This window comes from Nicotiana tabacum, chromosome 9, assembly GCF_000715075.1.
Source record: "Nicotiana tabacum cultivar K326 chromosome 9, ASM71507v2, whole genome shotgun sequence".
NCBI classification, from domain to species: domain Eukaryota; kingdom Viridiplantae; phylum Streptophyta; class Magnoliopsida; order Solanales; family Solanaceae; genus Nicotiana; species Nicotiana tabacum.
Genome location: NC_134088.1, coordinates 8,255,299 through 8,327,387, shown reverse-complemented (window position 1 = coordinate 8,327,387; position 72,089 = coordinate 8,255,299).

Below are 72,089 nucleotides of genomic sequence, written 5' to 3'. Positions count from 1 at the left end.
TTTAAAGAGATCATAGGTCGGGTATGAACGTTTTGGGTTGTGATAAGTGGATTTGCGGCGGGGTTTATTGTAAAAAGAAAAGAAGAAGGAAATTGCCACATAACAATTAATAATTTTTTTTATTTGGGAAAGGCCGTTAATTTCGAGAGTATGAATGGGCTAGAAAGTTGATGTTGGAAGAAAAATAGGTAAAATAGGTGAACAGAGGGTATTTGTAAACTAAATCTTTAGTCCAAAGGTAGTTTTTGCCCTTCTCCGTCCGATCAATCGTTCTAGAGCTTAGCAATTATTTATTTAGTCAACAATAATATCACACTAAAAGACATTTTAATCAAGTGGAGAGAAATAGAAACGTAGACAATGCATATAGAAATAAAGGATTTAATCAATCATCCTAAAGGAAGATATCCCAAACCAATTAAACTTCAAAATTATCCATTCAAACATAATCAAAATCCAACCAAACTTCAAAATCATTCAAAACAAACATGCAATATTCAAAATTCAACGTCCAACTAGAACACATCAAAAGAATTCAACCAAACTTCAAAATAATTCAAAACAATCATGTAATATTCAAAATTCAATAAAGAACTAAAATGACAATTGGCACCTAATACTCTTCCTCATTCTATCCATCCTCTCCACCCTCCTTTTCACTGTCTTCATCGTATTCACCTTTCTATCATTTTCATCCTCTTCATAAAAATGCACCAGACTTTGGGCCAAGGACCTGACCGGTCTGATTAAGTTCTTTACTTGAGCCTTGAGTTGTTCAATGTCATTCTTAGACTTGTCCACCTGTGACTCAAGTGTGGTCCTAAGTCGCTGCTCCTCCATGCTTATTGCTCGAACCTCCGTGTAATTCCTAGCAAGTTCATGAAGCGCCCACCGCATCTCCTCAAATTGCTCATTTGACACGATGACGGAAGTCCCTATACCTTGCAATCCACACTAAAGGCGATGAAAGTTTCTCTCAAGTGAAAGGTCATACGCTCTCCCTTTATAAACACTGTCAGTCACGTTCAACCAAAAAGGGTCCTCAAAAAATTAGTTATCACAAGTCTACAATTAAAGTAAAATTTATTATGTGAACAAACAATAAAAGAGAAATTTTAAGTAAGTCTTGAGCTTACACAGGTATCCTCAGCATGTGGTCCGACCCAAATTTTTTTGTCGCTTTTGGTTTTCGTGTGGGTCTTCTTCAATACCTCATCACGAGTCGCTAGTATCTTAAGCATAGCTTCCTGCTAATGAAATAAAAGGAGTTAATAAAATCAAGTGAAATAGAAAAAAAAAGACTAAGATCTTTAAATATCACCAATTTTCTCGTAGCAGTCCCCATGGACACTGAACTACGTTGTGCAATGAGGCACCCTGCTCGAAAATTCGAGCGGCCTTTGCCTGGGGATCTTAAGAAAAATGGCTCAGGAGCTCAGTATCTGTCACGACCCGAATTTTTCACCCTCGAGAGTCGTGATGGAGCCTACTAGTGTGAGCTAGGCAAGGCAACTTTTGAACAAATTACCTTTTTCCCATTTTTAATCCTTTACAAGAAATTATGAGCCATAACTTAAAGACAACGGAATTTATATCAAGCGGAAGAAAAATAATAAAATTACTGAGTATAACCAATACAACTGTTTAAACAAGACTACCCAGAACTAGAGTCACAGCTTCACAGACGGTCTAAGAGTACTACAAATAAAGGTTTGAAAGAAATAAATACAACACAGTCTCTGGAAATACATGAAAGAAAGAGGAATAATAGATAGAAGGAGACGTCAACGCCTGCGGACGCCTGCAGGACTACCTCGGATCGCTTGATGAACTAGAAACAACAATCTCACTACGGTCCGAAGTCTACAATACTAGGGTCTGCACAAAAGAGTGCAAAGTGTAGTATCAGCACAACCGACCCTATGTGTTAGTAAGTGCCTAGCCTAACCTCGACGAAGTAGTGACGAGGCTAGGACCAGACTACCAAATAAACCTGTGCAGTTTAACTATATACAACAAAAAAAGAAGAACAATAATATACAGTCAAGTATGGGAGGGGGAAACATCGAATAATAACAGAAGAACAACAAATAAATATGAGGATCACCACGATTCAATTGAAAATAGGAAAGGGAAATCATGCTGCGGTGTACAACAAGTATCAACAGGAAACCAGCAATTAAATGTAGAGAAACTGTGACTCAGTTATCGATAAAAATCAGGAAATCAAAAACAAGTGCACGACATCACGCTTCGTGCTTTAACAATCTCTCACCAAAACAATACACGGCATTACCCTTCGTGCTTTAACACTCTCTCACCAAAACAATACACGGCATCACCCTTCGTGCTTTACACTCTTCCTCACCCAAGCAACAAATCACAAAGCAAATAGGATAAGGGAATCTATAACATCAAAATAAAATCAAGTAACAACAGAAAATCAGTAAGTAAACGTAGAGGACAACATAACTCAATTATCAGCAAGAATCAGGAAAATCAAGGACAAGTGCACGGCATCACCCTTCGTGCTTTTACTCTCGTCCTCACCATAAGAATCAACATAAATTGCACGGCATCACCCTTCGTGCTTTTACTCTCATCCTCACCATAAAATCAATATAATAGGCACGGAATGGTACATCATGCGGCACGACATCACCCTTTGTGCTTTACACTCTTCCTCACAAAATCATACACAACATCACCCTTCGAGCTTTAACGTTCCTCCTCACCCAAACAACAATCACAAACAATAGGGCAAGAAAATAAATGAAATTACAATAAGAATCCCGGCAAGGGAACAATGGTTCACAATCAAGTCCCGGCAAGGGAACAACATCAAAACATCAACATCCCGGCAAGGGAGATAACATTAAAAGCAACAATATCCCGGCAAGGGAGGCAACAATAAGATTTTCTTCTCTTTTTCACTTTTACTTTACAACTCATTTCACAATGTGAGCCAATGATCTAAAGGTTCAATTACCACTTATACTTTCACATTTCCTTATACAACTTGAGCCAACTCTCCTCAATGTTCAAATGTCACAATTACTTCCACAAACTTTGTTCCACAATAGAAATCATCACGAAGGCATGAATAATACAACGAAGTCATAATAATCACATATAATACTCACGGGCATGCTTGACACCAACGTATATATACTCGTCACCATGCCTATATGTCGTACTCAACAAATACCAGATAGCAAATAGGACTCGACACCTAATCCCTCAAGCTAAGGTTAGACCAAACACTTACCTCGATGCCACAAACACAATTCAAGTCTCTACTATCGCTTTACATCTTGATTCCACCATCAATTCGCTTGTATCTAGCCGCAAGTTACTTAATTACATTAATAAATGCTAAATGAATCAATTCTAATGCATGAAAATGAGTTTTAAAGTTTTACCCAAAAAGTCAAAAATTGTCCTCGGGCCCACATGGTCAAAATCCGAGGTTCGAATCAAAACCCGATTACTCATTCCCCCTTGAACCCAAATATATAATTTGTTTTGAAATCGGACCTCAAATCGAGGTCCAAATCCTCAATTTTTGAAAAAACCTAGGTTCTACCCGAAACACTCAATTTCCCCCATGAAAATCATTGATTTTGAGTTGAAATAATGTGAAAAGATGTTAATGATTGAAGAAAACGAGTTAAAATTGACTTACAATAGATTTGGAGGAAGAGTTGTCTTTGAAAAATCGCCCAAGAGTGTTTTGATTTTGAAAGAGTGTGAAAAATGAAAGATTTTCGGCTAAGTTATAAAATTGTAGGTTGCATATGTCGCAATTGTGACCAGGGTTCGCAATTGCGAACCTAGACTTCTGCTAAGTTCACATTTGCGAAGAAGCTTTCGCATTTGTGAAGAAGCTTTCGCATTTGTGAAGTGGGAAATGCGAACAGTATATCGCATTTGCGACGACTGGCAAAAATTGGAGGGGGGGGGGATCGCATTTGCGATAAATCCCTCACATTTGCGAGGTAGGATGGCCTGGCTATTTTCACATTTGCGACATAGCCTTCGCATTTACGAACTCGCATTTGCGATCTAAGCTTCGCAAATGCGAAGCCTGCAGGCCTGCAATGCAACAGCTGAAATCTGCAATTTCTCAAGTCCAAAATCCACCCCGTGGCCTATCCAAAACTCACCCGAGCCTTCGGTGCTCCAAATCAAACATGCACACCAACCTAAAAACATCATACGGACTCGTTCGTGCATTCAAATCACTAAAATAACATCAACAACTATGAATTTAACATCAAAATCATGAAACTTCTAAGAACTTCAAATTTTCTAATTTTCTCAAATACGATCCGATTCACGTCATCTCAAGTCCGTTTATTACCAAATTTCACATACTTATCTTTAATCACATATAAGACCTGTACCGGAATCCGGAACCAAAATACGGGCCCGATACCAATGGTTTCAAACGTAAATTCTTTTCTTTACTTCATAATTAATTCAGCAAAATAATTTCTTTCAAAAATTCATTTCTCGGGCTTGGGACCTCGAAATTCGATTCCGAGCATACGTCCAAGTTCTATATTTTCCTACGGACCCTCCGGGACCGTCAAATCACAGGTCCGTTTGCCCAAAATATTGACCGAAGTCAACTCAACTCATTTTAAAGGCAAAAATTCATCTTTTTCCATTGATTTTCATAAAATGTCTATTCGGCTATGCGCCCGGACTGCGCACACAAATCGAGGTGATGCCAAAAGAGGTTTTGATAGCCTCGGAATGTAAAATTTACTTTTAAAATAAGTGATGACCTTTTGGGTCATCACAATATACTAATAAGCTACTTCCAGCGCCTTCCCCAACCCAACCATGCTTCTCATGTTTTTGCCGAGCATTAGAGAACATGTCTGACAACCGATGATTGGTCCTCTTTGCAAAATTGTTTCTAGCAACATGATTCTTGACAGGGCTCCATGTACATTTTTTCTACAAACAAATGTATAACGTTAGTTGATAAAAAGGAAAGTTAGATAATTTTTCTTTGAGAAGAGTTCTAACTTGGAAGCCAATCTTTTTGCCTTATAGTAAATGTTGAGTATGTCAAGATTCAGTTTAAGTTCTTTCATAAGCCCGATCATAGAATTCATGTCCGCTTGAGAAACACTCGTATTTGATTTAATACTTAGTAGTTTATATATGGGTCGAAATCTGATCAAGGGAACCTTGCTTAAGAGAGGGCAATTAAGAGTCGATTAGGCCGAGGTCATGCCTAAGAAGTAACATTGGCGAGTCGAGCGGCTAAGGTTGAGGTCGAACACTCAGATCAACCAAAACGACTAGTTTAGTAATAAGATATTTTAAAGGAATATTCTACAGAATATTCTCTACCCTTGTATTTTCAATAGGTAAGAGATATGTCCCATATAAGTAGGAATAGAGAGAGAAGGAAAGAGGTATATAATATTCTGTATGATAAGCTCTCTCTAAAAAGGTTGACTCTCAAGTAAATACAAATATTGCCTTTACAAAAGATTCGATTTGTTGTTGGTCCCAAGCTTTCTCACATCAGATCCGAGAAAGCTTTCTATATTCCTATGTTTGATTGCCTTACATCATTGTCAGAGAGAGAATTATCCACCTCATTGAATATTTGGGTGAATCATTTTCTCTATTTACATTAATTACAATTTATCATATTTATTACTTGTCATTATTCCCTCATTCATTTATAACAATATCATTAAACAACCCATTGGTATTTAATAGCCTTGAATGCGTTTTTACATTATTGACGTCTATTAATCTCAGATCTAGGATTTATTATATTTAACTAGGATTTGCCCATTATCATCTTATTTAATTAGTTTAACAAAAAGGCTTAACACTTTTGGTAAAATAATTTGGCGCCATCTGTGGGGATTTTCTAGTTAAAATTTTAGTTTCTTCTAGATCTAAAAAAACGCACAAAATTTTGCAAAAACCCGTATTTCCTTGTTTGCACAAATCTGACATGGCAGGCAACAGAGTGAAAAATAGAAAGAAGATAGCCGACCTCACCGCCAATCTCCTCAACACCATTAACAAAGTAGACAAAGTGGAGGGTGAAGACATAACACCAAATACCTCTCCCAAGCGAAACAACTCACCTCCACCTCTCGACAGCGTCATGACCTCGCACGGAAAAAGGTGCTTCTACGTCCACGACAGAAGAAGTTACTTTAGGCGTGGTTGACAAATACGCTAACTGGCTCCCTCGACAAGCCCGCTCGGAGGTCGAATAGGGAAGAAACAAGAGCTGGTGTCGCATCAGCAGCTGACGAACAACACACTCCCCCCGCATCAGGTATTACTCATATTGTTAATGATGCAGGTAATGACACCCTCACAACTAGTTTGAGGAAAATGGAGGAGATGGAGAACGAGGACAAAATGCTCCGTAATCAAATGAAAGAGCACCAAGATAGGGTAGAAAAAAATATCGGGTGCCCCAAGACTTCTGCCAAAAAGAGACGCCGGTCATTTCGTTGAGCAACCATATAGCGATGAGGTTGCACCACACGCCATACCAAAGACCTTCAAAATGCTGCCATACTTGAAAATATATGACGGCACGACGGACCCGGAGGATCATGTGACCCACTACGTCACTGCAGTAAAAGGCAATGACCTCGCAAAAGAACAAGTATCATCCATATTGGTGAAAATGTTTGGAGAAACCCTAATCGGGGGAGCCTTGACTTGGTACTCACAGTTGCCTGCCTGTTCCATAGAAATATTCGAGGAAATGATAGACAAATTTGTCACCGCCCATGCCGGGGCCAAAAAAGCAGAGGCGAGGGTGAATGACATATTCTCCATTAAGTAATCACCTGCGAAGGGCTCAAGGACTTCCTCGCCCGGTTCAACCGTGTAAAAATGACCCTTCCAAATGTATCTGAAGGAATGTCAGTAGCCGTTTTCCAGAACAGGCTAAGCAGAGGTGGGTCGCGGGCGACCGAAATGTTGCTGAGCCAACTCATGAAATACCCTCCAACCACTTGGGACGAGATACACAATGCCTACTTTGTTGAGGTAAGATCCGACAAAGACGATCTCATTTTACCTACTCAAAGTCTAACCTCGGTCCAAATAGAGTCTAGGAAAGGTCGGAGAAACGACAACAAGAGGGATCTAGCGGGATCCAAACCTAATCGAGAGAGACATCAGCCTTATGTCAGAGGCACCCTCATGCCACCTCCACGCCATGATGAAGGTCCATCCAGGCCGCGAACGGGAATCTACCAAAATGAGAGAGGTATGCCCCCTTTATTATCAGCTCACAATTTGTGTGTGTCCCCCTCAGAAATAGTCTACGCATTGGAGAAGCTCGACCCAAAAGTGAAACGGCCACATAAGATGAGATCCGACCGGAGCACCAGAAAGTCAAATGCCCTCTGTGAATTCCATTAGGAACGGGGTCATAAAACCGAAGACTGCATCGCCCTAAGATAGGAGGTTGTGAACATGCTTCACCAAGGGCACTTGAAAGAACTGATGAGCAATCGTGGGAGGGCCAACTTCGCTCGAGGGCGGGAACAAAACCAGGGACCGCCCAAACCACCTTTCCCAGTTCGAACCATTCAAATGATCATCGGAGGAGGCGACGACGCATCTATCAACAGCGTGAAGTTCACCACCACTCGTAAATTCAAACGGTCCATCAGCCACGAACGGTATGACGAACTTGAGAAAAGTATCATCTTCGATAAGTTAGATAGCCATGGTTTGGTCTTTCCATACTATGACGCTCTTGTCATTACCTTATGTGTCTTTGATACTGAAGTAAAACATATTATGGTCGATGATGGAAGCAACGCGTGCATCATCTATCCTTGAGTTCTCACCCAAATGAAGCTCGAGGACAAGATAGTGCCACGTTGCATCACGCTGACATTCTTTAACAATGCAGTGTAGCGGACATCTGGAGAAATCACACCGACCGTCCTTGTCGGCGGGGTCACTTTGGAGACCACGTTCCACATCATGGACCAGGATACGACATATAATGCCATTAAAGACGGACCGTGGATACACGCCATGAAAGCTGTCCCCTCCAACTTATACCAAGTCATTAAATTTCTTACCCCTGGGGAATATTCTACATCCGAGGAGAGCAACGCACGACCCGAGAATGCTACCGCATCGCCCAAGACTGCACATACACCCAACAATTAAAAGGAAAGGCTGAGGAGGCGTAGCAATTAACAAAGTCGGGGTCAGATGGTGATGAAAGGCAAGATGTCATCAGAGACCCTAAAATCACAGTATCCATAGGGTCAACCGTAGAGGACCTCGATCCCGTCCCACTAGACGACGCCGACCACAACAAGAAATCTTTTATTAGCCATAAACTCTAAGATCCAAGTAAATTTCGCCAATTCTTAAAAAGTAACATAGACCTGTTTGCTTTTTAGCATGAAGACATGCCAGGTATCTTGAAGGAGAAACTCACAAGTTGAACGTCGACCTATTTTACCCCCAGTGAGGCAAACTAGATGAAAGTTTATTTCTGTAATAAATGACACGGTTCGCGAAGAGGTCGAAAAATTGTTAGTGAATGGCTATATCGGAGAATCGAAATACCCTCAGTGGGTCGTCAATGTGGTCATGGTGAAAAAGAAGAACAAAAAGTGTCAGATGTGCGTAGACTTCACAGATTTGAACAAAGCCTGCCCAAAAGACTCATTCCCGCTACCCCATTTCAACCAACTCATCGATGCTACAGTCGGGCACGAGTTGGTAAACTTCTATACACCTAATTGGGCTACAACCAAATCCTCATAGAGGAAGAGGACCAGGAAAAAATCCCTTTCATCACCTACCAAGGGGACGTACTTCTACAGGGTTATGCCTTTCGGGTTGAAAAATGCAGGGGCAACATATCAGAGGCTAGTGACCAAAATGTTCAAGGATCAACTCAGCAAGACCATGGAAGGTTATATAGATGACATGTTGGTCAAGTTGAAAAGGAAGGAAGGCCACATCGACCACTTGAAGGAGGCTTTTGACATACTCAGAAGGTACGACATGAAATTAAAACCCAAAAAATGCGCCTTCGGCGTAACCTCGGGAAAGTTCCTCAGCTTCTTGGTATCGCAACGTGGCATCGAGGTCAACCCCTACCAAGGCCATAGAAGGTATCCCGAAAAACTTAACCAGCAAGAAACAGGTACAGAAGCTGACTGGCCGCATAGCCGCCCTGTCAAGATTCATATCACGGTGCTCCGATAGGTGCCACAAATTTTTTGGCGTACTCAAAAAGGATTACGGTCTCCAATGGAATTTCGAGTGCTTCGACGCCTTAAAAGAACTAAAGGCCCACCTGTCTTCGCCCCCGCTACTCGCTAAAGCAGAACCCAAAAAGCGTCTCCTTGTCTATCTGGCCTTGTCCGATGTCGCAATAAGTGCAGTCCTGGTACGAGAAAATATAGGTACGCAGTCTCCAATATACTATATTAGCAAAACTTTGGTCAACGCTGAAACGAGGTACCCCTACCTCGAGAAGCTAGCCATGGCCTTGATCGTAGCTTCACAAAAGCTCAGACCCTATTTCCAGTGCCACCCCATCTCGGTGGTCATGACGTTTCCTCTACGGAGTATCTTGCACAAAACCGAACTGGCTATAGAGCTGAGCGAGCACAATATAACCTATCAGTGACGAACGGCGATAAATTCGCAAGTACTTGCCGAATTCGTCGCCGACTTTAGTGCAAAGATAATGCTCTAAGTCGAAAGGGAAACTTCTAGTACCTCCACCAAAATGAACGACCAATGGGTTCTGTACACTGATGGCGCTTCTAACGCGTCCGGATCTAGACTAGGACTTGTACTCGAGGTCCCAACAGGCGAAATAATTTGTCAGTCCATACGGTGCCTTGATATTATTAACAATGAGGCCATGATTGTAGGGTTAAAATTGGCACTCAAATATGGAGCACGATGAGTAGTCCTACGATGTGGCTCGCAACTCGTCGTCAACCAAGTCACAAGGACTTTCCAAAGCAAGGAAAAATGATTACAAAAATACTAGGCCAAAATTTGCAAATTGTTACCCGAGTTCGACGAATGCCAGCTCGATCAAATACCTCGAGCGTAGAACATGGAAGCGGATGGTCTTGCTAAACTGGAAGCGACCACCAAAAGTATAACCAGAGAGGGGGCATGGTCACTCTCCTCCACTTATCAATAGATCAAATCGACGTACGAACTATAAGCCTGACTTGGTACTGGAGAAATCGTATTATCTCATACTTGCAGGACGGAGTGCTCCCACCCGATAAAAAAAAAGCCAAGATGGCTTGTACAAAAGAACGCAACGCATCCCTTAGCAAATTGCTTAGGACCAAATCAAACGCAGCGCGTCCTAGAAAGAAGTACACGAAAGCCACTGTGGATCTCATACCGGAAATCGAGCTCTTGCCAGATGCATCATACGATCAAGATACCATTGGCCCACGATGAAAAAGGAGGCTACCGACTTTGTCAAAAAGTGCGAGCAATGCCAAAAATATGCCCCCATGATTGACCAAGTGGGCGAGCACCTCCACTCAGTCACCTTGCCTTGGCGTTTCATCGAATGGGAAATGGACATCGTTGGACCCCTCCCAGTGGGACGAGGTAATGTGCGGTTTCTTTTAGTTTTAACTTACTATTTTTCCAAGTAGGTAGAAGCAGGTGCATTCGCCCAAATACACGAGCAAGAAGTAATCACATTCATATGGAGAAACATCATATGCCGTTTCGGCTTCCCCAAGAAGTCAGTTGTGACAACGGACCCCAGTTCACTGGGGAAAAGACCGTCGAGTTCTTTGAAAAATGGCACATCAAGAGAATACTCTCCACGCCATATCATCCCGCGGGAAACAGTCAGGCAGAGTCCTCCAACAAATCAATATTGAACATCATGAAAAAGAAGCTCGAGAATGCCAAGGGACTGTGGCCGGAATTGCTGCCGGAAGTGCTATAGGCATACCGCACAATGCTGAAAACAAGCACATGAGAAACACCATATTCACTAATCTATGGGACTGATGCAATAATACTGGTCAAAGTTGGTGAACCAAGTCTAAGGTATTCAAAAGAGAGCGAGCCAAGCAATGATGAAAGCAGAAGGCAAGACCTCGATGAGGCCGAAGAATGAAGAGACACGACCTACATAAGAATGGTAGTTCAAAAATAATAGACAGAGCGGTACTACAATAAAAAAGCCAAGGTCAGGCCACTAAAAGTCGGGGACCACATACTCAAAGCCAAAACACAAGCAAACAAGGATCCACGGGAAGGCAACTGGGAACCAATTGGGACGACCCATACAAAATCACGGCGACAGTAAACAAAGGGTCATTCCAGCTAGAAACAATGGAAGGAAAACTACTACCAAACAATTGGAACGTCGCCTACCTCAAGTACTTCAACTTCTAAGGATAGACGTCTCCCGAGTCGTACTCTTTTTCCCCTCACCCAAGTTTTGTCCCAATTGGGTTTTCTCGGGGAGGTATTTAATGAGGTGACGAAGATGACGTCTCAAAGTCAAAGTATAAGTTCATCGCTCGACCTCTCAACTACTTCTCCAGGTCGACCAATGAAGGGAGTAGATAGATTGGGACTTCTCCAATGTATGCATGAACAGAGCAAAAACATGTATAACTTCTCCAATGAATGCATAAACAAAATGAAATACGTAAACACACGAGGTTCTCGTTTCTCTGCCAAGTTTTTACATTACGCCAATCTCAAAGTCAACATTCGACCTCATTCGAATCAACCAAGAGTTAACATTTGACCTCGCTCGAATTGACTTGCATTAGACTTTGTTCGAATTAGTTAACATTCGACCTCGTTCGAATCAATTAAGATTTGACCTCGTTCGAATCACTTATTAGTCAACATTCGACCTCGCTCGAATCGACTTGCATTCAACTTCATTCAAATTATTTCATATTCCACCTCGTTCGAATTAGTTAACATTCGACCTCGTTCGAATCACTTAAGATTCGATTTCGTACGAATCAACCAAGAGTTAAAATTCGACCTCACTCGAATCGACTCGCATTCGACTTGGTTCGAATTAGTTAACATTCAACCTCATTCGAATCACTTAAGATTCGAACTCATGCGAATCACTTAACAGTCAACATTCAACCTCGCTCGAATCGTCTCGCATTCGTTCGAATTAATTCATAATCGAGCTCGTTTGAATTAGTTAACATTCGACTTCATTCGAATCACATAACAATAAACATTCGACCTCGCTTGAATCGACTCGCATTCGACTTCGTTCGAATTAATTCATAATCGACCTCGTTCGAATTAGTTAACATTCAACCTCGTTCGAATCACTTAAGATTCGATCTCGTTCGAATCACTTAACAATCGACATTCGACCTCGCTCGAATCGACTCATATTTGACATCGCTTGAATTAATTCACATTCGACTTCGTTCGAATTAATTCACATTCGACCTCGTTCGAATCACTCAAGAGTCAACATTCGACCTCGCACATTCGACTTTGTTCGAATTAATTCACATTCGACTTCGTTCGAATTAACCAACATTCGATCTTGATCGAATCACTTAAGATTCGACCTAGTTCAAATCACTTAACAGTCAACATTTGATCTCACTCGAATCGACTCACAATCAAGTTCGTTCGAATTAATTCACATTTGACCTCGTTTAAATCACTTAAGAGTCAACATTCGACCTCGATCGAATTGACACATATTCGATTTCATTCGAATTAATTCATATTCGACCTCGTTCGAATCCTTTAAATTTCAACATTTGACTTCGCTTGAATCGGCTCGCATTTGACTTCGTTCGAATTAGTTCATATTCGACCTCATTCGAATTAGTTAACACTCGAAATCTCTTGAACTACTCGCATTCGACTTCGTTCGAATTAGTTAACATTTGACCTCGTTCGAATCACTTATCAGCCAACATTCGAGCTCGCTCGAATCAACTCACATTCGACTTTGTTCGAATTAATTAATATTTGACCTCGTTTGAATTAGTTAACATTTGACCTCATTAGAATCACTTTAAGATTCGATCTCGTTCGAATCACTTAATAGTCAATATTCGACCTCACTTGAATCGACTGACATTCAATTTCGCTCAAATTAATTCACATTCGACTTCATTCGAATTAATTCACATTCGACCTCATTCGAATCACTTAAGAGTCAACATTTGACCTCACTCGAATCGACTCACATTTGACTTCGTTCGAATTAATTCATATTTGACCTCGTTCGAATCACTTAAAGAGTCAACATTCGACCTCGCTCGAATCGACTCACATTCGACTTTGTTCGAATTAATTCATATTCAACCTCGTTCGAATCACTCATGAGTCAACATTCGACCTCGCTCGAATCGACTCACATTTGACTTTGTTCGAATTAATTCATATTCAACCTTGTTCGAATCACTTAAAGAGTCAACATTCGACCTCGCTCGAATCAACTCACATTCGACTTCGTTCGTATCAACTAGCATTCGACTTCTTTCGAATTAATTAACATTCAACCTCATTCAAATCAACTAAGAGTCAAGAACTCTTACAAAGAAAAACATTCGAAGAAAATCAAAAAGGGACAAGAACATACAACAAAAAGTTGACCCTTCCATTCCAAAATAAAATATCTTATATAGGGCCAGAAAGACGCCCCACAAGAAAATGAGAAAGAAAGAAAAGAACAAAAACTAAGTACACAAGTATCACACTACATCATCTTCGCCTGTGCCATCACCACCTTCACCAGCCGGTCCAGCAACACCATCTCCGCCATCACCCGCGCCATCAGCATACTCATCATCATACCAAGTATTATATGCAATCCCGTCCAAGTTCTCTCAATCATCACCGATCCCCGGCGAGGCGGGGTCATAACCACAGGCAAGCTTGGCATCATGTGCTTTAACACAGGCATCTTCGAAGTCGGCCTCAGGAACCTTCCCCGCCTTCATCAAGTTCCTATATATGTCTAGCTTAGCCTCAACATGAATCCACATATCATATAAATCACGAGGAATGTCAGGGAAAGCAGAAGCATGAGAGGAAGAAGGTCAAGCCAACAACCGTGACTTCTCTGCCTCAAGAGCGGCAACTTGCTCACTTAGGCTCGACACATCTTTTTGAGCCCACCAATTTTCTCATCAAGCAGCGCCTCCCTTAGCGCGGCCATTTCCGCATCAGTCGCACATTCAGACCTAAGGATGCGGATACAGTCCTCTAATGCTGCTGCCTTATACAAAGCCGCTACCTGGGCCTCCTCGGTCCTCTCTAACTCTGCCGCTTTCTCAATCAACTCACCACTCAGGCCGACAACTCTAATTGAGCTTTGCTCGAGATAGGCTCATAGAGACGCTACCTGCGCTTGAAGATTGATGCACTCAGCCACGATCCCCTTGATCACTTCAAGCTCATCGTCCTTGGCCCTAAGCAACACCTCAAGCTTACAACATCTACTAATAGTTTGCACAAGCTCCTCTTCCTTCTGACCCAACTCCTCTCTAAGGGACTGGAGGTTACCACCTGCTCTGAACTGTGCACGTATCTCATAGTACTTGTCACGATAACGAACGTCTTCAAAACCATTTTCTAGAGATGATGTAGTGTATTTTCACGATCCATGTCTCTTGTCGACGGCCGCTCTCGATCTCCAAAATGAAAGTCTAAAAAAAAGAGAAGAAAAGCAAAAAATTAGTAAAGACAGAAGAGGAAAAGACGCGAAATGCAGAAATACTGAAGGAAACTCACCCTCAGAGCCATCCTAGATATGCCTAGTAACGAGTCGGAATCCCTAAGCACCTGAAGAGTTCTGTTCCCGACGACAGAGAAAAGAGGGGCAAAGAAAGGGACCATGCTCATCGTATCCTCCAACAAATCATATTGTCACACCTCCTTTTTGTGTGCCCGCCCCCGAAGGGTTAAATGCGCGAGGGGAGTTTTTCCAATTTAAGTGACAATATTCGAAATGGGATTATTTATTTAATTCAGAGTCGCCACTTGGGAAAGGTTTTGCTTTTGGTGTCCCAAGTCACTGGTTTATCTTGAATCCCAAATCGAGGAAATTTCCGACTTTTCCAAATGAAATCTGCGAACCAGAAATTCTAAGTAAGGAATTCTGTTGACCCGAGGGAAGGTGTTAGACACCCTCGAATCCCGTGGTTCTAGCACGGTTGCTTAAATTGTTATAATGGCTAAATATCTGATTTAAATACATGTTGTGACTTATGTGCTTTTATTAAGTTTAAACCGCTTTTATTATTATCATTTATTTTTATAGAATTGCAACGTCGTGAAAATGCATCTCGAACCACGTCACAATCAATGCACCCGTGATCGTCAACACATTTTGACTCCGTTGAGATTTGGATTTGGGTCACATCAATGTGCACCCGAATTTAAGAATATAATTTAATTAAGTCGCGCCTAAAGAGTCTAACGCGTTATTATTTTTGGAAAAGGCCATGAGATTCACTAAACGGCCTGTCCTGAATTCTAAATATTTATTATGGTTAGTTATTGAGGGCCCCGCAATTTGCATTTTTTATTTGGCGAGGCTCGTCTCATTATTTTTTTTAGAAAAAAGGATATCCTAAAGCGACTACATTTCTGTTATATTTGTCTCTAAAAATAAAAGGGAAAGACCAAACTTACTTGTTTAAGCAACTACATACTAAATATCTACTATGTTTAACGAATCCGAATTTTGTTTGATTACCTAATTGGTTGTTTATGAGATGAGAATTACCTCATGCCTTGTCTTCGAGGAGTGAATGAGCTTTGTTAATTTGCTAAGGGGGATTGCAAGCAAACTAATAACACATACTAAATTTACATTAAACAACCCTCAAGTTTGAATTTTAAAATTAACTTATTTAGGCTTGATAAATGAAATCGGCTATTTATTAAGAAAACTACTACTAATTGGATTCGAAAATGCCTATTAATTTTCCTCAAAAGTCATCGCATTATTTCGAAACAATGAATCTATATTGAAAAACCCATATCGAACCTATATAGGAACAAGTAATCTAACAAGAGGGTTGGCATACATTATCACCCTGTTAACGTAACGCCGCATGAGAACTAGTTTGGGGTACACTTATCTTGAAATTAAATGGAACCGAATATAACAGATTTGACAATTCAAAAGTCTAAACAAGATACATACAGATGCTTACCACGATTCTATATTATACTGTCATAGCTAAATCGAAACCTAATAGTTATACACATTGAAAATACGTCTGATCTAACAAACAATATTATCTGATATGTCAATCAAGATGTGCATAATTCATACAGAGCAATCGTGGTTGGAACTAACTTAAACAAATACAGACCAAGCTACCATTCAACCTATTTTTGAACACAACGATCGTAAAGTAAACAGATGTTCATTTCTTTATTTCTGCTTCAAACTTCAAATTTTCAACAATCACATGGTTTCAGAAGTTGTGTACCTGGAAGTATTCACAATTGAAGAAGAAGGGAGGTCAGCAGAGTAACAATGGCAACACCAAACAGCAACAGTAACAGCAGGTAACAAAAGAACAACTCCCAGTGCAAGATACAGTTAGAGCTGGTGGAAAAATGGCAGAAAAAACAGCAATAACCAGTAGCATAGAAAACAGAGATCCAGGCAATCCAATTCCAGGATAAACAACCAATATAAACCCAACAATAGACTTAGCCGACAATTGAAAGAAGACAGAACTGATTGAACAGTTTGAACAAACTAAGAATCGAACAAACAACAGGAAGAAAACAGTTTCTGATTTTTGTGATATCCCTCTCCCTATCACCTTTCTTTTCAAAATCCAATGTCAATCTTTAGTTTTGAAATTATACTTGAGTTATCAGAAAGAAATCTTTTCCAGTTTTTCTGTTTTTTTCAGAACTTCCAGTTCTCAAATATTCAGTCTGAGTTCTGTCTCTCTCTCTGTGTGTGTCTCCCTCAAAAATCTCCTCCTAAACTGATGGAAGTTCTCCCTTTTATCAACCTAAAATCAGCCCTTTAACAGCCTGTTAGACAATTAGAACACCCCTCCCATGTGCTATATTCTTTTCAGTTTCCACTTACTTTTAAATAAAAACACACCCCCATGATATTCCCTAGCAGACTTACTTTTGAGTAAGGTTTATTATTCCTGAAACTAAAGCAGAGTATGGGCAACAGAATGTAATCTGACAGCATATGCTGTCAAACTATTTTAATTCAAAAAAGGGCCTTTATGCACATGTTGTGCACAAGTGCACATGCCATCAATTCAGATTGCAATTACAGACCAAACCTTAGATTTCTGAAATCAAATTAACAACTATAAGTAACTAAACTCAGTTTCTAATTGATTCAAGCAATGCTTAACAGAAGCAAGTCAATTGGTTATTGTTCGGACAACTGAAACTAATTGACGACATATGTCGACTCGACTATACTAATCATAACATGTAGCATCGAAACCATGATCAGACATTTAACAGTATCGAACACATGATTCAAATTGTACTGACTAAGCAAAATTGTACTCGAGGAATCAGTTAATCAGTCAAATTTGAAGTTCAACTAATTGCACAACACATACACATATACACATTATCAGTGAATAGAAGAAGGACTTAATCAAACACATAGGTTTAGGAAAGGTGGACAGGACACAGTTGGTAAAATTCAAAACACGAATCAAGACATGAACAGACCTTTAATCAGCACATGGACTAAAATAAAGAAAAAGGAAAACAAAACTCACCTTAAATCCCGAAAAATCAAAAAGTCTTAGCTTGGATTCGAACAGACCCTTCTTGGGGTTGAAAGGACTTTAATCCACTTCGACTAAAGTCCATTAGACCCTAAATACTTTGGCTCAAACGGATACAGACCAGTGACGAGGAACCCTAGGGTTCCAAAAATCAGATCTGGGATTCATGTGTCCTTGGTCAGATTCGGACCAAACCAAGCATGGTTTGGTCACGAGGGGGGTCTAGGGACTGTCTGGTGTGAAACTGGGGTCAATCGGTGTAAGTCAGGTTCCGACTCGAATCTTCAAATGAAGATTCGAGAAGGTGGGAGGGGATTCGAGCTGTAGTTGGTGGATTTGGGTTCAGAACGGTGAGGAGGATCTACGGTGTTAAGGAGGGGGTCACCGGTGTCCATGCTGCCGGCTTTCATGGCGAAGGTATACAGGGGCGGCTAGGGTTTGGAGGACTGAGGTCTGTGGAGGGGACGACTAAGGCCTGGGGTTTGGATAGGGGGGGCAGGGTAAAAGTTATAGGCTTATATAGTTAGTGAGGGATCGATTCTTGGCCGTTGGATGGGGTGAGATGAAGGGTCAAGATCTCTTGGTTGGTAGGAAACGGTGTCGTTTCATCTAAAAGGGGTTTGGGTCGGTCCGGGTGGAATGGGTCGGGTTCATCAGTGGGTATGAGGAATGTGATCTTGGCCGTTGATCAATCTGAGATTAACGGCCCAGATCAGACCAGATCCAAACGGTGTCGTTTGGAACGCTCTGGATGTCAGCTAGTGTGGACGGGGTACACATGGGGTTTTGGGTTTGATTTTGGACCTTGAATTAAAACGAAAATAGGCCCAAACTAATTTCAACACAATTCTGCACTCTCTTTTTTATTATATTTATTTATTTTTTTTTTTATTTTAAAACAAAACCTAAGTAAATCAAATTAAAAATCCATTAATTAAACACTTAATACAATTATTTGCACACATATATTAAAATATTTAAAGCAAATGAGATTAAACAAAACAACAATCACGGACAAAAATGCATATTTATGATTTTTCTATTTAATAAACGGATTACGGTTCAAACTGCACATGACACACATTTTTGTATTTTATTTTAATAATAAAATAAATAAAAAAATGGGCTAAAATCGTAAATAATTAACAAAGTGCCACGTAAAAATCCAGAAATTGTACAGCAAGACCAATCACTATTATTTTCGTTTTCTTTTGGAGTGATTGTCGCGACAACAAAAATCACGTGCTCAAAGCTGCCCCTCTTTGTTCGAAAACACGAAGAGTTTTCGTGCAAAGATAAAGTGAGCGGATATGAGCGATTTTTGCCTATTGGACTACTCCGTATGAAGCGTTTTTTTTGAAAGATTTGACCGAATCTTCGCTTCAAAGATTTCCTACATATCCTGGGCTACACAGGAATCAGGTCAATGTAGTTCGGGAAGTTTTGGCAGCTGGGACTACCATGGGACTGCAATGCTTGCTGTTACTGCTGTTGTTGTGGTCACCGTCGCTTTACTGACCGCCTTATTACAACCAAAGAAAAATTGGAACCGAACTAAACACTTATATGCATGTCAACTACTAGTTACAAGATCCCTATCTATGGTTCTTTCGCGACTTGATCTTGGGTCTTAGCTTGATTTTGCTCAGAGACTTCGATCCGAATCTTAATGCTTGCGAGTTGTAGGTGCTTGTTTAATCTCTGGGATGCTGAGTGAGACGCGACTGGCAGAGTCCAAAACCTTAATCAAATGTTGGAGTCGATCCGCCTTCCATTTACTCCGATATCTCGGGACATCTTCTTTTTTTGTCTTTTTCTTCTTTGATTCTAAGTTGAGAATCATCTCGTGGGTCATTTCGATCCGTGTGGCTCGAGGTTAGACCTGCGGGGAAGAAACAAACAAACAAAATTTTCTGCCCCAGTTACACTAGGAAAATTTCGTGAATTATTTGCCAGGAAGTTCATAAAATTGATGAAAGAAGATACGAAAGCTCAGTTCAGGTTTGGAGCCCTAATATCGACTAGCTGGGGAGAAGTTCAGTTTTAAAGTTAAAACTCTAATACTGACCAACTGGGGAAAAGTTCAGTTTAGGGTCGGGGACCTAATGCTGACTGGCTGAAAAAGTTCAGTTTAGGGTTTAAAACCCTAATGCCGACTGAAAGGAAAAGTTCAGTTTAGGGTTTAAAACCCTAATGCTGACCGAAAGGAAAAGTTCAGTTTAAGGTTTAAAACCCTAATGCTGACTGAATGGAAAGTTCAGTTTAGGGTTTAAAACCCTAATGCTGACTAAAGGAAAAAGTTCAGTTTAGGGTTTAAAACCCTAAAGCTCATTAAAGGAAAAAGTTCAGTTTAGGGTTTAAAACCCTAATGCTGACTGAATGGAAAGTTCAGTTTAGGGTTTAAAACCCTAATGCTGACTGAATGGAAAAATTCAGTTTAGGGTTTAAAACCCTAATGCTGACTAAAGGAAAAGTTCAGTTTAGGGTTTAAAACCCTAATGCTGACTAAAGGAAAAGTTCAGTTTAGGGTTTAAAACCCTAATGCTGACTAAAGGAAAAAGTTCAGTTTAAGGTTTAAAACCCTAATGCTGACTGAATGGAAAGTTCAGTTTAGGGTTTAAAACCCTAATGCTGACTAAAGGAAAAAGTTCAGTTTAGGGTTTAAAACCCTAATGCTGACTAAAGGAAAAAGTTCAGTTTAGGGTTTAAAACCCTAATGCTGATTAAAGGAAAAAGTTCAGTTTAGGGTTTAAAACCCTAATGCTGACTGAATGGAAAAATTCAGTTTAGGGTTTAAAACCCTAAAGCTGATTAAAGGAAAAAGTTCAGTTTAGGGTTTAAAACCCTAATGCTGACTGAATGGAAAGTTCAGTTCAGGGTTTAAAACCCTAATGCTGACTGAATGGAAAAATTCAGTTTAGGGTTTAAAACTCTAATGCTGACTAAAGGAAAAATTCAGTTTAGGGTTTAAAACCCTAATGCTGACTAAAGGAAAAGTTCAGTTTAGGGTTTAAAACCCTAATGCTGATTAAAGGAAAAGTTCAGTTTAGGGTTTAAAACCCTAATGCTGACTAAAGGAAAAAGTTCAGTTTAAGGTTTAAAACCCTAATGCTGACTGAATGGAAAGTTCAGTTTAGGGTTTAAAACCCTAATGCTGACTAAAGGAAAAAGTTCAGTTTAGGGTTTAAAACCCTAAAGCTCATTAAAGGAAAAAGTTCAGTTTAGGGTTTAAAACCCTAATGCTGACTGAATGGAAAGTTCAGTTTAGGGTTTAAAACCCTAATGCTGACTGAATGGAAAAATTCAGTTTAGGGTTTAAAACCCTAATGCTGACTAAAGGAAAAGTTCAGTTTAGGGTTTAAAACCCTAATGCTGACTGGCTGGAAAAGTTCAGTTTAGGGTTTAAAACCCTAATGCTGACTGAATGGAAAAATTCAGTTTAAGGTTTAAAACCCTAATGCTGACAAAAGGAAAAAGTTCAGTTTAGGGTTTAAAAACCCTAATGCTGACTAAAGGAAAAAGTTCAGCTTAGGGATTAAAACCCTAATGCTGACTAAAGGAAAAAGTTCAGTTTAGGGTTTAAAACCCTAATGCTGACTAAAGGAAAAAGTTCAGTTTAGGGTTTAAAACCCTAATGCTGACTAAAGGAAAAAGTTCAGTTTAGGGTTTAAAACCCTAATGCTGACTAAAGGAAAAAGTTCAGTTTAGGGTTTAAAACCCTAATGCTGATTAAAGGAAAAAGTTCAGTTTAGGGTTTAAAACCCTAATGCTGACTGGCTGGAAAAGTTCAGTTTAGGGTTTAAAACCCTAATGCTGACTGAATGGAAAAATTTAGTTTAAGGTTTAAAACCTTAATGCTGATTAAAGGAAAAAGTTCAGTTTAGGGTTTAAAACCCTAATGCTGATTAAAGGGAAAAAGTTTAGTTTTAGGGTTTAAAACCCTAATGCTGACTGAAAGGAAAAGTTCAGTTTAGGGTTTAAAACCCTAACGCAGACTGAAAGGAAAAAGTTCAGTTTAGGGTTTAAAACCCTAATGCTGACTAAAAGGAAAAAGTTCAGTTTAGGGTTTAAAACCCTAATGCTGATTAAAGGAAAAAGTTCAGTTTAGGGTTTAAAACCCTAATGCTGACTAAAGGAAAAAGTTCAGTTTAGGGTTTAAAACCTTAATGCTGACTAAAGGAAAAAGTTCAGTTTAAGGTTTAAAACTCTAATGCTGACTGAATGGAAAATTCAGTTTAGGGTTTAAAACCCTAATACTGACTAAAGGAAAAGTTCAGTTTAGGGTTTAAAACCCTAATGCTGACTAAAGGAAAAAGTTCAGTTTAAGGTTTAAAACTCTAATGCTGACTGAATGGAAAGTTCAGTTTAGGGTTTAAAACCCTAATGCTGACTAAAGGAAAAAGTTCAGTTTAGGGTTTAAAACCCTAAAGCTCATTAAAGGAAAAAGTTCAGTTTAGGGTTTAAAACCCTAATGCTGACTGAATGGAAAGTTCAGTTTAGGGTTTAAAACCCTAATGCTGACTGAATGGAAAAATTCAGTTTAGGGTTTAAAACCCTAATGCTGACTAAAGGAAAAATTCAGTTTAGGGTTTAAAACCCTAATGCTGACTAAAGGAAAAGTTCAGTTTAGGGTTTAAAACCCTAATGCTGACTGGCTGGAAAAGTTCAGTTTAGGGTTTAAAACCCTAATGCTGACTGAATGGAAAAATTCAGTTTAAGGTTTAAAACCCTAATGCTGACAAAAGGAAAAAGTTCAGTTTAGGGTTTAAAAACCCTAATGCTGACTAAAGGAAAAAGTTCAGCTTAGGGATTAAAACCCTAATGCTGACTAAAGGAAAAAGTTCAGTTTAGGGTTTAAAACCCTAATGCTGACTAAAGGAAAAAGTTCAGTTTAGGGTTTAAAACCCTAATGCTGACTAAAGGAAAAAGTTCAGTTTAGGGTTTAAAACCCTAATGCTGACTAAAGGAAAAAGTTCAGTTTAGGGTTTAAAACCCTAATGCTGATTAAAGGAAAAAGTTCAGTTTAGGGTTTAAAACCCTAATGCTGACTAAAGGAAAAAGTTCAGTTTAGGGTTTAAAACCCTAAAGCTCATTAAAGGAAAAAGTTCAGTTTAGGGTTTAAAACCCTAATGCTGACTGAATGGAAAGTTCAGTTTAGGGTTTAAAACCCTAATGCTGACTGAATGGAAAAATTCAGTTTAGGGTTTAAAACCCTAAAGCTGATTAAAGGAAAAAGTTCAGTTTAGGGTTTAAAACCCTAATGCTGACTGAATGGAAAGTTCAGTTCAGGGTTTAAAACCCTAATGCTGACTGAATGGAAAAATTCAGTTTAGGGTTTAAAACTCTAATGCTGACTAAAGGAAAAATTCAGTTTAGGGTTTAAAACCCTAATGCTGACTAAAGGAAAAGTTCAGTTTAGGGTTTAAAACCCTAATGCTGATTAAAGGAAAAGTTCAGTTTAGGGTTTAAAACCCTAATGCTGACTAAAGGAAAATGTTCAGTTTAAGGTTTAAAACCCTAATGCTGACTGAATGGAAAGTTCAGTTTAGGGTTTAAAACCCTAATGCTGACTAAAGGAAAAAGTTCAGTTTAGGGTTTAAAACCCTAAAGCTCATTAAAGGAAAAAGTTCAGTTTAGGGTTTAAAACCCTAATGCTGACTGAATGGAAAGTTCAGTTTAGGGTTTAAAACCCTAATGCTGACTGAATGGAAAAATTCAGTTTAGGGTTTAAAACCCTAATGCTGACTAAAGGAAAAGTTCAGTTTAGGGTTTAAAACCCTAATGCTGACTGGCTGGAAAAGTTCAGTTTAGGGTTTAAAACCCTAATGCTGACTGAATGGAAAAATTCAGTTTAAGGTTTAAAACCCTAATGCTGACAAAAGGAAAAAGTTCAGTTTAGGGTTTAAAAACCCTAATGCTGACTAAAGGAAAAAGTTCAGCTTAGGGATTAAAACCCTAATGCTGACTAAATGGAAAAAGTTCAGTTTAGGGTTTAAAACCCTAATGCTGACTAAAGGAAAAAGTTCAGTTTAGGGTTTAAAACCCTAATGCTGACTAAAGGAAAAAGTTCAGTTTAGGGTTTAAAACCCTAATGCTGACTAAAGGAAAAAGTTCAGTTTAGGGTTTAAAACCCTAATGCTGATTAAAGGAAAAAGTTCAGTTTAGGGTTTAAAACCCTAATGCTGACTGGCTGGAAAAGTTCAGTTTAGGGTTTAAAACCCTAATGCTGACTGAATGGAAAAATTTAGTTTAAGGTTTAAAACCTTAATGCTGATTAAAGGAAAAAGTTCAGTTTAGGGTTTAAAACCCTAATGCTGATTAAAGGGAAAAAGTTTAGTTTTAGGGTTTAAAACCCTAATGCTGACTGAAAGGAAAAGTTCAGTTTAGGGTTTAAAACCCTAACGCAGACTGAAAGGAAAAAGTTCAGTTTAGGGTTTAAAACCCTAATGCTGACTAAAAGGAAAAAGTTCAGTTTAGGGTTTAAAACCCTAATGCTGATTAAAGGAAAAAGTTCAGTTTAGGGTTTAAAACCCTAATGCTGACTAAAGGAAAAAGTTCAGTTTAGGGTTTAAAACCTTAATGCTGACTAAAGGAAAAAGTTCAGTTTAAGGTTTAAAACTCTAATGCTGACTGAATGGAAAGTTCAGTTTAGGGTTTAAAACCTTAATGCTGATTAAAGGAAAAGTTCAGTTTAGGGTTTAAAACCCTAATGCTGACTAAAGGAAAAAGTTCAGTTTAAGGTTTAAAACCCTAATGCTGACTGAATGGAAAGTTCAGTTTAGGGTTTAAAACCCTAATGCTGACTAAAGGAAAAAGTTCAGTTTAGGGTTTAAAACCCTAAAGCTCATTAAAGGAAAAAGTTCAGTTTAGGGTTTAAAACCCTAATGCTGACTGAATGGAAAGTTCAGTTTAGGGTTTAAAACCCTAATGCTGACTGAATGGAAAAATTCAGTTTAGGGTTTAAAACCCTAATGCTGACTAAAGGAAAAATTCAGTTTAGGGTTTAAAACCCTAATGCTGACTGAATGGAAAAATTCAGTTTAAGGTTTAAAACCCTAATGCTGACTGGCTGGAAAAGTTCAGTTTAGGGTTTAAAACCCTAATGCTGACTGAATGGAAAAATTCAGTTTAAGGTTTAAAACCCTAATGCTGACAAAAGGAAAAAGTTCAGTTTAGGGTTTAAAAACCCTAATGCTGACTAAAGGAAAAAGTTCAGCTTAGGGATTAAAACCCTAATGCTGACTAAAGGAAAAAGTTCAGTTTAGGGTTTAAAACCCTAATGCTGACTAAAGGAAAAAGTTCAGTTTAGGGTTTAAAACCCTAATGCTGATTAAAGGAAAAAGTTCAGTTTAGGGTTTAAAACCCTAATGCTGACTAAAGGAAAAAGTTCAGTTTAGGGTTTAAAACCCTAATGCTGATTAAAGGAAAAAGTTCAGTTTAGGGTTTAAAACCCTAATGCTGACTGGCTGGAAAAGTTCAGTTTAGGGTTTAAAACCCTAATGCTGACTGAATGAAAAAATTCAGTTTAAGGTTTAAAACCCTAATGCTGATTAAAGGAAAAGTTCAGTTTAGGGTTTAAAACCCTAATGCTGACCGAAAGGAAAAGTTCAGTTTAGGGTTTAAAACCTTAATGCTGACTAAAAGAAAAAGTTCAGTTTAGGGTTTAAAACCCTAATGCTGATTAAAGGAAAAAGTTCAGTTTAGGGTTTAAAACCCTAATGCTGACTAAAAGGAAAAAGTTCAGTTTAGGGTTTAAAACCCTAATGCTGATTAAAGGAAAAAGTTCAGTTTAGGGTTTAAAACCCTAATGCTGACTAAAGGAAAAAGTTCAGTTTAGGGTTTAAAACCTTAATGCTGACTAAAGGAAAAAGTTCAGTTTAAGGTTTAAAACCCTAATGCTGACTGAATGGAAAGTTCAGTTTAGGGTTTAAAACCCTAATACTGACTAAAGGAAAAAGTTCAGCTTAGGGTTTAAAAACCCTAATGCTGACTAAAGGAAAAAGTTCAGCTTAGGGTTTAAAACTCTAATGCTGATTAAAGGAAAAAGTTCAGTTTAGGGTTTAGAACCCTAATGTTGACTAAAGGAAAAAGTTCAGTTTAGGGTTTAAAACCCTAATGCTGACTAAAGGAAAAAGTTCAGTTTAGGGTTTAAAACCCTAATGCTGACTAAAGGAAAAAGTTCAGTTTAGGGTTTAAAACCCTAATGCCGATTAAAGGAAAAAGTTTAGTTTAGGGTTTAAAACCCTAATGCTGACTGGCTGGAAAAGTTCAGTTTAGGGTTTAAAACCCTAATGCTGACTGAATGGAAAAATTCAGTTTAAGGTTTAAAACCCTAATGCTGATTAAAGGAAAAAGTTCAGTTTAGGGTTTAAAACCCTAATGCTGATTGAAAGGGAAAGAGTTCAGTTTTAGGGTTTAAAACCCTAATGCTGACTGAAAGGAAAAGTTCAGTTTAGGGTTTAAAACCCTAACGCAGACTGAAAGGAAAAAGTTCAGTTTAGGGTTTAAAACCCTAATGCTGACTGAAAGGAAAAAGTTCAGTTTAGGGTTTAAAACCCTAATGCTGATTAAAGGAAAAAGTGCAGTTTAGGGTTTAAAACCCTAATGCTGATTAAAGGGAAAGAGTTCAGTTTTAGGGTTTAAAACCCTAATGCTGACTGAAAGGAAAAGTTCACTTTAGGGTTTAAAACCCTAACGCTGACTGAAAGGAAAAAGTTCAGTTTAGGGTTTAAAACCCTAATGCTGACTGAAAGGAAAAAGTTCAGTTTAGGGTTTAAAACCTAATGCTGATTAAAGGAAAAAGTTCAGTTTAGGGTTTAAAACCCTAATGCTGACTAAAGGAAAAAGTTCAGTTTAGGGTTTAAAACCCCAATACTGATTAAAGGAAAAAGTTCAGTTTAGGGTTTAAAACCCTAACGCTGACTGGCTGGAAAAGTTCAGTTTAGGGTTTAAAACCCTAATGCTGACTGAATGAAAAAATTCAGTTTAAGGTTTAAAACCCTAATGCTGATTAAAGGAAAAGTTCAGTTTAGGGTTTAAAACCCTAATGCTGACCGAAAGGAAAAGTTCAGTTTAGGGTTTAAAACCTTAATGCTGACTAAAAGAAAAAGTTCAGTTTAGGGTTTAAAACCCTAATGCTGATTAAAGGAAAAAGTTCAGTTTAGGGTTTAAAACCCTAATGCTGACTAAATGGAAAAAGTTCAGTTTAGGGTTTAAAACCCTAATGCTGACTGGCTGGGGACAAAGTTCGAGAATACTAACCGACCTCTTTTTTTGAATTTTCTTGTTTTAGTAGAAGATAAAAGGGAGTCTCGTGGAAACTTACCTTTCGAGTGAATTCCTTATTGCCAAAATATTTCTTGTACCCATGTACCTTCTTCTTTGGGCGACACCTGCTTCTTGCACGGTTGTCTTGGATTATACCTGTTTCAACTTTTCAGACAAAGAACAATTGTTAGTTCGGAAATGACGGTCGGTTCGGTGACCTTGATCGTTCCCAGTTGCTTTGTTGCGTCTTTATTTCTGTTACGAAGTCCCGCCATTGATTTGATTCAAATGGCGAAACCCTTTAGACTGCTCAGGCTTGTTTTTCCAGATTCTGTGATGATTTGCCTCGTAAGGCTCTTTTTTTTTTCTTTTTTTTCTTTTTTTTTGTTGTCCCGTTTTGCTTGGAGATTCTCAATGGGGATTTTATTGGAGGTATTCTGTGGGGATTTGTACAAAAGGATGCTCTGTGGGGGAATATTTACAAAGTGGATTCTTTGTGTGGATTTTTGTACAACGGGGCATGCTGGGGATTTGTTTCAAAACGGGCTCTCTAGGATTTGTTGGGGTAAGCTTGTTGGGGAATTTTTTACAAAGGGACTCGCTGGGGATGTGATGGGGATTTGTGTCCCCATTTTTTATTAACAAAGGGAAGACCCTGTGGGGATCTGTACAAGAGAAAATCTGTGTGGATTTCGCTGGAGCAGACCTTTTGGGGAATATTTACAAAGTGGATTCTTTGTGCGGATTCGTACAAAGGGAAACCCTGTGGAGATTTGTGCGAGGCGGACTTGCTGGGGAAATTTCTCTCTTTCCTCTTTACTTCGAACGCCATCAAACATCATGATTCATCAGGTTTGGACAGACGTACCAACGAAACGAGGTGTTTTCCTTCATGAAACGGAATTCCGTGAAACCAAACCTGCCACCTGTCCTTTCCGGTATATCTAGAACTTGGGGTTAAACATGAAAGAGATTTGAAGAAAAACAAAGAAAAGATAAAACAAATTTCAGAAAAGGAGTGCCCCCTTCGGGACGAGAAAGACTTATCTGAGGAAGATAATGCTGGATTTAAATGACATGACATGCTCTTTGGACTGGACGCCTGACCTTTCATGAGCTTGCGTTTCCCTGAACCAAAACGGATCTGTGATTCCAAACCGGTGGAACTTTGCCGAGATCTCCTTGGGTGGGGTCATTCTTTCGGCCAATAGCGCCCTTTGCGGGTTTTCGCTGGCTGATCTCTCTCATTTCTCTTCCTGTCATCGCTTGATAGCACTCTTTGCGAGTTTTTACTAAACAAGCTCTCTCATTTTGGTTTCTCTACTCCCGTCGCCTCGTGGTGCCCGAAGGTTTTCACCAACGAGACTCTCTCATTTTATCTCTCAATTTAGAGTGTGCCGGTCTCCATTCGTGACGCTTATTGGCTTCCCACTATCTTTGGTAATTGATTTGAAAGCTTGTGCTTGGTAAAGAGAGGTAGATAATACTAACTTCTAGACCGCTTGACGTGCCCCGGTTTCAATTTCAGGGTGAATGGGATTTTATTGTTGGTGTGACTGAACCTCAGGGAGAGGCTGCCTACGTATCCTTTTGGAATCAAGTCAAACGTAGTTCAGGCCTCAAAATCTGTTTTTTTTTATCGCTGAAGGGATATGACCGGATCAAATGGCTTGTAGAGAGAGTTGGTAGTGTTTGGGAGTAGTGGGGAATAAAACCTTTGTCATTTCAAATGTGTCAAGACCATTGGAGTATAATTCAAACGTAGTATCTCTTGACTGCATCTGCATTTACTGCTGTTTCGGGGTCATTTCCTTCGATATCACCTAGATACAATGCTCCTCTCGGCAATATCCTCCTTATGATGTATGGGCCTTTCCAATTTGGAGCAAACTTCCCTTTTGCTTCCTGGTGATGTGGCAGAATACGCCTCAGTACCAGCTGACCTACTTCGAAATTCCTGGGTCGGACTTTCTTGTTGTAAGCACGGGCCATTCTTCGTTGGTACAACTATCCGTGACAAACCGCGACCATTCGCTTTTCATCGATCAAAGTCAACTGCTCCAACCGAGTCTTGACCCACTCGCTGTCTTCGATTTCTGCTTCAACAATGGTTCGAAGAGAAGGAATTTCTACTTCTGCTGGTATCACAGCTTCAGTCCCATAAACCAAAAGATAAGGGGTTGCCCCTACTGATGTGCGTACCATAGTACGATATCCCAATAATGCAAATGGTAGCTGTTCATGCCATTGTCGGGAACTCTGGGTCGTCTTCCTCAGAATCTTCTTGATGTTCTTGTTTGCCGCTTCCACTGCGCCATTGGCCTTGGGCCGATAAGGGGTGGAATTCCGATGCACTATCTTGAATTGCTCGCATACATCTCCCATCAAGTGACTATTCAGGTTTGCTGCGTTATCTGTGATGATAGTTGCAGGAATATCGAAACGACGGATAAGATTTGAGTGTACAAAATCCACTACGGCTTTTTTAGTGACCGACTTGAGAGTGACAACCTCTACCCATTTTGTGAAGTAGTCTATGGCAACCAGTATAAATCTGTGTCCATTTGAAGCCTTTGGCTCGATTGGTCCAATGACGTCCATGCCCCAGGCGACAAATGGCCAAGGTGCAGACATGGGATGCAGTTCTGTGGGAGGTGCATGAATCAAATCACCGTGCACCTGACACTGATGACACTTCCGAACGAAGCTAAAGCAGTCCTTTTCCATGGTCATCCAGTAATAACCTGCTCGAAGGATTTTCTTCGCTAAGACATACCCGTTCATGTGAGGTCCGCACACACCTGCATGTACTTCGTGCATAATCTTTCTCGCCTCCTCGGCGTCGACACATCTTAGGAGGTTGAGGTCCGGGGTCCTCTTGTACAACAATTCACCGCTCAGAAAGAAACCACTTGCATGTCGCCTAATGGTTCTCTTTTGATCTCTAGTAGCATGCTCGGGGTATTCTTGTGTCTTTAGGAACCTCCTGATGTCGTGGTACCAAGGTTGTGTATCTTCTCCTACCTCGATTACGTTGCAGTAACCGTGTCTTTCCTTGATTTGGATTTCCAAAGGATCGACGTGGGCGTTGCCCGGGTAGGGTAGCATTGAAGCCAGAGTAGCAAGTGCGTCCGCCAGTTCATTGTGACACCTCGGGATATACCTGAACTCTATTGATGTAAAGCGCTTGCCGAGGTCCTCCACATGCTGTCGGTAAGGGATGATATTGACATCCCGAGTTTCCCATTCACCTTGGACTTGCCGGATAATCAGGTCAGAATCTCCCATAATCAGTAAGTCTTCGACATCCTGATCGATTGCCATATGCATGCCCATGATGCAGGCTTCATACTCAGCTGTATTGTTTGTGCAAAAGAAATGCAGTCTAGCTGTGGTGGGATAATGCTGACCGGAAGGCGAGATCAAAATTGCCCTGATCCCTACACCTTTGGCATTCACGGCTCCATCAAAGAACATCTTCCAAACATGAGCGTCCTCCGAGACCACTTCTACGGTGTTTACTTCTTCATCTGGAAAGTAGGTACTCAATGGCTGGTATTCCTCATCAACCGGATTTTCGGCCAAATGATCCGCTAGCGCCTGGGCTTTCATTGCCGTGCGAGTGACATAGACTATGTCGAATTCAGTAAGCAAGATTTGCCACTTGGCCAGTCTCCCAGTAGGCATCGGTTTCTGAAATATATACTTCAAAGGATCCAGCCTGCTTATGAGGAAAGTAGTGTGGGTTTGGAGATAATGTCTCAGCTTTTGAGCAACCCAAGTCAGAACGCAACATGTCCTTTCCAGCAGAGTGTATTTGGCCTCGTAGCCGGTGAATTTCTTGCTCAAATAGTATATTGCTTGCTCCTTCTTTCCGGTTATGTCGTGTTGCCCGAGGACGCAACCGAAAGAGTTCTCCAAGACTGTCAGATACAAGAAGAGTGGTCTCCCTGGCTCTGGAGGGACCAAAACTGGGGGATTCGAAAGGTATTTTTTGACTTTATCGAAGGCTTCTTGACACTCGGTTGTCCATTTGATCGCCGCATCTTTCCTTAACAGCTTGAATATGGGCTCACACGTGCTTGTCAGCTGGGCAATAAATCGACTGATGTAGTTCAACCTGCCCAACAAACTCATCATGTCTTTCTTCGTTCTCGGGGGAGGTAGATCTCTGATAGATTTTATCTTAGTTGGATCTAGTTCGATACCTCTCCTGCTTACGATGAAGCCCAAAAGTTTGCTCGACGGGACCCCGAAAGCACATTTGGCTGGGTTCAACTTCAAGTCGTACTTCCTTAGTCTCTCGAAGAACTTCCTCAAGTCTTGGATGTGATTATCCTGCGTCCTGGACTTGACTATCACGTCATCCACGTACACCTTTATTTCCTGATGCATCATGTCATGAAAAATGGCAGTCATGGCCCTCATGTAAGTAGCCCCGGCGTTCTTCAGACCAAACGGCATGACCCGATAACAGTAGGTGCCCCAAGGCATGGTGAAGGCAGTTTTCTCGGCGTCCTCTTCATCCATCAATACCTGATGATACCCAGCGTAACAATCTACGAAAGACTGTATCTCGTGTTTGGCGCAATTATCAACGAGGATGTGGATGTTGGGCAGTGGGAAATTATCTTTAGGGCTTGCTCTATTCAGATCTCGGTAATCTACACATACCCGAGTTTTCCCGTCCTTTTTCGGTACTGGAACCACATTTGCCAACCATGTTGTATACTGGACTACCCGAATCACTCCCATTTTCAGTTGTTTGGTGATCTCCTCTTTAATCTTGTCACTGACCTCTGTTTTGAATTTTCGTTGCTTTTGTTGAACTGGAGGACAATCGGGATGGATCGGCAATTTATGAACTACTAGATCAACACCTAGTCCCGGCATGTCATCGTATGACCAAGCAAACACGTCTTTAAATTCAAAAAGAAGTTGAATTATCGCATCTCGCGTTTCCTTGTCCGTGTGAATGCTTATTTTGGTCTCCCGGATTTCTTCAGGAGTTCCTAAATTAACCGGTTCTGTGTCATTCAGATTTGGCTTAGGTTTATTCTCAAAATGTTCCAACTCTCGGTTTATTTCCCTAAAGGCTTCTTCCTCATCATATTCTGGTTCTGGGTTCATTAATTCACAGTTAAATAGCTCGTTGTGATCTGGGCGTGAAGTCCGCAAGCATGTCATATTTAAAGCCGCATTATTATAACTGAAAGGAAAGATAAAAGGAAAAATAACAAAAATTAGAACAAAAGAAAGAATGGGAAAGCAATGATGATTTTTTTTCTTTATTTTTCCTTTGGGAAATTGGAAGAGAACAATGTTTACAACTCAGGAATTCAAAACAACAGGTGTGAGGACGGCTGAGATCGAGCTCTCCTCGGAAACAGGGATTGTTTGTAACGGAATTTCTGAAGACATTTCCACACTTCCTTTTGACCTGGTGAAGTAAGTGTGAGTATTGCTTCCAGTCTTAACAACAGGTAGTTGAACACTTCTCTTTGACCTCGTGAAGTATGAGTGCGAGGCCAGACTTTCACCAAACCAGCCGTCTTTTCCAAAAAACCTGGAAGAACTCAACGACACACGAGTGGTTAAATCGAAATAAATAACAGATAGGCAACCTTACGTTGAGCATGATGCACCTATACAGTTAAGTGAATTCTACATGTTTGCGACGAAAGCATGCGTCATTCCGACATTCTTTTTAGGCTTCCCTTTTCTTATCATCTTTTCTTCTCTTTTTGTTTTTCTTTTATGTTCTTATTTTGCGGAAAAAATGCGACTGTATCCGATGAGGATTGCCTACGTATCACGGCGCCACGTGAATCAGATCATTACGTAGTTCAAAACACAAATGAAAGAAACACACCTTTTATTGTTGAAACGGTCTATTACAAAACTACATTTTGCAAAAGAAAAGCAAACTTTAAAAATAAACCTAGACTCAACCTAGACTTAAACAAACTGATGGGGAAAACAGGCAGAAGATGCTAAGATACAGACTCGACTTATGAGTACATTATGGTTTTGAAAATTTGTGTCCGCGGGGCATCGTTCGGCCTCGCCATGGTCCTAGGTGTGAGATCCCTCTCAAGTTGCTCCAGCTCATGCATGGTCTGCTTGACATAACTCATCACTGCCGAGAGGACGGTAACGCTGGTCATGTTCTCACATCGTAGACATCGTCTGGTGATGGCATGGGCAATGGCCTTGATCCTATCTCTGGTTTGCTTCTTCTCTATGAGGAGGCGTTTTATCTGATCGCTACATATCTTGAATACCTGAGCATCCTGTATATGCTGATGCTTCAGTTGCCGTACTTCTAACTTCATCTGGGCCAACAAGTCGTACCAGTATCTGCTCCCAATTTGGAAATTCTTGGCCTGATTAGCTGCTTTGATCTCAAGTGTAGCCATCTCTCTCTTCATTTTAGCAACAGTTTTCTTGTGGTCGCCTTCCAATTGATTCAAGTATCGGCGATGCTTATCTGCTCTTGTATCCCACTGTGCCCTGAGCTCTGCTATGACGTTTTTAGATTTCTCTAAATCCTCTTGCCATTCCCTGACTTTGCCTTTTAGCCTTTTTATCAACTGCTCATCTGATCGACGCATTGGCTGCTTATCCGCATCCATCCTTATCTGTTTGATCTGGGCTCTGAGCATTTCGTTTTCCTGAATTAACCTGTTCCGCTCTCCCAGATTGGTAGCAACTTGCACGTTGTGCTCATATTTCAAGCTTTCCACTTGTAGCTTCAACCTGCTGATTTCGGCGCAATAGCCTCTTTCTTTCGCTAACCAATCCCACTACTTTCGCGATGATTCGACGAAATTCAGGATGTGGGGTCTCTTAGCCGGCCTTTCATGCTCAAGTTCCCTTCTATACCATGCAAGGTAACCTGGCGCCGTCTCTCCTTTGGCTCGATCCCGCATACAAGTATCTGATTTCAGATATTGACACTCACTCCAGATTTGGCGAATTTTCGCTTCTGGAAACTGTCCATTAGGACTTATCTCAACTGCTTGAGTGCTAAGATCTTCCTCATGAGGTACTGTCTGGCATCTTCCGAGCTGTCTCAAAACTCGGCAGGGTGCGTAAGGTTGGATGCTCTTAAGCCCCATCAGTAAGAAATGGGTTTTAGCTGCCGACATATATATGATCTCATCAACAGGCAACCATCCCAGCGTCCATTATATTTGGCTGGCAGTAAGAGCTTGAAAGAACGAGGTCCATGCCAGGACTCCTTTGGGCAAACTGATCTCTTTGGTTCTCGTGTAAAATTCTTCTATGCAAGTCTTTTTCGGGGAACCATGGCTCAAAATCTCGGAACGATGGTAGAGGTGCTCGGTAATCCACATTTGTAGGAGCAAGTTACAACCTTCGAAGAAATTTCCCCCAGCTTTACAAGCTGTGAGAGCTCGAAAAATGTCAGATACCACCATAGGCGCGAGAGTACTGTCACTTTGCGTGAGTAAAGTGCTGACGACCCCGGATATCTTCAAATCAATGTTTCCGTCTTTCCTTGGAAATACCAGAAGGCCCAGGAACATCATCATGAAGGCTACCCGTCTGTGTTTGTCCCACTTCTGACGAATACCTTTGCTGCACAGTTTGTTGATTGGATTATTGAATCCCTCTTCATGACCGTACCTATCATATATGAAGCATGGAGTGCAAAAACCGGCAGCCAGATCCGGGTTGTGGACCGTTCTAGGTATCTTCAGTGAATCTAGGAACCGATGTACCGTGACAGCTCTTGGGGTGACCAAGTATTTTTGCTTTAATGGAAGTTCAGCATTTCCGATGTATTCAGCCATTTCTTCCAAAATCGGGGTGAGTTCAAAATCAGAGAAATGGAAAATATTGTGCGCCGGGTCCCAGTAGGTAACCAAAGCTCTTATGATATCTCCTCGAGGCTGGATTTCCAACAAACCCACGAGACCTTTCAGATATTTCTTGACCTCATTTTGTCCTTCAGCACCTAGATCATTCCACCATAGCCGTAACTTGACAGGGATTTTGGTCATTATTGAAAAATGTTCATTTTGCATTGTGCTCATCCTGCACATTTATTAAGGTGTTCTTTAACAAAAATAACTTGACTCAAAATATTTTACAAGGAGGATCAAGTTTTCGAACACGGCCTTTCAGCACTTCGGGGACGAAGATTTTGAGGCTGTGTGGGTCAATTGGATGAAAATCCTAAAAAAAATGACCCGAAGGTGGTTATTTATGCAAAGTCAGCCTTCCGGCGTCCCTTTCGGGAACATTCGGCTATTTATGACAAAACAACATCACCTGATTTATTCGTGACAGAATTAAAATTTTGACACATTTTTATTATTATTATTATTATTACTATTTGTTCGTTTTTTTTTAGTAAAAGGTGGGGTTGAACCCGATGGGGGTTGCCTACGTATCTCACATCCGGTGAGAATCAAACCGGCGTAGTTCGATAAATCGTGAATAGAGGAAACCCAGAAAGCAAGAATATGTTTTTTTTCATTATTTTCTTTTGAAAATAGGTAAAGACTAAAGAAATTTTTTTTTCTTTAAGGAAATATTTGGACTATTAGCCTGAAAAAGAGGTACTACGAAAGAAACAACATTTTTTTTTGAATTATGAATTTTCCATTTTTTTTACTTTTAAATAAATACCCTTTTTTGATTTTTTTTTAATAAATCAAACTAGAAGACAAATCTCTTTTTTTTTTAGAAAAATTCCGGCGAGGTTTTGACACTACTTGGACATTGGTTTTATTTTTTCCAAGATAAGTAATTATCTCCCTACGCTGCTATTTTCCCCCTTTTTAGAAACCGGTCAGCATGCGGAACTGAAGCAAATAAATGCGCAAAACAAATAGGATGCAGCAGGATGGTCTTTTCATTTCAGGTTGCCTGTCCTAGACAGACCCAACCCCTGTGTTGAGTCTCCTAAGTCAAATGCAACATGATGCAAATAAGCGTTCCTACTAGGGATCTGGCATGAAGTTTCGTTATACTAGGTTTATAACCTGGGTATTTGTTCTAGACTGTGTACCCGAGCGGACAACTCGAGTCGAGGAGGGGGCTACATACCGGGGACCCGCGAGATCGTCCGGCTTTGTAACTTGTCCGACCTCTTTCTTATTTCAGGTATTGACACTAACAGAATAGGGAGTCTCGACCAGCGAGCTTCTCCCCGGAGGTAAGAAGAGAAAGGTTTCGGCACAGTTTATATACAGTTCAGATAATATCAAAGCGGTAAAAGACAACATTTAGCACGTTATGCAAAAACATGTAATAAAGATCAGATAATAAAGCCAAATACAACAATTATTCTAAGCTCGAATTCTTGAACCCTGAACCAGTGGTTCTGGGTTTTTCTTCCCCAGCAGAGTCGCCAGAGCTGTCACACCTCCTTTTTGCGCGCCCGCCTCCGAAGGGTTAAATGCGCGAGGGGAGTTTTTCTAATTGAAGTGACAATATTCGAAATGGGATTATTTATTTAATTCAGAGTCGCTACTTGGGAAAGGTTTGGCTTTTGGTGTCCCAAGTCACCGGTTTATCTTGAATCCCAAATCGAGGAAATTTCTGACTTTTCCAAATGAAATCTGCGAACCAGAAATTCTAAGTAAGGAATTATGTTGACCCTAGGGAAGGTGTTAGGCACCCTCAAATCCCGTGGTTCTAGCACGGTCGCTTAAATTGTTATAATGGCTAAATATCTGATTTAAATACATGTTGTGACTTATGTGCTTTTATTAAGTTTAAACCGTTTTAATTATTATCATTTATTTTTATAGAATTGCAACGTCATGAAAATGCATCTCGAACCACGTCACAATCAATGCACCCGTGATCGTCAACACATTTTGACTCCGTTAAGATTTGGATTTGGGTCACATCAATGTGCACTCGAATTTAAGAATATAATTTAATTAAGTCGCGCCTAAAGAGTCTAACGCGTTATTATTTTTGGAGAAGGCCATGAGATTCACTAAACGGCATGTCCTGAATTCTAAATATTTATTATGGTTAGTTATTGAGGGCCCCGCAATTTGCATTTTTTATTTGGCGAGGCTCGTCTCATTATTTTTTTTAGAAAAAAGGATATCCTAAAGCGACTACATTTCTGTTATATTTGTCTCTAAAAATAAAAGGGAAAGACCAAACTTACTTGTTTAAGCAACTACATACTAAATATCTACTATGTTTAACGAATCCGAATTTTGTTTGATTACCTAATTGGTTGTTTATGAGATGAGAATTACCTCATGCCTTGTCTTCATGGAGTGAATGAGCTTTGTTAATTTGCTAAGGGGGATTGCAAGCAAACTAATAACACATACTAAATTTACATTAAACAACCCTCAAGTTTGAATTTTAAAATTAACTTATTTAGGCTTGATAAATGAAATCGGCTATTTATTAAGAAAACTACTACTAATTGGATTCGAAAATGCCTATTAGTTTTCCTCAAAAGTCATCGCATTATTTCGAAACAATGAATCTATATTGAAAAACCCATATCGAACCTATATAGGAACAAGTAATCTAACAAGAGGGTTGGCATACATTATCACCCTGTTAACGTAACGCCGCATGAGAACTAGTTTGGGGTACACTTTTCTTGAAATTAAATGGAACCGAATATAACAGATTTGACAGTTCAAAAGTCTAAACAAGATACATACAGATGCTTACCACGATTCTATATTATACTGTCATAGCTAAATCGAAACCTAATAGTTTTACACATTGAAAATACGTCTGATCTAACAAACAATATTATCTGATATGTCAATCAAGATGTGCATAATTCATACAGAGCAATCGTGGTTGGAACTAACTTAAACAAATACAGACCAAGCTACCATTCAACCTATTTTTGAACACAAGGATCGTAAAGTAAACAGATGTTCATTTCATTATTTCTGCTTCAAACTTCAAACTTTCAACAATCACATGGTTTCAGAAGTTGTGTACCTGGAAGTATTCACAATTGAAGAAGAAGGGAGGTCAGCAGAGTAACAATGGCAACACCAAACAGCAGCAGTAACAGCAGGTAACAAAAGAACAACTCCCAGTGCAAGATACAGTTAAAGCCGGTGGAAAAATGGCAGAAAAACAGCAATAACCAGTAGCATAGAAAACAGAGATCCAGGCAATCCAATTCCAGGAGAAACAACCAATATAAACCCAACAATAGACTTAGCCGACAATTGAAAGAAGACAGAACTGATTGAACAGTTTGAACAAACTAAGAATCGAACAAACAACAGGAAGAAAACAGTTTCTGATTTTTGTGATATCCCTCTCCCTATCACCTTTCTTTTCAAAATCCAATGTCAATCTTCAGTTTTGAAATTATACTTGAGTTATCAGAAAGAAATCTTTTCCAGTTTTTCTGTTTTTTTCAGAACTTCCAGTTCTCAAATATTCAGTCTGAGTTCTGTGTCTCTCTCTTTGTGTGTCTCCCTCAAAAATCTCCTCCTAAACTGATGGAAGTTCTCTCTTTTATCAACCTAAAATCAGCCCTTTAACAGCCTGTTAGACAATCAGAACACCCCTCCCATGTGCTATCTTCTTTTCAGTTTCCACTTACTATTTAAATAAAAACACACTTCCATGATATTCCCTGGCAGACTTACTTTTGAGTAAGGTTTATTATTCCTGAAACTAAAGCAGAGTATGGGCAGCAAAATGTAATCTGACAGCATATGCTGTCAAACTATTTTAATTCAAAAAAGGGCCTTTATGCACATGTTGTGCACAAGTGCACATGCCATCAATTCAGATTGCAATTACAGACCAAACCTTAGATTTCTGAAATCAAATTAACAACTATAAGTAACTAAACTCAGTTCCTAATTGATTCAGGCAATGCTTAACAGAAGCAAGTCAATTGGTTATTGTTCGGACAACTGAAACTAATTGACAACATATGTCGACTCGACTATACTAATCATAACATGTAGCATCGAAACCATGATCAGACATTTAACAGTATAGAACACATGATTCGAATTGTACTGACTAAGCAAAATTGTACTCGAGGAATCAGTTAATCAGTCAAATTTGAAGTTCAACTAATTGCACAGCACATACACATATACACATTATCAGTGAATAGAAGAAGGACTTAATCAAACACATAGGTTTAGGAAAGGTGGACAGGACACGGTTGGTAAAATTCAAAACACGAATCAAGACATGAACAGACCTTTAATGAGCACATGAACTAAAATAAAGAAAAAGGAAAACAAAACTCACCTTAAATCCCGAAAAATCAAAAAGTCTTAGCTTGGATTCGAACAGACCCTTCTTGGGGTTGAAAGGACTTTAATCGAAGTGTTCTCACTGAGAACACTTCGACTAAAGTCCATTAGAACCTAAATACTTTGGCTCAAACGAATACAGACCAGTGACGAGGAACCCTAGGGTTCCAAAAATCAGATCTGGGATTCATGTGTCCTTGGTCAGATTCGGACCAAACCAAGCATGGTTTGGTCACGAGGGGGGTCTGGGGACTGTCTGGTGCGAAGCTAGGGTAGATCGAGGTAAGTCAGGTTCCGACTCGAATCTTCAAATGAAGATTCGAGAAGGTGGGAGGGGATTCGAAATGTGTAGTTGGTGGATTTGGGTTCAGGACGGTGAGGAGCATCTATGGTGTTAAGGAGGGGGTCACCGGCGTCCATGCCGCCGGCTTTCATGGTGAAGGTATACAGGGGCGGCTAGGGTTTGGAGGTCTGAAGTCTGTGGAGGGGACGACTACGGCCTGGGGGTTCGGATGGGGGGGGGGGCAGGGTAAAAGTTATAGGCTTATATAGTTAGTGAGGGATCGATTCTTGGCCGTTGGATGGGGTGAGATAAAGGGTCAAGATCTCTTGGTTGGTAGGGAACGGTGTCGTTTCATCTAAAAGGGGTTTGGGTCGGTCCGGGTGGAATGGGTCGGGTTCATCAGTGGGTATGAGGAATGTGATCTTGGCCGTTGATCAATCTGAGATCAACGGCCCAGATCAGACCAGATCCAAACGGTGTCGTTTGGAACGCCCTGGATGTTAGTTGGTGTGGACCGGGTACACATAGGGTTTTGGGTTTGATTTTGGGCCTTGAATTAAAACGAAAATAGGCCCAAACTAATTTCAACACAATTCTGCACTCTCTTTATTATATTTTGTTTTTATTATTTATTTTTTTATTTTAAAACAAAACCTAAGTAAATCAAATTAAAAATCCATTAATTAAACACTTAATACAATTATTTGCACACATATATTAAAATATTTAAAGCAAATGAGATTAAACAAAACAACAATCACGGACAAAAATGCATATTTATGATTTTTCTATTTAATAAACGGATTACGGTTCAAACTGCACATGACACACATTTTTGTATTTTGTTTTAATAATAAAATAAATAAAAAAATGGGCTAAAATCGTAAATAATTAACAAAGTGCCACGTAAAAATCCAGAAATTGTACAGCAAGACCAATCACTATTATTTTCGTTTTATTTTGGAGTGATTGTCGCGACAACAAAAATCACGTGCTCACAATAGTATCCTCCAACAAATCATAATCCAAAGGGATTATAATCAAGCAAGAGGATCTATCTGTTCTCACCTCTACTCGTGTAAACTGTTTGTCAAATATTCTCACTTGCTCGGGGTCGATATCAGAGCCTAATTCATAATCATCTATGACCACTCTTTTCGCCCTCTCCTCAGCCGAAGAGGGAATTTCGGCCAGCTCTGACGTTGATGGATCACTCCTCGGAATGACCGTAGCCTCCTCTTGTCGCTCCTCTCCTTCCACAGAGGCAATCTCCATATCCGAAGGAGGCACGGTATCTGCATCCAAAGCCGTACCGCCCCCTGGTTCGGCCGTGGTCAACTCGGATGCGCCCCCCGCAGCCTCCTCGTCCTCAATTACTTTGCTGTCAACCTCTATCGTTCGCCTCTTCAGTGGAGCCTCCTCATCTTTGCCCTGCGACGACTCATCCACCAAATGAAACACTAAAGAAGGCTGAATCTCCACTAGTGGGGCAGCGGCCTGGCGACTAGGTCCATGCACAACTGGGGTCCGATAGGCTACAGTGGCCTGAGCAAGCTCGCTTGCGGCCACATCAAGTATAGGCCCGGTCGAATTACTTGACTTGCGAAAAGTAGGAGCCCTCGCCCTACTCGAAGCCCTCTGACCTACCAGCAAAGAAAGACAAGTGAAAAACGGAAGGAAATAAAGGACAATACAAAGACCAAAATTACTAGGACCAAAGCGAGATGACTCACCGGCCGAAGATCTGCGCTCAAACCTCTCATTACACGGCGACCACTCACAAATCTCCATCATATGGGGAAAAATCTGGCTCACCCAGTCACGAATGTGTGCGACTAGCGAAGGAGGATCCTTCTCGGCTACCAAAAAAAAGAAGAGAAGAGGGTGAATGATCAGATCACCAAAAAAAACAACAGTCATTTGAGAGAAACACTTACGAGCAAAGTTCCACTCCTCAAGGAACCCGTTGGGGTTCGACACCACGTGTTCCATCCTCACATAGAAGAAATTGGCCCAAAAATGGCAATTAGTTTTATCATCCATCTTCACCACCAGTCCTTTGGTCCCACGGTGGTGCAGGTGTATCATCGTGCCCCTATGAAAACTTGGGGCGAAAAGGTTAAGCAGATGGCGGAGAGAAATCCCATGGTTGGCCAGCTCCGCGTACTTGATAAGCATAAGAGAAAGCTTGTATATGTACGGGGAGAGCTGAGTCGGGCACACACCGTAATATTGGCAAAAATCCTCCGCCAAGGAAGGAAGAGGAAGTGTATAGCTGATGAAGAACAGGTATGCATAAAATGTGCAGTACCCTGGGCGATGTACCTACACTACATCGTTACCAGCAGGGACAAGTTCGACGTGGGCTGGGATTCGCCATTTTGCCCTAAATGCAACGAGCGCCGCCACATCCATCATAGAAATGATGGGTTCAGGATCGTCATCAGGTCAGTTCTTGAAGTTCGGTCTGACCCTCCCCGAACGTGGAATTATCTCATCCAGAGTAAGGAAATTCTCGCCTTCTACCATGGTTGTCCCTTCTTCATGAGAAGACATGTCTACAGCCAACGCTATGGGATCAATGGCTCCCTCAAGATTAGACCATGCACTAGCCATTTTTCTGATTAGGAGTATGAAAAGGAAATGCAAAGGTGAAGGAGATGACTATGGCGGAAAATGCTAAAGGAAAGGAGAAAATACAGGTGAGGAATCCCCATCCCTATTTATAAGAATATTGGCACCCTGATCGAGAAAACCAAACGCCACCACATTGATTTTCGAAAAGGAAGAGGCGCGGGAAACGATGAAACGTATCGGGAACATGCGCCATAATGACGCATGATGAAGTGGCGTCATTTTGAACTGGCGTAACGGTCAAATATAGCTCTTGAAGCGGCACATCATCACCTCGCCATAAAAGGGTCACTCCTAGGCCAACATGCTCATATTTCTCAAAATTGCAACTGGCGAAGACCGCCCACCGAGCTCGTCCAAAGACAACCCCGACGGGCGGAGGGACTAACTGTATGGGTCAAAATCTGAGCAAGGGAACCTTGCCTAAGAGAGGACAATTAAGAGTCGATTAGGTCGAGGTCATGCTTAAGAAGTAACATTAGCGATCCGAGCGGCTATGGTCGAGGTCGAACACTCAGATCGACCAAAACGGCTAGTTTAGTAATAAGATATTTTAAAAGAATATTCTACAGAATATTTTCTGCACTTGTACTTTCAGTAAGTAAGAGATTTGTCCCATATAAGTAGGGATAGAGAGAGAAGGAAAGAGGGATATAATATTCTATATGATAAGTTCTCTCTAAAAAAGTTGACTCTCAAGTAACTATATATATTATCTTTAGAAAAGATTCGATTTGTTGTTGGTCCCAAGCTTTCTCACATCAGATCCGAGAAAGCTTTCTATATTCCCACGTTTGATTGCCTTACATCATTGTATGAGAGAGAATTATCCACCTCATTGAATATTTGGGTGAATCATTCTATCTATTTACATTTATTGTCATTTATCATATTTATTGCTTGTCATTATTCCCTCATTCATTCATAACAATACCATTAAACATTCCCTTGGTATTTAATAGCCTTGAATGCGGTTTTCACATTATTGACGTCTATTAATCTCAGATATAGAATTTATTATATTTAACCAGGATTTGCCCATTATCATCTTATTTAATTAGTTTAACAAAAAAGCTTAACACTTTTTGGTAAAACAATCTAACCGCTACAAACAACTCAGAATGCGACATGCCTTCAATTAAAAAAGAAAGAACATGCAGTAAAGGTGAACTAGCAACATAAGATTGATGGAAATGCATGAAAGGTGAAGAAGCACCCCCATATATAGACAGTTGGACTAAAATCTAGACAACAGAGGAAAACAATCAGAGATACAAATGATATACAAGGTAGGGATCGGATCGAGCCTAAAAAAGTTCTATCATTCTTTACATGCTTTCTAAGAGAATCAAAGTTTGTACTCTCGTTCTTAACCTTGCACTTGTATCTACTTATTTTTTTTCAAATCATTTGGCTCTTGCGAGCCGAATAGAAGGGGTGAAGATTAAAACACACCAAAGGGTGTGACCTTTTGGATGGTTGTTATGTGTTGTATTATATCGTATTGTTACTTTAAATATAATGTTTGTTTTGATTGTTACTTAAATTTTATTGTATTGTATCGTTAAATCTGTCGTTACTTAACGACGAAAAGTGTCACTTTATGGAATGATCAATTTGGTGTGGTCACGTCGTTTCCTAACTTTTATCTCTCATCTTTCCCTTCCTTATTATTAAATATAATCCTATTTATCTTTTACCCTACCTTTTTATATAATAATTCTACCTCGTACCTTACTTTTTTATGATAATATTGTAAGTTTATTCTTCATATCATTAGTGCACGACATCGTAAAATGATGGCTGACCACAATTTATGCAAACATTGTATATATCAAAACGATACAATATAATATAATACTATACGATACATTATGAAACGATATATAACAACCATCCAAACAAGTTGTTAGTCAATGAAGTTAGAAGAAAACTATGAAATCTCATATTTAAATTCCAATGGAGGCAAAGAATACTACTTCCTCCGTCCCAATTTATATGGTATTTTTCACTTTTTGAGATTCAAGCTCTTAATTTTGACTATGTATTTGAACATCGAATCTTTAAGTTCTTCGAAATAAAATTTATATATTTGAAAACTACGTAAAAGGTATATAAGTCACAATAATTAATAATTTAATATATTTAAAAGGCATATAAAATAAAATTATGGTAAAAAAAATAACTTATTTGACTCTCAAAATTCGAATAGGTGATTTCTTTACGGTTTACATCTTTAGTGGAGATCCCAGTATTTTCGGCATGGAAGAATATATACGCAAAAAGTTCAACATTTCAACAAATATTAAATTCTACCCATAAATTTAAAAATTCAACAAGCTGAATGCTAAGAACCTTAAATTAAACCTATCAAGTTAAATTACGAATCTATATCTTTCCTAAACCTTGGTAGGTAAATTTATCGATACTTTCACTGGTGGGAGGCAGAAGATACCCGCCAATCGAATAATCGGAAATGGGCAATTGCAAGCTGATCCGGACTCTACCGCGAGCAATTATGAAAGGTGTTCAAAAATATAGTATTAAATGAAAACTTACCATGTATATTCTTGTTTAACACGTTCCTCCTTTACAACATGATCGAGGTCTGCACTCTCCTTATTGATCTTCTTGGTTAATGGTTGAGCAACAGTAGAGCCCAAATCCTCTGGCTCCCTCTTAACTGTATGGCCAAAATTCTTTCTGGGTTCCATCTCAATGACCTACTTGATTTCGTAACCTTTAAGTTAAAGATGCAGTAAACATAATAAAGAGGCAGGGCAGCCCGGTACACAAGGCATTCCGCGTTCATGCAGGGTCCGGGCCGCACCTTAAGGAGTATGATATAAACAATCTATCCTAATGCAAGCATTAATGGCTGCTTCGACTCGAACCCCCTATGGAGACAACTATAACGTTGCTCCAAAACTCCCCTTCAAACGTAATAAAGAAAGTAATCAAGAAAAAGCAAAACTATGGCCTATATATGTAAAAGAAGAAAAACGATAGAACTCAGACAACATGATACCTAATTAAATTCGCTTGTTAGATCTTGAGTATCCAAGATGAAGACTGTAACTAGGGTAAGAATATTTTTTTTAAGTTATATATAGACATAAAGATTTTTTTTTTTTGGTGAAGAATTTTTTTTATTGATTCAACACCATAACCTGCTACATGATTCCTTTCTCTCCTTTCTCTTTTTTATTTACACTTTCCTCCTAACAAAACAATAAAACAAATATCAAAACCGAGCCTTAAAGCCAGCAACATACAGAAATATAAAACTATATCTCTCTTATCTAATTACTCTGTCTATCCATTCCTTTTCTCTAACACACGGCATTTTAGTTACAAGAATTATCTTCCTCATTCTGCATTCTTGCTTGATCTGCTTTATCACATATCATGTTGTTGGTAATTTGCATTCTCATACTGCACTATTGCGAGTCTTCCATATCCAGTAGACAAGTGCTGCTACTATAGCCATCACCACTTCTCTGCATCTCTTCCCCTTAGTGATTCTGGCCATTCTTCTCCATATGCCAGCTATATCAGTTTGTTGTATCTGTATCCCTAACCACAATAGTACCTCCTTTAAGCATTTTTTAGAGAAGGGGCATTCAAAGAACAAATGCTTTGTAGTTTCCTCATTCATTTCACATATTGAGCATCTATCATCTTGACTTATGCTTAGGTGGTATATGTCACACCTCCTTTTTCCGCCCCCGCGAGGGGTGAAGGGAGTTTTTTCTAATTAAAGGACAATCGAAACGAGATTTGTTTGTTTATTTCAGAGTCGCCACTTGGGAGATTTAGGGTGTCCCAAGTCACCTATTTTAATCCCGAATCGAGGAAAAAAATGACTCTGTATTACAGTCCGCGAACCAGAAATCCGGATAAGGAATTCTATTAACCTGGGAGAAGGTGTTAGGCATTCCCGAGTTTCGTGGTTCTAGCACGGTCGCTCAACTGTCATATTCGGCTTGTTTATCTTATTTTATACAATTATGCGCTCATGTGCAAGTTTTAACTCTTTACCGCTTTTATCATTATATTTTTTAAAGAATGTGAACATCGTTTAAAAACATGTCTTTGGATTGCGTCACATAAAATGCACCCGCGATCCGGAACGTATTTTTATTCATTGTTTTGGGATTTGGATTTGGGTTGCATAAATGCGCACCCGTGTTTAAGAATGTATTATTATTAAAATCATGCCTAAAGCGATTAGCGTATTATTATTTCTGGGCAAAACCGTGGAATTCACTAAACAGTCCATCCCGAATTCTAAATACTCAATTAAACATTTATTGAGGGTCCCGCAATTGATGCATTTTTTTGGGCGAGGCTCATCTCATTTTATTTTTAAAAGGACAGTCCTAAAATGCCTACATTTTTATCTTATTAAATTTGTCTCTACAAAATAAAAGAGAAAATATCTTAATTTATTTACATGCTTGAGTTGTTATAGATGGATTTCGAATATGATTCATAAAATCTGAAAATGATGCAAACAGGACAGTCCGTTGCCACTGCGGGCCCAGGCCCAACGTGTATGACATAAAACTAGACCTGGGCCGTCTTATTCACATGTTACTACCTAGTTACATTATACTAGGCATGTTCTCAGTTTGTCAAATTAAAAAAAAACTTAGCAATCTAATTTTAATCCTAAACCATTTACATGCTGAAATTAACCAATATTATTTAACTAAACAATATTCCTATCAAGTTCCTACTAGATGGCCTATTCGTTTGATTTTTGACTGACGGAGTTACTACACCATTTATTTATTTTTAGGCAATATATAAATAGTTCATCCGTTAAGCTATCGTCGGATGTTCCACTATATGTATTAAATAGCTACATGATTCTGATTTTTGCAAGCTAAATAATTTATACATACAAATAAAATTCAGAATATAATTAAAGTAAATTTAGAATTTCAACTCTTCATTTTTGTATTCATGCTTCCTGTTTCAGTTTACAATAATCAGCGTGTCAGTTGTGTACCTGATATTGGAAGCAAAAGAAAATGAAGATGAGAATCAGCAGCAGTAATAGCAATACAGCACAACAACAACAGTCCAGCAACAGTAACAACCCAGGAACAAAGTTTGCAAACCGGTGGAGTAGTAATCCCAAAACAAAAGCTTCAAGCTTTGATGAAACAACAACAATTAATGCTGATTTCAAACAATGAAAGAAAGCAGAAGTTTTTTTTAGTTTTTTTTTATTTGAAAGTTTTAATATTTTTCGGAATTTTTCTTTCTCTCTTAAATATTCAGCTCTTTTTTTCTCTCTCTTATTCTCTCTGTCCGTTCTTTTTCTTATTCTCCTCTTCTTATTCTCTTCCTCTAAAATCTGGTTCAAGACCTCTTATTTATTTCCCATCCCAAAACCTTTAATCCATTAATAAAACCATACTTTCTCCTACCAAACCCATTATCTTCCCACTCATCCCCCACTACATTAAACTAATATATCAAACCAACCCATTACATCTTGTCTCTCATGCCTACCATAAACAATTACCATATTCCCCTCCACTACATTTTGTCTTATCCCCCATTTATATTAAACAATTATATCACCCACATCCCATTACATTTTGTCCCACATGCTTAACATAAAGAATTATTCAAAACGTTCAATTACCAAACTACCCCTCCGACCTTATTGCAATTACCATTTTACCCCTGCACGTACTGCGATTTACCAAACTACCCCCATCAGCTATAACCAATCAATTAATCAAACTCAATCAAAATATAGCCAATATGACCAGTTTCTTAAACAAATTCAACAACAACTCATATGAACACAGATGAACAACATCAAATTAATGTGAATAAATCAACCATATTGGGAACCAATCCTGGTTAACTTAGACTAAAAAATGGATGAGCAATGAAACGACAATATTAACAACACAATACATGATTCATCAACGAATCAAAAACCAAAACATAAACTCACGTTAAATCAACTGGATTAAAGTGAACTTCAAACCAAGATGAACATGGATTAAATCCATTTTAAACAACAAACATGACAGATTCAAATGATTAAACCAACATATTTCCCTATTACAACTAAATTCTTTTAGACAAATAACAAGATCGACGAAGAAACAATTATGAACTTAAACTTGAATTTAACAATATTAACAATTTCTGAAAAATACATAAAACACATGAAACAAATTGAAGAAATAATTAATTAAACTTCAATTTGTATCTAACCAACATTAAACTAACAACTTTTACCTAAACAATAAATAAGAACAATGAAACAAACATGAAATAAACTGAAAAATTCACAAAATAATGAATAAAACAAACATTTACCGATTTTAGATTTGAGAATATAAAAAACAAAATACGGACAGAAATGGAACTCAAAATCCAACTAACCAGGAATGACCAACGACGAACGGAAATGGAAAACTCGGACAGAAAACTCAACGTACCGGACCTCGACTCAACGAAAAACCCTCGAACTTTGACGAAACAAAGAAGATGAAGCAACAGCAGAAGCGGCGGGGAGCAGTTGGAGAAGAAAGTAGAAGCAGCTGCCGCATCGAGGAAGCAGCAGCGGTCGCGAGCAGCAGGTGAAGGAGCAGAAATAGCAGCAGCAGTCGCGTGGTTGCAGCAGCAGCATGGCGAAGCAATGGCGACGAAACTGGAAAAAACAACCGCGATAGCAGCGTCGACGAAGCTGGAAGAAACAGTTGCGACAGCAGCCATGGCGGACAATAGAAACGCAGTAGCAACCATCTTAAAGAAGAAGAAACACGGGCAAAGACGATGGAGACGATGATGAAGAAGGCAGCTTGCTTGGCGTTTTGTTTGGAGCTGTGTGTGTGTGTGTGTTTGTGTCGAAGAAGATGATGCAAGGGCAGCCATGGATGGGGTGTGAGGAAGCTTGAAGATGGTGAAGGAGAAGAGAGAAAGAGAAGGGGGGGATGAGTTTAGGGTTTTCTTTTTTTTTGTTTTGTTTTGTTTTTTTGAAATGCAAGATAGGGGGTGTTGGGTTATGGGTTGGGTCGACCCGGTTTGAAATGGACCGGGTCGTGGGGAAGGTTGGACAATTGTTTGGGCCTGGGGTTGAAATTTGAAGAAGTGGCCCAATCCGATTTTTCTTTGTATTTTTGCTCTCTTTTCTTCTTTTATTTTTCTAAAACTAAATTCTAAAAATCCTTAAATTATTATTAAGAACTAAAGTAAGTTATAAAAGCGCAAATTAACTCCCAATAACAATTAACGCACAATTAAGTAATAATTAAGCATAAAATTGTATATTTGGACATTAACTGCTAAAAATGCAAAAGATGCCTATTTTTGTAATTTTCATTTTTTGTAAAACAAACTTAATTACTAACAATTGTAGAATTAAATCCTACATACAAAATGCGACATATTTTTGTATTTTTATTAATTTAACAAATAAACATGCACAGACAAAATACAAATAATTATTCAAAAATATCACAAAATTGCACACCAAGGAAAATCATTTTATTTTTGAATTTTTTGGGAGTAATTCTCATATAGGGAAAAAATCACGTGCTTACAACTGCCCCTCTTTGCCCGAAGACACGAAGGGTTTTCGTGCAAAGATAAAGCGAGCGATTTTTGCCCATCCGAGTACTCCGTATGAAGCATTTTTTTGAAAAAGATTTGACCGAACCTTTGCTTCAGAGGTCCTACATATCCTGGGCTAAACAGGAATCAGGTCGATGTAGTTCGGGAAGTTTTGGTAGCTGGGACTACCGTGGGACTGTAATGTAACTGTTGTTGCATGCTATTACCACTGCTTACCGATTTCCTTGTTACACCGTGCTTAAAAGAAAACAAGAAGCTAGGCTAGACTGCAATTTGTTCTTGTTGCCTTGCTTTCTTGTCTGCTTGCGTTTCTTCCGGTGCTTTTCTTCCGATGCTTTTCTTCCGAGACTTCTGGCCCTTTGCTTTTCTAAATACCAGTTTTCATCATTTTGTTCGGTCCGATGGGGACATGGCTTTCTTCATTAAGCTTTTCGGCGGTTCTTCTGGGGATACGACTTTCTTTATCAGATTTGTTATGCTGGGCATGATTTAATGTTCTCCAGTCGCTTCTTTCAAGACGCGTCCTTTCTTCCTTTTGACTCAGGCGCTTGAATTTGTGCTGGGACCTCTTGTTACAACCTTCTGCTTCCCGGTGCTGGGGATTTTTATTGTTTCCTGCTGGGGATTTCTGTTGTAACCTTCTGTTTTACTGTTTTCTGACTTGATCTTGAAATGTATTCCTCTGTTGTATGGGTGGGCTCCCAACTTCAACACTTGAAAAGTAAAGATTGAAATGTATTCCTCTATTCTGTGGGCGGGCTCCCAACTTCAACACTTGAAATGAAAAGACTGAAATGTATTCCTCTGTTATATGGGCGGGCTCCCAACTTCAACAATAACTTTAAAAACAAAATGCCATTCCTTTCTTTAGGTTGGCGAGATTTCAATAACTTTTAAAAATAAAACGCCTTTCCTTTCTTTAGGCGGGCTCCTGACTTCAACAACAATTTTGAAAAATAAAACGCCTTTCCTCTCTTCAGGCGGGCTCCTGACTTCAACAACAATTTTAAAAATAAACGTCATTCCTCTCTTCAGGCGGGCTCCTGACTTCAACAACAACTTTAAAAATAAACGCCATTCCTCTCTTCAGGCGGGCTCCTGATTTTAACAACTTTTCAAAATAAAATGTCATTCCTTTCTTTGGCTGGTGAGATTTCAACAACTTTTAAAAATAAAAGGCCTTTCCTCTCTTCAGGCGGGCTCCTGACTTCAACCAATAATGTCAAAAATAAATCGCCATTTTGTTCTTCAGGGGGGCTCCTGACCTTGAAATTTGAATTATATTCCCTTGTTCTCCAGGTGGACGCCTGCTTGCTATTTCCACTGTTCTTCCTTGTTCTCCAGGTGGATGCCTGCTTGCTGATATTTCAACTGTTCTTCCTTGTTCTCCAGGTGGACGCCTGCTTGCTGATATTTTCACTTGTTCTCCAGGTGGACGCCTGCTTGCTATTTCAACTGTTCTTCCTTGTTCTTCAGGTGGACGCCTGCTTGCTGATATTTCAATTGTTCTTCCTTGTTCTCCAGGTGGACGCCTGCTTGCTGATACTTCAACTGTTCTTTCTTGTTCTCTAGGTGGATGCTTGCTTGCTATTTCAATTGTTCTTCCTTGTTCTCCAGGTGGACGCCTGCTTGCTGATATTTCAACTGTTCTTCCTTGTTCTCCAGGTGGACGCCTGCTTGATATTTTCACTTGTTCTTCTTTGTTCTCCAGGTGGACGCCTGCTTGCTATTTCAACTGTTCTTCCTTGTTCTCCAGGTGGACGCCTGCTTGCTGATATTTCAACTATTCTTTCTTGTTCTCCAGGTGGACGCCTGCTTGCTGATATTTTCACTTGTTCTTCCTTGTTCTCAAGGTGGACGCCTGCTTGCTATTTCAACTGTTCTTCCTTGTTCTCCAGGTGGACGCCTGCTTGTTGATATTTCAACTGTTCTTCCTTGTTCTCCAGGTGGACGCCTGCTTGCTGATATTTTCACTGTTCTTCCTTGTTCTCCAGGTGGGCGCCTGCTTGCCGATATTTCAATTGCTCTTCCTTGTTCTCCAGGGGGACGCGTGCTTGCTATTTCAACTGTTCTTCCTTGTTCTCCAGGTGGACGCCTGCTTGCTATTTCAACTGTTCTTCCTTCTTCTCCAGGTGGACGCCTGCTTGCTATTTCAACTGTTCTTCCTTGTTCTCTAGGTGGATGCCTGCTTGCTACTTCAATTATTCTTCCTTGTTCTCCAGGTGGACGCCTGCTTGCTGGTACTTCAATTGTTCTTCCTTGTTCTCCAGGTGGATGCATGCTTGCTACTTCATCTGTTCTTTCTTGTTCTCTAGGTGGACGCCTGCTTGCTGATATTTCAACTGTTCTTCCTTGTTCTCCAGGTGGACGCCTGCTTGCTGATACTTCAACTGTTCTTCCTTGTTCTCCAGGTGGACGCCTGCTTGCTGATATTTCAACTGTTCTTCCTTGTTCTCCAGGTGGACGCCTGCTTGCTGATACTTTAACTGTTCTTCCTTGTTCTCCAGGTGGACGCCTGCTTGCTGATACTTCAACTGTTCTTCCTTGTTCTCCAGGTGGACGCCTGCTTGCTGATATTTCAACTATTCTTCCTTGTTCTCCAGGTGGACGCCTGCTTGCTGATATTTCAACTGTTCTTCCTTGTCCTCTAGGTGGACGCCTGCTTGCTGATATTTTCACTATTCTTCCTTGTTCTCCAGGTGGACGCCTACTTGCTGGGAATAATACCACTGGGGGAGTCTCCTTTCTTCCCATCCTTCAAATTTTTATTTTATTTTATTTTCTCTCAACACTGCTGGGGATAAAAGTGTTATCTTCTTGGGATAACGTTATTGAGGATAACACTGCTTGGGTATTTTATCCCTTCAAATCGATGCTTTATTCTTCTGGAAGCTGCTGGGGATGATAATGGCTTTCGCTTTTTCTAAACACCAGTTTCATCTCTTTGGTTCTGTCCGCTGGGGATACAACTCCTTTTATTAAAACTTGTTATGCTGGGGGTAAAACTGGTTCAAAGACCACTTCCCTTGAGACTGGTGCTATCTTTATTCTACCCCGAATGGTTATCTGACTTCCAAAAAATGTTCTAAATGAAAGGAAAATTTTCTGCCCCAGTTTGACAGTCTCCCTTATGGCATGCATTTCTGTCATCAATGCCATTTCCTTTACCTGTTTCAAAATAAACAAAATTTGTTAGTTTAAAACGTGGTGGTTGGTTGTGATACTCCTACTGGGGATGGCTTTCCCTTTCTCCTTTCTTGCTCTGCGTTCCACAACTTGTTGGGGATGATATTATTTGCTGGGGATAATCCCTTTCTGCTGGGGATAAACCTCTTCTTTTGTGGCATAGTTCGGAAACTGTCATTTTCCCGACCTTTTAGTCTCGCATGAATTTCCCAAATCATGCTCATTGCTCTCTTTGATTTGTCCACGGGCCCTGGCCTTGAGGTTTGTAACCTTTGATTTTGGCAAGGGATGATTTTTTTTTGACATTGGTCTCGCGCATGTTCCTTGCTTACTATACCACTTGGATGTACTAGCCAGATCTCATCTTGCATAATTGTAAGCTGATGGCATATTTTGAAGTCAATTCTCACTTATTCTGACCAAACATACTCTACTGGGGTATTTTTCTATGAAAGGAAAAGATAAAAGGGAACAGAATAAAAAGACAAAGGAAAAAGATGACTCTTTAACAAAAGAAACTATAAATAAAAACCTATCAAACGCAGATACCGACTCTAATGGTCATGACATGCACCTGCGGCCTATCCTCCGCCGTCAATCGTCTTTCAAGACCTTCAATTGGCAATTCCCTATCTGATTCTCAATCTTATTCGACTTGTAGTGCCCGAAGGGTTTTCACTATCAAGCCTCTCTCATTTTGGTTTTTCTCTCAGCTTTCATCGCCTTATGGTGTCCGTGAAGATTTTCACCGATAAGACTCTCTTATTTGTATCACTTTCTAGATGGGGATTTGGAGCGTTGCCGGTATGACTCTCTCTGCTGGATATTAGAGCCTTTCTGCTGTGGAACAGAATGTTATGTTCAACGGTAAGACTCTCATTTGTCTGACTTGGCATCTTTTGAAGACTGATCAGAAGGTCTTTCTTTGGACCGTAATGTGGGTTTTGGATAGGCTAGAAATAAAGGGTATTAAAGGCTCAAAAACAAAATAAATTTGGGGTTTAAAATTACAACCTTCGGAACCAATTTTGCTTACCACAAGCGCAACCCTTGCCCCAGTTTCTTGCTTGGGGATTATTTATTTATAATTAAATTTTTTAAATTTTTTTTTATTACACCATGCACACTGTGACCATTGTGGCCATTATGCACCCTATGACCAAGCCGTGAAGCGCCTACGTATTCTCTTTGAGGAATCAGGTCAAACGTAGTTCCCAATTCCTCTGTTTTCTTCTGACTTTCTCTTTTGATTTTTGTTATCATTTTTCTCTTCTTCTTTTTTTCGTTTTTTGTTGATTTTTTTTTCTTTACCTTCCAGGCTCGTATTTCCTAGTCGTTGCTATTGACTCCGAATGAGGGGTACGAATGAAAAACAAATAAGGCTCAAAAGGGGTAACAAAGGATAAAGTGTTTAGGTAGCAGAACAAAATGTCTTCGTCATTCCAGTCTTCAAAACATGCCAAGTGCAAACAACATAATTGAACATAGATTTATAGTCTCTTCCGATGGTGCTGGACTTGACAATTATGTTAAACATTTGCTTTTTCATTTGTCATTTCTAAAGCACTATTGGGCGACACTCTCACTCTCATGAACGACCCTCATGCCAATTTGGCGAATCTTGCATTTAACGGTTTTCTTTATGTTTTACTTGCCCCAGTTCCACATGACTCGGGATCCAAATAATCTCAAACCGTTCTTATTTCCTTTAAATGCTTTGATCACCTTCCCAGGGTTTTATGATTAACTTTTAAGATTAGGCCCAAACTGTGTGCGCATGTCATGTCCCTAGAATCGGCATTGAACAAAAATGATAAAAGGACTAAACAAAAAGATGACTGGAAATAAAAGAAGACCGGATTTTGCATTAGACTACCGGTGAAATAGTTTGAATAACAAGACAAACAAAACAAACCAGAATAAAATCCTAAAACAAACTGGATAAAACTTAAACAAACCGCTATGACAAAACGGAAAGATAAGACAGTTTGACTCAAGACAATATCTGAATTACAACCCTAATAATCCGAACAACAGAATGACAACAAAATAAGCCACCGCAAGCTTCTCTCTTGCTAACCAAGGAACGGAGCATCCTCCCACTTTATCAAAACTGGCATCTTAGCCACTAAGCTTCGCATCAATACTGCCAAGACCATTACCAGCTTCAATATCATCAACCTCCGTCAACAAGTCCCCAATAGGATTCGAGTGCTTCTGTTATCAGGCCTGATCCCCGCAGAGTGTGTATCATGAGGTGCAAGTAAAGGATTCTGCGCGATATTCTGGGTGTCATTGTCCGGCTTACCACAAACCAACCACCTTAACTTTCTTTGCGAAACAAACAGGTTAGAATGGACTCAATTGGTCCTCATTATTAACAATATTTTTTTTTCATTTTTTTTCCATTTTTTGTTGTGGTCGAATCTTATGGAGATTGCCTACGTATCATGACCCCGCATGAATCAGACCTTGCGTAGTTCGGACCAATAAAAGATAAATAATACTAATCATTTTTTTTCAATTTTCATATTAAAATAAACTGGGTTTCAAAGGTTTGAAGATGACCTACAAACTCCAAAATCAAACAACCCACATATTCTAATTAAAGATTTATAACCTCGAAACAAAAAGGCCAGCTTCCTTTCCCCGTTTGACAAATGCAACCAAACGGCTATTTTTGCAAATGTGGCCCCATCCAAATCTTACATGAATTTTGAGGCCGGGGAGGATTATTTTGACACTTTACAAACTTGTCCGTTCTTTTATAAAAATAGCCTTTCGACAACTGAAAGATACTCTAAGGCTATTTCGGCAAGAACGGTTTAAGACGCGGCCGAAGATGGCTCGGCTTATTTTGACCAAAAATCCAAACGGTATTCACCTAACCGTTGACTCTTTGTTTTTGTTTTTTTTCAAATTATAATAAAAATCGGGTGTTGCAAACACGGCCCTTCAGCGCCTCTGGGACGAAGATTTTTAAAGGCTGTGTGGGTCAACTGGACCAAAAATCCTAAACATGACCCAAAAGGTGGCCGTTTATGCAAAGTCAGCCTTCCAGCGTCCCTTTCGGGAACATTCGGCTATGTCTTGATAAAACAGCGTCACCCGACTTCATTATGACTCTTTTTATCATTTTTCAAATTAGAAAACTCAATATTGCAAACACGGCCATTCAACGCCTCGGGGACGAAAATTTTTAAGGCTGTGTGGGTCAACCGGACCAAATCTTAAAAAATGACCCAAAGGTGGCTATTTATGCAAAGTCAGCCTTCCGGCGTCCCTTTCGGGAAAATTCGGCTATGTCTTGATAAAACAGCGTCACCGGACTTCTTTATGACAAAATTAAAATTTGACCTATTTTTTTGGCTATTTTTAGCAAAAGGGGAGGTTGGACACCGCCCGACTTATTTATGACAAAATTAAAATATTGACACGTTTTTTTATTTATTTATTGGTTTTGGCTATTTTAGCAAAAAGGGGGGTTGGACCCGATGAGGGTTGCCTACGTATCTCACATCCGGTGAGAATCAAACCCACGTAGTTCGGGCAAATTAACCGAACTATTTTAAAACAAGATTTTTTTTTCTTTTTCAGCAGCAAATAACAAAACCACTTTCAAAGCATGACTCTTTCATTTTCATTTTGGCATTTTCAGAAACAAATAAAAAAAACTATTTTAAAAATAAGACTCTTTTTTCATTGTCATTTTTCAGGGGAAGACAAACTATTTTCCTTTTTTTTTTTTTGAAAAAAATAAGACAGAACAATGACTTTTTTTTATATTTTTCTTTTGCTTTTAATAAAACAAACTAATAAGACAAATTTTTTTTCATTTTCTCAAAATTTCGGCAGAGTTTTGACGGTATTCGGGCGTTGGTTTTTTTCAAAAAAAAAAACAATCAATTCCCTAACCGCTATTTTTTTTCGATTTCAAAATATTATTCCTGATATTCAAAAGTCAGTCAACACACAAGTCTGAATCAAATAAATGCGCAAGTAGCAGTAAGTAAGATGCATCAGGATGGTCATTTTCATTTTTGGTACACCTGTCCTAGACAGACCCAACCCCTGTGTTGAGCCTCCAAAGTCAAATGCACGTGATGCAAACAAACGTTCCTACTAGGGATCCGGCATGAAGCTGAGTTATTCTAAGTGAAAAACCTGAGGCATATTGTTCTAGCCCTAGCTTACCGAAGTGGACAGCTTGAGCCGAAGTGGGGGCAACGTACCGGGAGCACGAAAGTCTACCCGGCCTAGTTACTTGTCCCAACTTCGTTCTATTTGGTATGACTTCTAATAGAAAGGTGGGCCACGCGCACGTGTGCACCATAAATTCAGAAGACTCAGAAAGAAGAAGGGTTTCGTAGCAGTTTTATATGCACAATTCAGATAATATTAAAGCGGTAAAAAGCAACATTTAGCACATTAAGCATAAATATGTGAAAAAATCAGATAACAAACAAAACCAACTATAACAGTTATTTTAAGCTCTGAACCACAATAGTACCTCCTTTAAGCATTTTTTAGAGAAGGGACATTCAAAGAACAAATGCTTTGTAGTTTCCTCATTCATTTCACATATTAAGCATCTATCATCTTGACTTATGCTTAGGTGGTATATGTCACACCTCCTTTTTCCGCCCCCGCGAGGGGTGAAGGGAGTTTTTTCCAATTAAAGGACAATCGAAACGGGATTTGTTTGTTTATTTCAGAGTCGCCACTTGGGAGATTTAGGGTGTCCCAAGTCACCTATTTTAATCCTGAATCGATGAAAAGAATGACTCTGTATTACAGTCCGCGAACCAGAAATCCGGATAAGAAATTCTGTTAACCCGGGAGAAGGTGTTAGGCATTCCCGAGTTCCGTGGTTCTAGCATAGTCGCTCAACTGTCATATTCGGCTTGTTTATCTGATTTTATACAATTATGCGCTCATGTGCAAGTTTTAACTCTTTACCGCTTTTATTATTATATTTTTTAAAGAATGTGAACATCGTTTAAAAACATGTCTTTGGATTGCGTCACATAAAATGCACCCGCGATCCGGAACGTATTTTTATTCAATGTTTTGGGATTTGGATTTGGGTCGCATAAATGCGCACCCGTGTTTAAGAATGTATTATTATTAAAATCGTGCCTAAAGCGATTAGCGTATTATTATTTCTGGGCAAGACCGTGGAATTCACTAAACAGTCCATCCCGAATTCTAAATACTCAATTAAACATTTATTAAGAGCCCCGCAATTGGTGCATTTTATTGGGCGAGGCTCATCTCATTTTATTTTTAAAAGGACGGTCCTAAAATGCCTACATTTTTCTCTTATTAAATTTGTCTCTACAAAATAAAATAGAAAATATCTTAATTTATTTACATGCTTGAGTTGTTATAGATGGATTTCGAATATGATTCATAAAATCTGAAAATGATGCAAACAGGACAGTCCGTTGCCATTGCGGGCCCAGGCCCAACGTGTATGACATAAAACTAGACCTGGACCGTCTTATTCACATGTTACTACCTAGTTACATTAAACTAGGCATGTTCTCAGTTTATCAAATTAAAAAAAACTTAGCAATCTAATTTTAATTCTAAACCATTTACATGCTGAAATTAACCAATATTATTTAACTAAACAATATTCCTACCAAGTTCCTACTAGATGGCCTATTCGTTTGATTTTTGACTTGACGGAGTTACTACACCATTTATTTATTTTTAGGCAATATATAGATAGTTCATCTGTTAAGCTATCGTCGGATGTTCCACTATATGTATTAAATAGCTACATGATTCTGATTTTTGCAAGCTAAATAATTTATACATACAAATAAAATTTAGAATATAATTAAAGTAAATTTAGAATTTCAACTCTTCATTTTCGTATTCATGCTTCCTGTTTCAGTTTACAATAATCAGCGTGTCAGTTGTGTACCTGATATTGGAAGCAAAAGAAAATGAAGATGAGAATCAGCAGCAGTAATAACAATACAGCAGAACAACAACAGTCCAGCAACAGTAACAACCCAGGAACAGAGTTTGCAAACCGGTGGAGTAGTAATCCCAAAACAAAAGCTTCAAGCTTTGATGAAACAACAACAATTAATGCTGATTTCAAACAATGAAAGAAAGAAGAAGATTTTTTTTTAGTTTTTTTTATTTGAAAGTTTTAATATTTTTCGGAATTTTTCTTTCTCTCTTAAATATTCAGCTCTTTTTTTCTCTCTCTTATTCTCTCTGTCGGTTCTTTTTCTTATTCTCCTCTTATTCTCTTCCTCTAAAATCTGATTCAAGACCTCTTATTATTTACCATCCCAAACCCTTTAATCCATTAATAAAACCACACTTTCTCCTACCAAACTCATTATCTTCCCACTCATCCCCCACTATATTAAACTAATATATCAAACCAACCCATTATATCTTGTCCCACATGCCTACCATAAACAATTACCATATTCCCTTCCACTACATTTTGTCTTGTCCCCCATTTATATTAAACAATTATATCACCCACATCCCATTACATTTTGTCCCCCATGCTTAACATAAAGAATTATTCAAAATGTTCAATTACCAAACTACCCCTCCGACCTTATTGCAATTACCATTTTACCCCTGTACGTACTGCGATTTACCAAACTACCCCCATCAGCTATAACCAATCAATTAATCAAACTCAACCAAAATATAGCCAATATGACCAGTTTCTTAAACAAATTCAACAACAACTCATATGAACACAGATGAACAACATCAAATTAATGTGAATAAATCAACCATATTGGGAACCAATCCTGGTTAACTTAGACCAAAAAATGGATGAGCAATGAAACAACAATATTAACAACACAATACATGATTCATCAACGAATCAAAAACCAAAACATAAACTCACGTTAAATCAACTGGATTAAAATGAACTTCAAACCAAGATGAACATGAATTAAATCCATTTTAAACAACAAACATGACGGATTCAAACGATTAAACCAACATATTTCCCTATTACAACTAAATTCTTTTAGACAAATAACAAGATCGACGAAGAAACAATTATGAACTTAAACTTGAATTTAACAATATTAACAATTTCTGAAAAATACATAAAACACATGAAACAAATTGAAGAAATAATTAATTAAACTTCAATTTGTATCTAACCAACATTAAACTAACAACTTTTACCTAAACAATAAATAAGAACAATGAAACAAACATGAAACTAACTGAAAAATTCACAAAATAATGAATAAAACAAACATTTACTGATTTTAGATTTGAGAATATCAAAAACAAAATACGGACAGAAATGGAACTCAAAATCCAACTAACCAGGAATGACCAACGATGAACGGAAATGGAAAACTCGGACAGAAAACTCAACGTACCGGACCTCGACTCAACGAAAAACCCTCGAACTTTGACGAAACAAAGAAGATGAAGCAACAGTAGAAGCGGCGGGGAGCAGTTGGAGAAGAAAGCAGAAGCAGCTACCGCGGCGAGGAAGCAACAGCGGTCGCGAGCAGCAGGTGAAGGAGCAGAAATAGCAGCAGCAGTCGTGTGGTTGCAGCAGCAGCATGGCGAAGCAGTGGCGACGAAACTGGAAGAAACAACCGCGATAGCAGCGTCGACGAAGCTGGAAAAAGCAGTCGTGACAGCAGCCATGGTGGACAGTAGAAACGCAGTAGCAACCATCTTAAATAAGAAGAAACACGGGCAGAGACGATGGAGACGATGATGAAGAAGGCAGCTTGCTTGGCGTTTTGTTTGGAGCTGTGTGTGTGTGTGTGTTTGTGTCGAAGAAGATGATGCAAGGGTAGCCATGGATGGGGTGTGAGGAAGCTTGAAGATGGTGAAGGAGAAGAGAGAAAGAGAAAGGGGGGCGGATGAGTTTAGGGTTTTTTAGGGTTTTCTTTTTTTTTGTTTTGTTTTGTTTTTTTGAAATGCAAGATAGGGGGTGTTGGGTTATGGGTTGGGTCGACCCGGTTTGAAATGGACCGGGTCGTGGGGAAGGTTGGACAATTGTTTGGGCCTGGGGTTGAAATTTGAAGAAGTGGCCCAATCCGATTTTTCTTTGTATTTTTGCTCTCTTTTCTTCTTTTATTTTTCTAAAACTAAATTCTAAAAATCCTTAAATTATTATTAAGAACTAAATTAAGTTATAAAAGCGCAAATTAACTCCCAATAATAATTAACGCACAATTAAGTAATAATTAAGCATAAAATTGTATATTTGGACATTAACTGCTAAAAATGCAAAAGATGCCTATTTTTGTAATTTTCATTTTTTGTAAAACAAACTTAATTACTAACAATTGTAGAATTAAATCCTACATGCAAAATGCGACATATTTTTGTATTTTTATTAATTTAACAAATAAACATGCACAGACAAAATACAAATAATTATTCAAAAATATCACAAAATTGCACACCAAGGAAAATCATTTTATTTTTGAATTTTTTGGGAGTAATTCTCATATAGGGAAAAAATCACGTGCTTACAGTATAGTCTGAATTTTGTCATCAGTCTTTGGTGTATGGTGAGCCAGCATATAAAGCTATACTTGGGTATATTCAGTTTGCTCCACACCCATCTTCTCCATGGCCATTCTTCTTTAGCTCCCATTCTCCATTTGTAACCACTTCTCACAGTGTACTGCCCATTAATGTTCTGCCATCCATTCTGTATGAATCCAGGTTCAAATTCATATTTAATTTTACATATCTTCTTCCAGTACCAGCATCAATCAGTTGGACATATGTATTGCCACCATGTCCTGTCTTTTAAGTATATGTTGCTTATCCATTTCACCCATAAGTTGTCAGCTTTCTGTGCCATATTCGATACATATTTTCCAATTGTTGCTTCATTCCATCTAATGCAATATGTGATCCCCAATCCACCCTCTTTCGTATCCCTGCACACAATGTCCTATGCCACAAGAGGAGGTCTATTTGTGATAACTTTTCCATCCTAGAGGAAATTCCTACAGATTGTAGTTATGCCTTTTAGTACCTGCTTTGGGAGAATGAATATTGAGGACCAATAACTATGAATGTGCAGCAGTACATAGTTTACAAGTAACACTCTCCCAGCATAGGAAAGATGCCTGGTGCCCTAACTTTTAATTCTTGCTGTCATTTTGTCAAGCAACACTTCACAGTTCATTTTAGAAATTCTCTTAGCTGAAATAGGCACCCCAAGATATGTGAATGGGAGGCTTCCTTTTTCGTAACCGGTCATTTCAATCAGATCATTAAGACTTTGAGGATTCATATTGACACTGAATATATTTGATTTGGTGGCATTTGTGCATAGCCCTGTTGTGTTTGAGAAGGTCTTTAATCCCCTAAGCAGCATATGTACTGATTGGAAGTCCCCCTTGCTGAAGTGCAGGACATCATCAGCAAAGCATAGGTGGTTGAGCTTCAGACTTCTACACTTGGTATGATATCCAAAGCCTTCCTGTTTTGCTACTACCCCCATTATCCAGGTGAAATATTCCATACATATAACAAAAAGCAATGGGGATATTGGATCCCCTTGCCTCAACCCTCTTTCCCCTTTAATATTACCATATACTCCTCCATTTATAGCAATAGAGTAATGCACAGTTGTAATACAATTCATGACCCACTTGATGTATTTTTTAGGAAACTCCATAGCATGTAGCATCTCATATGCAAACTCCCACTCCACTGTATCATATGCCATCTTCAAGTCTATTTTAATCAGGTAGCTACTAGTTATTTGTTTCCTGTTGTAAATCCTCACCAAGTCTTGACATATGAGAATGTTTTGTACTATATTCCTTCCAGCTACAAAGGCACTTTGGTTGGGTGATGTCACACCTCCTTTTTACTACACCCTGTAAAGGGTATAAATATAAGAGAATTTTTCCAATTAAAGGACAATCAAAACGGGATTAATTATTTACAATTCAGAGTCGCCACTTGGGATAATTTATGGTGTCCCAAGTCACAGGTTTAAAATCCTGAATCGAGGAAAATTAACTCTATTTACGGTCTGCGAACACAAAAATCCGGTAAGGAATTCTGTTAACCCGAGAGAAGGTGTTAGGCATTCTCGAGTTCTGTGGTTCTAGCACGGTCGCTTTGATCATACTTGACTTACTAAAATTATTTAATTACTGATTTTAGATCCTATGTGCATTTACCCCTTTACCGTTTTTTAATTAAGAAAATTATCTTGAAACGAGTCACGCGTACGTGTACCCATTTGTTTGGCACGTCAAAAATTATGTCATGCAAACGTGTCCACAATTAATAATATTTTATTAATATTAAGAAAGTTTAGTCAAAGTTGTGCGAACGCATACTCTGATTTCGTTTTCAAAATCGTAATTATGTCACGCGAACGTGTACCCAATCACGGTTATAAACTAAGTAGCGCCTAAATTTATGAGGTAAGTGGATCACATTACTAGCGAGTAATATGAGGTAAAATAATTGACATGATACAATTAATTTTCATTCCTAATGTACAACCCCGACGACTCGATTCACATGAAGAAGCACATAAACAGTGATGGAACGAAAACGAACAAAAAGCAAAATCGAACATTCCATTAAACAAGCATTCAGACTATTTAAAGGATTTAAATAAGCAAACAACTAAAACTATACTAAAAGAGGCATAGAAAGGAATAATGATAATAATAATAATTAAACTAATCTACTAAAAAACGTTAATAGATGTCTAAGCCTACCCATTTTTGCTAGTTCCCTTATCACGTCAATCTCATGGTCCTTTTGATTCAAGATTAATTAATGAAATAATGATTCAATCACTTTCTTTTAACAAGATTCAGCCCCTTTTACAAAGCTCTAATATTTAAAATGAGAAAGTAGTAAAGCATGCATGGCTGAACCATATTAGAATATATTTCCAAAATATTAAATGATTAAATCCTGTATAACATATGCCTTAAAGTGAACAAGTGATTTCTTTTGATTAACAATCTGAGTGATTAAAATAACTATGAGACAGTTAACAATCTAACTAAGTGCACACCTACTGTATGAACTTCATATCTCGCTTTTTGAACAATTCAAATCCACTTAAATGATTTTGAAAGCCGGTTTCTAACCGAGCGTAATGGTACACATCCAACTCACAAACAGTGACAACATTCTACCACAACAAACTCTAATTTCAAGCTATAAGACCAATGGACCTATTCAAGCACATTATTATATGTTCGACATTTCATGCACCCAGGAGCATTCATTTACCATTACATAGCTAAAAGTTCAGTTTTCTTCTAAATGGCTAAAGCAAATTCAAATCCCTGAGCACGGCTGGACAACTTAACACATGAATTATAACAAGAAAATAAAGGTATAAACAACAGCAGTTAATAGAATTTAACATTCAAACAAGATTTCTATTCAAATTCTAACTTGAACATTCAAATCTGTATACAAATTCAGTCTGGTTCCAACTTGTGGCACTTCATTTGTTAGTAGAAGGTATGAAGAAATACCTGGAATTTAAAAATAAGACAAAAGAGATGATCAGCAATTCAGTAGTAACAGGAGCAGTGTTTCAGCAACAAGATCGACCCAGAAATGCTAAAAAAAACACTTCGAACCAAAACAACACCCAAAGCTCAAAATCAGAATAACCCTAAAATCTGAACCTCAGCCCTTGGATAACAACCAAAACTCAACTCATTTTACCCTTAGTTGTTCGAGAATTCTATTAGATTTTTTTTTTAAAATGGAACAGTAGACCCTTTGTTCTAGCCGCCTAGGTTTTCTGATATTTTTTAGCTCTTAAAATCCTTGCCTTCTAAGGCAAGTAAGAATGCCTTTATAGGCAAGTCACTAGGGCAGACCCCAGGTTTCAGTTTTCATTCCTAGTCCTTCCCTTAACTTTTTTTTTTTCATTGAACCCTTATTTTCTGACTTGCTCCCCAAGTTCAAACACCTAAAATCTGAAATTCCCTTAGAAACCCCCATTAAAAGCTTCCTATTCAGTTACACTCAAGATTCCTTAGGCCAATTCCCTAAACTACCATTCGAACCCTGATTATTTACTCTAGGAACCAATATGGGTCAGATTGACCCGATATTTAAACCAACATTTGGGCTCAATTCTGACCCGATACCCTAAACCAAATCCCTTGGAATGAATTCTGAAATAGATTCAGAGCCCAAATAGCAAAATGGGTTGACCTGGCTGACAACTAAACGACTTTACAAGACTAAGACCTAAACTAACATGCGGAATTGAATGAAGCTGTCAAATAAACCTAATTAAATTAACCTAGAAGGCTGAAAAAACAGGGTGAACTCAGAAGGCAAATTAAACTTTCAGCCATATTACTATAAGACAACTAAACTAAAGAAAGGGGAAGAGGATGATAATAAGACAATGAGAGAAAGAAAACACAAAAGGGAAAAAGAACTTACCAAATCAACCTTGACGCCAGACAGAAACAAAGGACCCAATAAAACTAATGTCGATCAATTGTTCTTTGTTAAGAACAGACTGAGCAACATCAGTCTTGATGAGTCCAAGCTTCAAAACTCGACGAAACACCACCCTATGACCATGCATGCTACCAAATTCCATAGAAAATGACTTTTCGATTTTAGGATTCACTTTTCGATCTGAAATTCGAGAAGTTCTGGGGGAATTCAAAGCAAATGGAGTGGAAATTTGGAACGAGGGAGTCTTAGGGGTCAAAGGGTGTTAATTCGGAGTGATTTGGGAAAAATCAAGTTTTAGTCTGATTTTCGATTGAAGATTCGAGAAACAGGGCTGGGATTTGAGAGAAATGGTTTGGGGTTTTGGAATGGGGAGGTGGAGAGGAGTTAGGGGTGTAAATTTGGTAGTGTTTGGACGCCGGCCGCCATCGTGGGCAATTTCCGGCGGGCGGCAGGCGGTGGTTTAGGGCGGGGCTAAAGGAGGGTCTCTAAGATGGTGAGAGACGAAGAGGAGGGGGGTCTGAGAGGGGCGGGGTCCGTTCGGACACTTATATACCATCAAGACCCACGGTTCCCAACCGTTGGATCTAAAGAAGATCGACGGCTGGGATTCAAGCTTATCGAAACGGGGTCGTTTGGTTTAGTGTGGAGATGGACCAGGTTCGTACGGGTTCTGGTCCTGGGTTAAGCGGGTATTGGAGGGGAATTCAGTTTGGGCTAGGAAATCAAATTCTGGCCTGAAAAATCTGATCTCATCCTTTGTTTTCTTCTTTTTTCAATTTTTCCTTTTAATTTCTTTTAAATTAAATTAAAATTAAAAAAATAAAACCTAAATTAATTCCTAATCAAATTATCTTATCAAATTGAATTAATTAATTCTAAACAATAATTACCATCACTAATTAAATACCAAATTAAAAAAACTAACAGAATTTGAAAAATTAAAAGTAAAGTGCAACAATGAATTATTTTGTGATTTTTTCCATTTTTATAAAACACTGAATTACTGATTAATTCAAAAATGCAAAAAATTAAATCATAAATGCAAATGCAGCATATTTTTGTATTTTTCATTTATTAAACAAAATGAAATGCACAGACAAATGCAAATAATTAACAGAAAATGCCACAAAATCCACAAAAATTGCAAATGATGAAAAGAAATTATTTTATTTTGAATTTATGGGAGTAATTCATATAGGGCAAAAATCACGTGCTCACAGCTGCCCCTCTTTGCTCGGAAACACGAAGAGTTTTCGTGCAAAGATAAAGTGAGCGGATACGAGTGATTTTTGCCCGTTCGAATACTCCGTGAAAAGCATTTTTGAAAGATTTGACCGCACCCTGCTTCCGAGGTTGCCTACATATCCTTGGCTAAAAAGGAATCAGGTCAATGTAGTTCGGGAATTTTTGGTAGCTGAGACTACCATGAAGCTGTGATTTCACTGTTGATGTGTTGCTGCTACTGCTTACTGAACCCCTTATTACACCTTGTCAAAATAAAAGAAGCTAGACTAGACTATGATCTATGCTTTACAAAATCCTATATAGATCTTCAAACTTGCTCTTGTGTTTCTTGTTGCCTTGTTGTCTTGTATTCTCTTGGTAAAATTCCTTTGTTGTCGCCTTGAATTGTAAACTGAGATGCTTCCCTTTCTCCAGGTGGATGCCTGACTGCTGAACTTGATATGCATTCCCATGCTCTCCAGGCGGGCTCCTGATCGCTGGACTTGAATGTATTCCCATGCTATCCAGGTGGGATCCTGACTTCAAAACGTGAATGTATTCTCATGCTATCCAGGCGGGCTCCTGACTTCAGCAAAATAGACAAAAACAAAGAAAATTTTCTGCCCCAGTTTGGGTATGTGGGCCCATGTGTAAGTGTAAAACGAATCACATTACCGAATATCAATAAGAATTTTGAAAACCAAAACTTGAATTGTACTCCCTTGTTCTCCAGGCGGGCTCCTGACTGCTAAACTTGAAAGTATTCCCTGATTTCCAGACTGACTTCTGACTTCAACATGAAAGTACTCCCTACTCTCCAGGCGGGCTCCTGACTTCAAAATAGACAAATCAAAGAATTTGAGAGCTAAAACTTAAATTGTACTCCTTGCTCTCCAGGCGGGCTCCTGACTTCTAACTTGCAATGTATTCCCTGCTCTTCAGGCGGGCTCCTGACTTCCACATAGATAAAACAAAGAATTTGAATGCTAAAACTTGAATTGTACTCCCTTGTTCTCCAGGCGGGCTCCTGACTGCTGCGCTTGAAAGTATTCCCTGCTCTCCAGGCGGGCTCTTGACTTCAACTTTAAATGTATTCCCTGCTCTCCAGGCGGGCTCCTGACTTCAGCAAAACAGATAAAACAAAGAAAACTTTTCTGCCCCAGTTTGGTAGCTGGGCACATGGGTGAGTGTTAAACTGAATCATTTTACCAACTGTTATTAAGAATTTGAAAGCTAAGTCCTATTATCCAGGGAGGTCCTGACAACTGACAATTATAGATCTAAGCTGTATCTTCTAAAGGTATTACTTCCGCTAAGTCCTGTTTTCTAAGAGGGTTTTAAACTACATCCTATTATCCTATTCTCCAAAACAACCGAAATTTTTTGCCCCTGTTTCAATCAAAGAAAATTTTGTCAGTTTAAAATGGAGGTTAGCTGATGGAATTCTTGCTGAAGATCTTTCCGCCACATTGTTTTGTTCTAACTGGCTTCCCCAAACTGGCCCTGAACCGCTTTGACTTTCTGACTGACTTTCAAACCCCATGACCTTTGACAAACCGAGTGTCTTATGCCCATGTTGTTGTTTCACACCTCTGACCCTTTTATCCAAACCTTTGCATCTCCCATGACATTACCAAACCATTCCACCGATGAAACTTCCGGTGATTCCTTGTACCCCCCTCTCACACCATGTTATCCTTAGTACGCTCTGACCACGCTATGCTTTGCAATTTTGGAAGTTGGTAGTGAGCTTTGAATTTCTTTTTCACTTGCTTTGAACAAGACTGACATTGAAACATCTTAGACAAATAAACCCAAAAGAAAATGAAATGCAATGACTTTGCGGGTTAAGGATAAGAAGAATCCAAAACCAGATGATTTCTACAAAGGGGAAAAAGAAAAGCTTATCTGAGTAGAACAGTTGGTACTGAGGATCATGACATGCATTTTGGATTAATCGGCCCAATATGTCCAACCGATCAACTTTCAGTCGCCGTACTTCGTTGCCTCAGAATTTCCATGACCTGATTACTTTACCCAAACCTTGACCTTGTTCATCCTGTGGTGCCTTGAAAGGTTTTCACCAGCAGACCTCTTTCATTCGTTCATCTCTCAGCTCACTTTCTCCCCACGGTGCCCGTAAGGGTTTTTACCAATAAGACTCTCTCATTCTTTGATTTCTCTCAGCTCTCGTTGCCTCACGGTGCTTGTGAAGGTTTTCACCAATAAGACTCTCTTATTTTATTTCTCTCAACTCTCGTCGCCTTACGGTGCCAGTGACGGTTTTCACCAAAAAGACTCTCTCATTTTTATTTTTCCTGCTTGAACCAGAGTGTTGCCCCTGACATGAATTACCTTTACCTGCTCGACTTAACATTTCTCAAAGACTGATCAGAAGCTCTTTTTTGGACCGTAATGTGGGCTTTTGGACAGGGTTAGAAAGGAAGGGTATAAAAGTCTCAAAACAATTCAAATGGGTTCAAAATTACAACTTTCGGAATCAGATTTCTTACAACAACCACAACTTCTGCCCCAGTTTCTTGCTTTGGGGCTTTTGGATTTTTATTTTGACGGGATCGAACCATGAGGCTGCCTACGTATCCTTAAAAGGAATCAGGTCAAATGTAGTTCATGACATAGGAATTGCTCTATCGTTGTGGTTTTCTTTTCTCTTTCTCTTTTCTTTTCTTTTCTTTCTTCCTTTTCTCTTTTTGTTGTTTTGTTGTTTTTTCTTTCTTCTTTTTCTTTTTTTTCTTCCCTTTTTCTCTTTTCTTTTTTTTCATTTTTTTTTCTTTTCTTTTCCTTTTTGTTCTTTTCTTTTCTTCTTTTCTTTTACATTTCTTTCACGCTTGTGTTTATGATCCTTGTTGTTGATTCCGAAAAAGGGGTATGAAAGAAAATAAACAAGGCTCAAAGGGGTAACGAAGGATAAAGCGTTTAGATAGCAGAACAAAAACACCTTCATCATTTCAATCTTCAAAATATGCCAAATACAAACAAGTACAATCAAATAAAGAAATCATACATAGTATCTCTTGACTGCATCAGAATTGATAGCCATTTCTACACATTTCCCTTCTACATCTGTCAAATATAACGCGCCATTGGACAACACTCTACTTACAACAAATGGCCCCTGCCAGTTTGGGGTGAACTTTCCTTTTGCTTCAGCCTAATGAGGCAAGATACGTCTCAGCACTAATTGACCCACTTCAAACTTCCATGGACGTACCTTCTTGTATATGCTCTCGCCATTCTCTGTTGGTGCAATTGGCCGTGACATACTGCTGCCAATCTCTTTTCATCAATCAGACTTAATTGCTCTAAGCAGGTTTTGACCCACTCAACATCATCAATTTCCGCCTCAGCGATAATCCGAAGGGATGGGATTTCAATTTCTGTGGGTATTACTACCTCCGTACCATACACCAACAAATAAGGAGTGGCCCCTACCGAAGTACGGACAGTAGTGCGATAACCCAGCAATGAAAATGACAGCTTTTCATGCCACTGTCTAGAACCTTCCACCATTTTTCGAAGTATCTTCTTTATATTCTTGTTGGATGCCTCGACTGCTCCATTCGCCTTAGGGCGGTACGGGGTGGAATTGCAATGTATAATCTTAAACTACTGACATGTCTCCGTTATCAGGTGACTGTTGAGATTAGCGCCATTGTCCGTGATGATTACCTTCGGAATCCCAAACCGACAGATGATATTTAAATGCACAAAATCGACCACTGCTTTCTTGGTCACAGATTTAAAAGTTTTTGCTTCAACCCACTTGGTAAAATAATCAATGGCTACCAGAATAAATTTGTGTTCGTTTGATGCTACTGGCTCGATTGGCCCAATGACATCCATGCCCCAAGCAACAAAGGGCCATGGTGCTGACATTGTATGCAATTCAGATGGTGGGGAATGAATCAAATCTCTGTGCACCTGGCATTGATGACACTTGCGCACAAAACTGATGCAATCTCACTCCATAGCGAGCCAATAATAACTTGCTCGGAGAATATTCTTTGCCAGAACGTACCCACTCATATGCGGTCCACAAATTCTGGAGTGTACCTCAGTTATGATTGTTGTAGCCTGTTTGGCATCTATACATCTTAGCAATCCAAGATCTAGAGTTCTTTTGTATAGCGGGTACAACACCCCTCCACTGAATATAAATCCATTTGCCAATCATCGAATTGTTCTTTTCTGATCACATGTGGCCTGTACCGGATATACCCCCATCCTGATGTATTCTTTGATATCATGGAACCATGGCTCCCCATCAAGTTCTTCTTCCACCATATTACAGTAAGCATGTTGATCACGGACCTAAATCTACAAAGGGTCCACATAAGCCTTATCTGGTGATGTAACATTGACGTCAGAGTAGCCAAAGCATCGGCAACTTCATTATGGATCCTTGGGATATGCCTGAATTCTATTGACTGAAACCGCTAGCAAAGATCATGCAAACATTGTCTGTATGGTATGAGTTTCAAATCACGTGTTTCCCATTCTCCCTGAATTTGGTACACCAGGAGGTCTGAGTCACCCATGACCAAGACTTCCTGGACACCCATATCCACAGCTAACCTCAAACCCAGAATGCATGCCTCGTACTCCACCATGTTATTAGTACAATAGAAACGAAGCTGAGCCGTAACAGGGTAGTGCTGCCCTGTTTCAGAAATAAGTACCGCTCTTATCCCTATGCCCTTCATGTTTGCAGCCCCATCAAAGAAAAGTTTCCATCCTGTCTTCTCAACTTGTTCCAACTCATCAACGTGAATCACCTCTTCATCAAGGAAATAAGTTTTCAAAGGTTCATAATCTTCATCAACCGGATTCTCGGCCAAATGGTCCGCCAAGGCCTGTGCTTTCATTGCAGTTCGAGTCACGTAGATAATGTCAAACTCTGTGAACAGGATCTGCCACTTTTCAAGCCTTCCTGTGGGCATAGGCTTCTAAAAGATATACTTCAATGGATCCAAGCAAGATATGAGGTAAGTAGTATAAGATGACAAATAATGTTTCAGCTTCTGTGCCACCCAAGTTAGGGCACAACATGTCCTCTCAAGATGCGTATACTTAACCTCGTACGATGTGAATTTCTTGCTGAGGTAATAGATGGCATGCTCCTTCCTGTCAGTGATATCATGTTGACCCAATACACAGCCGAATGAATTGTCCAAAATTGTCAAATATAGAATCAAAGGTCGCCCTGGTTCTGGCGGGACCAACATGGGTGGACTTGACAAATACCCCTTTATCTTATCAAAGGTTTCCTGACATTCATCTGTCCACTTGACCATAGCATCTTTCTTTAACAGTTTGAAGATTGGCTTACAGGTTGTCGTG